The sequence below is a fragment of the Nicotiana sylvestris genome, chromosome 4 (assembly GCF_000393655.2).
Source record: "Nicotiana sylvestris chromosome 4, ASM39365v2, whole genome shotgun sequence".
NCBI lineage: Eukaryota > Viridiplantae > Streptophyta > Magnoliopsida > Solanales > Solanaceae > Nicotiana > Nicotiana sylvestris.
The window spans coordinates 150,954,251-151,026,339 of record NC_091060.1 but is presented as its reverse complement, the minus strand read 5'-3'; the positions used below and the strand labels follow the sequence as shown (position 1 = coordinate 151,026,339).

Genomic DNA, 72,089 nt, shown 5'->3' with positions numbered 1-72,089 from the left:
GTCTTATTCTCTCACATATACTATTCCTATATTCATTTATTTATTTCTCGTGCATGATAGAAATATTCATCTTTTTCTTTTGCGAAAAATTATCAAAGTAAAAACTAACAAATATCCACAACCATTAAAACCAATGGTAAGATAATTGTGCCTTTAGACAAAAGAACCGATCTTGTAAATCAACAAAATTATAGGTAAGAAAGTATTTAACTTTCTAATCATTCATATGACACAACAAAACACATAAGCACATTATTGCGTTTGTTTATGTATTTACCGGTACTCGTACATTTTGTGAGGAAATTTATTAATGATTATTCATATCATTGGCATATAATTAGTACTTTTCACCAAAAAATATCTTAATGTAACAATTAAAAGAAAAAAGGAAAAAGCAGAGACAATATACAAGTATAAATTTGTATATTTAAAGAAGAAAAATATAAAAGAAAAAAACTTTTTGTACATGTAAAATAAAGACATTAACATTAGATTCTACACTTAGTTATAAATGTTTGTTTCTCAATTAGGCAATGACATTGACAATATGAATATCTAAAAAGTAAAACTAACATGCTAATAAGCATAAAGATCAAAATTTTAATTGAAAAAAAAAGAGAGAAAAGAAATACAGAGAAAGGGGTAATTAGAATAAACCGCATATTTGTTAGTCTTAGATCTATTTTTGAGTGCATCTATTGGCTTAAAAAAAAGAGATGAAAATAAAAAAAATATCACAACCCATAAGCAAAATGTTAAAAATTAAAGAAGTGAAAAATTCAAAATAACTATAAGCCAAGTAATCACAAAGTGAGAACTACCTCTGGGTTAACAAAATAAAAAACTTGAAATATAAAGTCAGCCACATTGATAGAGCGTTAGAGGTTGATGCTAAGGCAATAAATTTGTTGCTGGCATATTGGCCTTGTAGGACCAATTTTCTTTTTCCTCACACATAACTTTTGATTCCGCTACTATCAACTGTAAATTTCTATTTAGTACTCGAATATTTTTCATACGCACAAAGAACTCAGTAAAGAAAACTCAAGCAGAAGAAAATGAAAATCGGAGAGGAGAGTAAAAAATACCCAAAAATTAATAATAGAGGAGAACTTATTTCTTCATCAACAAAAATAAAACTGAAGTGTGATGCAGAGGTGATGCTGAGTGAGTAAAAAAAGGAAGAAAAGATACAATTTATAACACAATAAGCAAATAGGGATTACAAATTCCAAAAGTCACAATCCAAGATGCAATTTATAACAAATTAAATAATTGGTTACAGGAGCTTTTTACTTTTTTTCTATAATTAAGAAAGTTGAGTATTAAAATATATAGAACTCAAATTAATACCAAAGTTACATTAAGGAAACTCAGCTTTTAACCGGGTTTTATAATGGTTTGTTAAAAATATATGTTTTGAGAAAGATCACTAACACCAGTTATCACATGTTCAACAAAGAAGCACCCAATTCCATCGATTACTTTCCCGAAAATCAAATGCTTTCAATCTAGATGGAAGCTTTAGTAGTTGTGATAAAACTCTAAGAGTCTAAGGGTTTTTTTACTTTAGCCATTTGCATAAGCATATTCCTACTTCATGTTGCGCTATTTGTGGCATCATATATTCCGTCCTGCACCCAACACAATATAATTATTTTAAAAATTAGAAAAACTGATGCTCCATAAAAACCAGAGAAAACTAATAAGTATGCAAGCACTATCATAAAGAGCCTACAAAAAACTCATCAAGTTTTGGGACGATCACCCTTTCGAATTATAGCATGCATTTGAAAATAAACATTCTAATCAAGTAACCCAAAAATAACTAATAGACTCCCTGGTATAATTTTGTATGGAATTTTTTGCAAACCATTTTGTGCCGTATCTGCAAAGAAGCAAAATTTGGAGATATTTTCACTCGTGGAAAATTTAATATATCAAGAATCAGAATATTAAATCAACGCCAATCCTGCAAAAATAATAATTTTGTTGATATATTCCACAAACATTCAACAATATTTGATTATAGTACCAAAACAAACCTTGCGTAATGAAGCAGAAGGGTGTGAAACAGACAAGTTTAACTTTCACTCAATAAAGACGTTTGGGCTTTCAAACATATTAAGAGGCGTTAGTGAAGAGATAAAAGTAAAAGGCAAGGAAACAATTATTTTTAATTTTGTAAGCAAACGGGCAAGTTCAACTTTCATTGAATGACGGTTGTTTGGATTTTTAAGGGTGTCATAATTGGTTTCTTAATGAGAATGAAGAGAAAAAGGACGTGACTTTTGGTTTTTGAAGAAGCGACTTCTCGATTCGTAAAAATGGCAGATTAACAGAAAAATAGGATAAAAGCCAAATAATTGACAAAAAAGATAATTGGGTTTCCTGTTCAATGAGGCTTGCCATATCACCTGGGCAATGTCCCTTAATTATATATCTACAATCTACAATATATTAAAAGCAGGAAGCTCGTAAGTTGAAACTTAAATTTCGAAATTACCCCTGTCTAATTAAATTTATTTTAATTTTTAATAATACATACATATACACGCTCCTTTTTAAAAAAAATAAAATAAAATCCCAAGCGATGCACTGTTTAAGTTTCTTCCCCATGATAATGTTCCGAATTGACTTTCTTTTCTAAATTTCGAGATCAAATAACTCTTCTGCAAACTGTACCAAATATAGGCAAGAACGATGTTCAGACCTTCATATCCATGCAGGTGCACATGTGCTAATTCTAGCAATTTATGTGTTTCTTTACTCTTTGTGAAGGTTATCCGACGAAGTAAAGCAAAGACCTCAAATCGATTTTTCGTCGGTCTTGCTAAACTTTTTTGTAAGTTCAATTAGGGATAATTCTCTTAAACCAGTCCATAAATTATTGTGGTCTGTGATTGCTGCTTAGACTTTTGATGATTACTGGATTTTTGGTTTCTGTATTGGGAAAAAACTGAATTTATATTAAAAATGATGTGGCATGACACGTGGATTAGTTGAATGGTCAAAGAACAGCAATTGACTAAGAGGCACGATGAAAACAGCCACGGGAAGAAGAATTTAAATAGGCACGAGACGATGTATAGATACGAGTCTCGTACCAATTTAAATTATTTACAGCCAACGGATTAGAAGGCATTGAAAGCAAGGATCAGATGACAGAAAGGAGTCCAAATTCATTATTAAATGTCTGATACGTTATAAAGTTGGTATTTAATAGGAATGATTGTATAACGGCCTATTTAATGTCATTTATTGCTCATGATTATATCATTAAAGCTGAGGCTTTATTCTTTTACCTAGAATGATCTATAAAAGGAAGAAAATATCATCATTTGTAAACACACGAAATACTATTGAGAATACACTGAAATACTTATCTATTTACCTTCTACCATTGTTCTCAAAAGTATTTTATTTTTTGTCTCCTGATTATCAGTAACCCGAATTTCTCTTTTAGCTTTGACCAAGGACTCAGATTTTTGGTTAAACAAATTGGTTCCATTACCGGGAATTTGATAATCTTTCCTTTTAAGCTATATCTTATCTATTATCGTCACCATGTCAAACAATAACGCCGACAACAACAGTAACAACACATTGGGAAACCATGAGAATCAAATACATCAAAATCAAGATATCGTGGTTCCCTCTCCTTTAAATTCACCACGTCAATCTCGTGAAGGCACTCCTGTTACTGAATCCCGTGCTGATCAACAAGAGCAATCTGAACATTTTGAAGGAGTTACAACTGAAGCTTTGCAAAAGCTAATCGATGCACAAGTCGGCAAAGCTCTTCAGGCACTTGTTAGTCGATTGCCTGCTGCGCCACCTACACCGACTCCTAATAATAATACATTGGAGAACCCCCGTTCTGGTCTTGATAATTCTGGAAACGGAGCAACCCCCAGTGAACCACAAGAAGGGGGACCAGGTAATTTAAATAATTCATATTTGCAAAATTTAGTACTAACCTTGCAGAAACAGCTGAAGGAACAAAATGAGCGAATAGAGCAAATCCCTGGAGTCCCACCTGTAATAAAAGGAGTAGACATGGACAAATACTCACAACAACCATGGAAGCCTAGTGCTGCTCTCCTTCCAATTCCGAAAAAATTCAAAATGCCTGACATCCCGAAATATGATGGTACTACAGACCCACGTGACCACGTGACTGTATTTACAACCGGCGTGAAAGGCAACGACTTGACCCAACAAGAAATTGAATCAGTATTGGTCAAGAAATTTGGAGAAACACTCACCAAGGGTGCATTAACCTGATATTCTCTTTTATCTGAAAATTCTATTAATTCTTTTGCTGAGCTTGCAGATTCTTTTATTAAAGCACATTCGGGAGCACAAAAAGTTGAGAAAATGATGGAAGATATTTTCAAAATCAAACAAGGGGATTCGGAGTTGCTTAGAAACTTCGTTGATAGGTTCCAACGTGAAAGAATGACTCTACCTCGTGTGCCTGACAATTGGGCTGCTATAGCTTTTGCAAGTAATTTAAATGACAAAAGTTCTGAAGCCACGAGACGACTCAAAGAAAGTCTTCGAGAATTTCCTGCAACCACATGGAATGATGTTTACAACAGGTATAGCACGAAGCTGCGAATCGAAGAAGATACCGTACCTAAGCTCCATCATGAAGAAAGGGGCGGTACCCGAAGGTCAGATTCTGAAAAAAGATCAGGTAAAAACAGGTACGATCCATATATGGGACCCACAGGAAAGGACCCACGGTCGAAGCAAGATAACCAACAATACGATCAAAAGTCAAGGAACTGGGATTCTAGCTCTTCTTCAAAGTTCAGGAATGATCGGAATAGACAAGAATCACGTGATGATGACAGGAGTTTAAAGGCACGATTCGGTGGATATAATTTTAACGTCTCTACCTCCGAACTCGTAGCTGTTTTAAGAAGCATGGGAGATAAGGTACAGTGGCCGAAAGAAATGCGGTCAAACCCAAGTAGACGCAATCCGGATCATTGGTGCGAATTTCACAACGATCACGGGCACAAAACTTTAGAATGAAGATTCCTGCAAAGTGAAGTAGATCATTTATTGAAGCAAGGATATCTCACTGAGTTATTTAGTGAGAAAGGAAAACAAGCTTATATGAAGAACAGACAAGAACCACCACAACCTCCTTCACCCAAGAGGACAGTGAATGTCATAAGCGGGGGAGAAGATATTCATGGCATAACTTACACAGCTTCAAACAAGGTTTCTAAGGTAACAATTACACACGGGAAACGGGTGCGGCAGGTCCTTGACAATGAAAGCATTTCGTTCGATGACGCAGATAACGAAGGAGTGACAACTCCACATAATGATGCACTGGTAATATCTTTACTTGTATATGATACTAATGTAAAGCGAGTTTTGATTGATCCAGGAAGTTCTGTAAATATTATATTACTAAGGGTACTGCGGGAAATGCAAGCTGAAGACAAAATGTTACCCAAGGCGCACACCTTGTCAGGTTTCGACAACTCAAGTGTAGTAACAAAAGGTGAGGTAATACTAACAACTTTTGCTATGGGTGTTGTGAAGGAAACTAAATTTCAGGTAGTTGATATGGAAATGGCCTACAATATGATCATGGGAAGGCCATGGATACACGATATGGATGTTGTCCCATCAACCCTGCATCAAGTTATCAAATTTCCATCACCATGGGGAATTTGTCAAATTCGTAGGGATCAACAGATAGCCAGAAATGTCAACGCTGTAACAAGTACGAGCGCCACAAATAAAACAAAATAGCAATTACAGGAAACAGTTGAAAGTAAAAAAGATCAAACTTCAACTGAACAAGAGAAAACAGATTTGGACTCAAGGCCTGACACAATTCAAGAACCTGAAGAGAATGAAAGCATCAAAACGACGATTGAAGAGCTTGATGCAGTGATGTTATTTGATCAACAACCTGAACGGAAGGTTTATATCGGGGCTAATTTGAACACGAACATGCGAGGTATGATAATCGAATTTTTAAAAGCTAACTTAGATTGCTTTGCTTGGTCCCACGCTGATATGACAGGGATACCACCAAATGTGATGACTCACAAACTCAACGAGGACCCTTCTTTCACACCAATAAAGCAAAAGAAACGGAAACAAGGTGCTTTCAAGAACCAGGTGATTCAGGATGAAGTCCAAAAATTATTAAAAATCGGATCAATCCGTGAGGTAAAATATCCAACTTGGTTAGCTAATACGGTGGTTGTACCTAAGAAAAATGGTAAGTGGCGTGTTTGTGTAGATTATACTGATTTAAATAAAGCATGTCCAAAAGATTCCTTTCCCTTACCACATATAGATCAACTAATTGATGCGACCGCAGGTCATGAACTTTTAAGTTTTTTAGATGCATACTCAGGATATAATCAAATCAAAATGGATCCTGGTGATGAAGAAAAAACTTCTTTCATCACAGACAGGGGGACTTATTGTTATAAAGTAATGCCCTTTGGTCTCAAAAATGCTGGGGCAACCTATCAAAGGTTGGTCACCAAAATGTTCCAAGAACATTTAGGGAAAACAATGGAGGTATATATAGACGATATGCTCGTCAAAACCCAGCAATCTCATGATCATATTTCTCATCTATCTATTACTTTTGAAATTTTGCGAAAATTTAATATGAAACTCAACCCAGAAAAATGTGCATTTGGAGTTGCATCAGGTAAGTTTTTGGGTTTTCTTGTTTCTAACCGTGGTATTGAGGTGAATCCTTCTCAGATCAAAGCAATAGAAGAAATCCCGGATATCCTTACTAATAAAAAGGAAGTACAACGATTAACGGGAAGAATTGCAGCTTTGGGGAGATTTATTTCCAAATCCTCAGAAAGGTGTTTTAAGTTTTTCTCTGCACTTAAAAAGCAAGATCATTTTGAATGGAATGAAGATTGTCAGCAAGCCCTTAGAAATTTGAAAACTTATTTGTCAAAACCACCGTTGTTGGCAAAACCGAAGGTAGGGGAAAAACTTCTTATTTATCTGGCCGTATCTGAAGTCGCGGTAAGTGCTGTTTTAGTCCGCGAGGACCAAGGTAAACAATCTCCTATTTATTACGTAAGTAAGTCCTTATTGGAAGCTGAGACACGATACCCACAGCTAGAAAAATTAGCATTAGCTTTGGTCATGGCATCTAGAAAGTTAAGACCTTATTTTCAATGTCATCCCATTGTTGTAGTTACTGCTTTTCCGCTTCGAAATATTTTGCATAAACATGAACTTTCAGGAAGATTAGCAAAATGGGCTATAGAACTAAGTGAATATGAAGTTATTTATCAACCCAGGACCGCTATAAAGTCTCAAGTACTAGCTGATTTCGTGGCTGATTTTAGCCAGGGGATGCATTTAGAAGCAGAAAAAGAATTATTAGTTTTTAATGGTGCGAACCCGGGGACTTGGGTTTTATACACTGACGGTTCATCTAATGTAAAAGGGGCAGGCTTAGGAATAGTCCTCGTACCACCTGCGGGTGAGACCATTAGACAGGCTATAAAATGTCATTCTATAACTAACAATGAAGCAGAATATGAAGCTGTAATTGCAGGTTTAGAATTGGCACGAGAACTCGGCATAACACAGATTATAATCAAGAGTGATTCTCAACTCGTGGTTAATCAGATGCTGGGGACTTACACAGCCAGAGAGTCACGAATGCAAGAATACCTCGCAAAGGTACGGGAGTTAGTAAAGCAATTCCAAACTTGGAAAGTAGTGCAAGTCCCAAGAGATGAGAATGCAGAGGCAGATGCTTTAGCAAACCTTGCATCCGCAGCAGACGTGGCAAACAATACAGATGCTTCAGTCATACATCTATTTCATTCCGTTCTCGAACCTGACAAAAACGAGGTAAATTTTAATCATCTAACATGGGATTGGTGAAATGAAATTGTTGCCTTTTTACAGCACGAAACCGTGCCTAATGACAAAGGAAAGGCTTACGCGCTTCGCAAAAGAGATGCACGATATTGTTTATATCAAGGTAATCTTTATCGAAAGATGTTCGGCGGACCACTAGCAAGGTGTCTCGGCCCTTCTCAAACCGAATATGTCATGAGAGAAGTACATGAAGGACATTGTGGGAATCACGCAGGAGGACGGTCACTGGTAAGAACGTTAATTCGCACAGGATATTATTGGCCTAAGATGGAAGAAGAGGCAACCATTTTCGTGTCCAAATGTGATAAATGTCAAAGGTACGGCAATAATATGCACAGACCAGCTGAGTTACTACATACTGTTTTAGCCCCTTGGCCCTTTATGAAATGGGGAATGGATATCGTAGGTCCACTTCCACAAGCAAAAGGTCCGGTAAAATTTCTACTCGTACTTACAGATTATTTCACTAAATGGGTAGAAGCAGGGGCATTTAAACAGGTACGAGAAAAAGAAGTTAAAGACTTCATATGGCGCAATATAATATGCCGCTTTGGAGTACCAAAGGAGATCGTATGTGACAATGGACCACAATTCATTGGAGCACAAGTTACAGAATTTTTTCAAAGTTGGCAGATCAAAAGAATAACATCTACGCCATACCATCCAGTGGGGAATGGACAAGCGGAATCAACTAACAAAGTTATTATCAATAACTTGAAAAAGAGGTTACAAGATTCAAAAGGTAATTGGCCTGAGGTGTTACCCGGAGTACTATGGGCTTATCGTACAACGACCAAAACAGGCACTGGAGAAACACCATTTTCGATGGTTTATGGTACGGAAGCCTTAATACCAGTTGAAATAGGTGAGCCAAGCACACGATACGATCAGGCAACGGAGGAATCTAATAATGAAGAGATGCGGGTTAGCCTAGATTTACTTGAAGGAAGAAGAGAAGCTGCTTTGATAAGGATGGCAGCACAAAAGCAAGTAATAGAACGATATTACAATAGGAAAGCACGCCTCAGATTTTTCAAAATTGGGGACTTCGTGCTTAAAAAGGTGTTCCAATCTGCAAAAGCTGCTAACTCAGGAAAGCTAAGTCCAACATGGGAAGGACCATACAAAGTTCGTGCCATTGCGGGAAAAGGAGCATACCAGTTGGAAACAATGGATGGTAAAGTTTTACCCTCACATTGGAATGTTGTCCACTTAAAAAGATATTACTTTTAAGAAAGTACCTACGGTCAGGTATCATCATGTAAAAATTCTTCTCTTGATTGATTTTTTAATATTTTACTAACGATTTTAGATGCTAGGCTAAATATCCTAACTCGTGCCAAATGATGAGTCACAACCTGCAAGGCAAAATGGAGTATGCATAAATTCCTAGCCCAGGGTTACAATTAATCTGATGGAAATACACACGAGTTAGGCAGTCTTCATCTATAATCACACCGTCGAGTCCCGTATATCTTTCTGTTTCAGGAAAAGGGCCAAAGTAAAAGAGATAAACAAGTGCTCGAGGCTTCATACTTCACCGCTCAAACACTTGGGGGACTACATATTATACACAGATAGGTGCAAAGAAACAGATACGAGTATCGAATAAAAATTGGCCACAAAGAAGCAAGTGTTGAGAAGAAGTTACGAAGTCTTCAGCATTCATGAGAACAACAGAGTCATCTCTCAAACTCATAAACAAAGTCACCTCTCAAACCCTTCTTAACATATAAAGATAGGGTCATGACTATGTACTGAAACAGGTTATAAAAAAACCTTGTTTAGTTTATGTTATTTACAAATCTGTTACAAGAAAAACAGTTACGAGAAAAGTTGTAGATGTATTGTAATACATGTAACAGTCAAACACTTGTTAAAAGTTTATGAATGAAAACTTGCCAAAGTTGTTTCATACAAAACGTGTGTTTTCCTATTACTTTCATCGTATTTTAACACCATTATGAAGTTGAGACGTCTTCTTCATTAAGTGTCGATAAAATAAAAGGGCCCTCTTTTATAAGCCTCATGTCAATAAGTCATGGGAAGAATCATAAAGCATTTTCAAAGGATAAAAATGCTAAACTATTCTATAAGTCCTAAATAAGTAAAGAAAAGGCAAGAGTAGAACACATTGAAGTACTAATAAAACTTCTTGATATAATTAAAAAGACTAAGTAGAAACTTAGTCAATAAAAGTTTATACAAGTGCCCCATTATGATAACTGGGGACTTTCACCAAAAAATCCTTTAAAAAAAAACTAAGGGATCAAACCATCATTCAGTTGAGGGGATTGTCACGGAAGCTTCAACTTCCATAGACTGGGTTGTAGAAGTTTCACCCTCTGAAGCTGGAATAGCAACATTTTCAGGAACTTCAAGGGCAGGAGAAGGAGTATCAGTAGACTGTTGGCTTTTCTCGATGGTATCTATGACTTTAGCCAGTTCAGACTGCAAGTCAAAACCCTCTTGAGCAGCTTCCGTCAAAGCATCACGACGAGAATTCAGAAAAGCCCAACTCACTTCTATGTTAAAATTTTCCTCTAGAAGTCCATATTCCTTTTCCCACATAGCAAGATCGTTTTTTAAAATTTGATTTTCAGCTAAATGGGAATCAAGGGAAGCTTCAAGAGAAGCATGAGAACTCTTCAAGGCTTGAATCTTGACAGAAGAAGTCTGTAAGTTAGCCTGAGCTTGAGTCAAGCTTTGCACTAACTCTCCTGCATATTCTTCCTTTTTAGCCAAAAGTGCCTTCAGCTCTCTAACTTCTTCACTAGCTCTGGATAATTGTTCTGATAAAGAGCATTCCAAAAGCTCTTTGTCTCTTTTCAATTGGCTTGAAGAGGCTTTGACTGTTGGCAGTTCAGAAGTTAAACCACGGTTTTGCTGCTCTAGAAGGTTTTTATTTTCTTGCAACTCTTCTATAGTCCCTTGAGCATTTTCAAACTGCTCCTTCCAGTTGGTTGCTTCAAGTTGGGCTCCCCTAGCAATTTCCTCAGCCTCGTGGACAGACTTCTCAGACTCACGAGCTTTTCTTTCCAGTAAGGAAATTCTTCTCATTAATTCCGTGCTAATAAGGTTAGCCTACAGAGGTAAGTCATGGAAATGAGAAATTGAAGATAATTTAAAAAAAAAACTTGTTGGTAGAAATACCTTCAAAGTAGAATGAACTACGTCGTTCATCAAAGTTAAGCAACTATGGCTCTCCATCTTCTTCTTCTCGATATCTCCAATGAGAGGTTCGAGCCAAACATCGGCTCTGCCGGTCTTCCTCAGGAGGCTATGATTGGCAGGAACCTCCAAAGTAACACTTCTCATTGTCATATTTCCGCTGCTAGAACCTGTCTCTGTATGATGAACAGAGGGAAGAAGAGCAGCGGAGGGAATAGAAGGAATGGAGGGAAAAGATGTAGAAACAAACACCGGAGCAGAAGCAGGTGCGGTTGAAGCAACCAAGGGAACAGATATAGGAGCAGTAGAAATTGGCAAACAAACGGAAGTTGTTAAAGCTGGTAAAGAAACACTTACGGCAGGCAGAGGAATGGAGGAAATAGGAACAAATGAGGAAAGAGGAGCTTCATCAAAAACAGGTCCGAGCTCGCCACTCCCGAAACCACTGTCAAAAAGGTGCTGAATTGACTCATTGTTATCTCTTGGTTCGACATCCTCATCAGATTGAATCAAAACAGGCTCGGTGGCGGAGGTAGAAAGGCTCGAGCCTTATCTAAATCCAGAGCAACATTCACAGACATGCGAATGGCCATAGCTACTTCAGCTGTCATTCCTCTAATGCCAAATCCTGATTAAAGAATGGATATACATGGTTAAAGTTGAGGAAAAAGTGCTTAACATATAAAACAAAAATTTTAAAAGGGTGGATACCATGTGTTTTGACTTTCCAGCCATGTAAAGAAGAAATTGATTTCCAAGTTCTCTGCTCCCTAGTAGCAATCTTCAAAAGTGAGTCTACCCAACCACGAAAGTTGGGGATAGGTTCCACATCTCCCATGGTTGCTACAAAAAACCAAGAAGGGACGAGGTTAAAAACAACATTCTTTTGAAATTCTCAAAAGTAGGTACGGTAAACAAGAGGAAACTTACTTTCAAAATTCCACTTCTCAGGAAAGGGAATATTTGTTTCGCCAATCAAATCCACTGTACGGACAACAACGTAACGGATATACCATCCACGATCTCTGTCATCCTCAGGGTTTACCAAAACTTTTTTGCTCCTTGCAGTTAAGGTGAAAACCCCATGGCGTATTAAGTTGGGATGGTATAGATGAATGAGATGAGAAAAGGTGAAATTGACATTGGCCTTGGATGATAAATATCTCAAACAAGCCACTGTTCTCCACACCAATGGACCAATTTGGGCCAAACAAATGGTAAAGAAACGACAAAAATCGAGAATAACTGGGTCAATCGGAGGATTAAAACCTAAAGTGAAGGGGTAAGTGTAAACAGAAGAATACCCATTTCTAAAAGAGGAAATTCTTTGATTTGGGGAAGGAATTGACATTCAAAGACTATCCTTCCAATTACAATCTTTTCTTATGGTGGGGATTGTAAGCTCGGTTACTAATGTTGGGTAAGTATCGACTCTTTCTAAATTTTTAATTTGTTTTTGAAGAGACGTTTTGTCACTTTCAAAAGACAAATCGCCGGGAACTATATCATCAACTGAGGGTTCTTGAGAAGTATCAAGAATTTTCCTACTTTTAGAAGAAGGGGCTTTTGGGATAAAACTCCTTGAAGAAGAACCAGATGAACCGCCTCGCGTAGATTCTAACCCTGTTCGAGGCCTACTTCCTCCGCATCTTCTGTGTCTAACAGGGGCGTTGGGGAACTGATCTAGAATTGGAACTTTTTTACGGTTAGGGTTTGAAGAAGACATTGTTAAGAAGAAAGTATGTGCTGAAAATTTGTGAAGAAGACAAAGAAAGACAAAGTATGTGTAAAATGGGAACCGTCAACTTTTAAAGTATAATGATGAAAAGCCTATAATAAAGGCAGCTATCACTTCGTAAATAGTGAGATTGAAGAAGTCTCGAAGAAGGGTATGAATAGAAGAATCAATTATAAAATGACACATGGACAGAACATTAAATGGAAAAGACTGCTGAGATGTTAGTACTGTCATGAACATTAATTGTGGCAAAAGTTCTTTTTACATGAAGATCCACTTCCCAATTATTTAATTGATAAAAAAAAGGAAAGTGGGGGGACTATCTGTATTGGGAAAAAACTGAATTTATATTAAAAATGATGTGACATGACACGTGGATTAGTTGAATGGTCAAAGAACAACAATTGACTAAGAGGCACGGTGAAAACAGCCACGGGAAGAAGAATTTAAATAGGCACGAGACGATGTATAGATACGAGTCTCGTACCAATTTAAATTATTTACAGCCAACGGATTAGAAGGCATTGAAAGCAAGGATCAGATGACAGAAAGGAGTCCAAATTCATTATTAAATGTCTGATACGTTATAAAGTTGGTATTTAATAGGAATGATTGTATAACGGCCTATTTAATGTCATTTATTGCTCATGATTATATCATTAAAGCTGAGGCTTTATTCTTTTACCTAGAATGATCTATAAAAGGAAGAAAATATCATCATTTGTAAACACACGAAATACTATTGAGAATACACTGAAATACTTATCTATTTACCTTCTACCATTGTTCTCAAAAGTATTTTATTTTTTGTCTCCTGATTATCAGTAACCCGAATTTCTCTTTTAGCTTTGACCAATGACTCAGATTTTTGGTTAAACAGTTTCTCAATTTGGTTTTTGTTTTATTGCCGTTTTTTGCCGATTAGGAAGTTTGCGTCTTTATCTTCAAGCAGGTCAAGTTATATAAAATTTTCATTCTTTTTTTTTTTTGGGAATTATATAGTAAAAATGTTTTAAACTGTATTAAACCATGTTATTGCATTGTCCTTTATTCCTCTTCACTGTACATCTGGGGTAACAATATTTTCCGTAAAAAATGAAGTTAATATGGTGTTTTGCATGATCTGTAGTTGTTATGTTCAATTCATCACTTAGTGTACTGAAATTTTGTGTCTTTATCTTTATTTATCTTATTAGAAAAGAAAAGAAAATGAAAGTCAGTGTCATTTTCTACAAAAAGCATGGGATTTTCATTTTTTTCACTGCAAGTTCTAAATTACATTGTTTTTGTATCATAGATCAAGTTACCATAATATTAGGCATGCTTTCTTGGTTGTATGTTCTGTTTATTAGTTACTAAAACTGAAAAGTTTTCACCGATTAAAGCATATACATAGTTGTTGTGCTTTTAATTTTCAATATTAATAGTCACAACTATTCCATCACAATTGTGTACCCGATCGTTTCTCTACGCCATTATATAATGGTGCTTCGAAAATCAATACAGGGTATGCATTATTCACGTTGGTGGCTGTTGAGGATGGCGGTTAGAGTCTTGGTAGAACATACATCATACTTCTCTTTTGTGCAATACTACTCTGGCGTTTTTTGTTCATTCTTTTTGTATCCGGGATCTGGTAATTCATATCATTCTCTTGCCACACTTTACAGTTTCTTGTTCACATAAATAATAGAAAAGAAAAGAGAAAGATTTGAATTCAGAATGATCTAGAGAAACAATAAGGACTGCGCTTGGGAAACGTAATAAAGTACCAAGACACAATAAAGTAATTAATCTTCAACTGACAAGCAAAATTATATGGCTTTACGAATGGGATTATAAACTACTTATAAATATTTCACTTGAATTTCTTTTGTGGGTGAAAGAACAAGGTCGGATAAAGGGATCGAGGATGGCAATGAGAATAATATGCAAGGGGAGGAGGAAATGAAAGAGGCTGAACTCAAATGATATTTTTTGAGACAATGTCTCTGGCCGATACAGGTATCGCCGATACTTTATGCTCAATGACAGTGCATTAGAATATGAATTGATAAAGTAATTTATTTTACACCCTTTGTATGTAGTGTTGTGGCTTGGTAAATATTTTTGATAATCAACTGGTTGCTTGCAGAATTTAAAACTATATGGTAGACCATGGAGGAATTTTTTTGGATATTCTAGCTAAGGATAAATGCATAAAGGTTTCATCAGCTAAGCATTTAATAGTGACAGTTGTATTAGCTCCTAAAACATATTGTAGACATCTTTCATTTACTAGGAAAGATATTTTCTATTATAATAATCATAACTTTTTGCCTTATACTTAGTACTTTTAACTTCTTGTGTAACTGATTTCCAACTGAAGTATATGTGCAATTCAGAAGGCTTGAATGGAAGAAAACATTAATTAGTTAGCCGTTAATCTTTAGATCTATTAGTTTCATGATCTTCTTTTGAGCCAAGTAATTGCTACTTCATTTGGAGAGATGCTCTTTCTTGATTTTGGATAGGCTTAGCTCTACCATAAGAGTGTTTAATTTGATGCATGTTCTAGAAATACTTGTGCTAAATGAATGCTTTGTCAACCTTTTATATTTTCTTTACCACACAGAATATTGAGTCTTGATTTGCAAGATGGATTGGAATACTTTGTTGATAAAATCAATTTTGACATATGAGTTTTACTCCTTAAAATATTTTATTTATATCCTCGTGTATATTTTATGCCAAGTGAGTATTGAATTTCTTGAAAGAATAGACTTTAGTGGATATTATGATACTTGGGTTTATCATAACATTGCTCTTTTCTGGGAAGCATGTCGGAAACACTTGTTTAGGAAGTTATTATTTTGGTTGGTTTGTCTCTTTATGCTAGAAAGTCCTTGTAGTATTTTGAGTTTGATACATACATTTCATGGCATATGTAGTTTGAGAAATAAGATATTGGTAGATTTAAATATAGTTTGTACATGGAGTATACTTATCTTTTTTGTCTATCTAAATCATTTTTCTTGTTTGATGAGCTCATAAAAGGTGCATTATGAGCTTACTTAGGGAATTATATGACCTCTATAATGATGATGTGCACATAAATTATAGGCGAGTCTTTATGTTGCCTTGAAGAAAGTGAGTTAAAAAAATACATGGGCATTTTCTTCTTTTATTTTGTCATGCATATGTTTGGTGATGAATGCATATTGATACTTGATCCTTTTTCTATTTTTTAAGATTTGAATTCGGGGATGAATTCTTTTTTCTTTAAAAGGGAAGAGCTATGATGCAGTTGGGACCCGGGAGGAAGACTGATACGTGAAGAGGTCCTTACTTCGAAAGGGCAAGCCAGACTATTGAAATATGGAAATTATTTAGGTACTTTTATGTTTCAATTGAGCTCTCCTGCAGCATTTAGGCCAAACATGAACTGCCTCGAGTACAGAAGTGGTAGAAGATGGATTCCCTTCTCCATATTTTAATACTAGAAGGTTTGGACTTGTTGATCCCAAAGCTCAAAAAAGATTGGTCGTACAGCTTCGGGAGCTCCTCAGTTTGACTATGGAAAAGAGCATGACATCTTACCAGCTGGATTTTTGCTTTGCTTAATCAAACATTATGGTATATTTACATCAATCATGTTTTTCTTGCAATTCGGAAGGATTATTACAATGGCCTTGAGCCTTATCAACAGAGGAGAAAAGGTTGGTCAAAGTGTATTATTTTCGGCACGAATTGATCATTTACACATACTTGTATTTTATTCTTTTGTGTATTTTTATTTTTTCAAATATTTATTTTAATAATAATGATATTGTTTTATAAAGTATATATTTCATGACTCAGTATACACGTCACATGCATCACATGTGGTGAGAAACTAGTATGTATGCATATATATAGATTATCAGGGTGTATAATTACTCTCTAATGATTTTATAGTTTAGTAATTATATAGTATATAGTAAGTACAATGACCTACTTGTTAGGCATAATGTAATTCCAATGTAACTCCAACATAATGTTTTTTTTGCACATGTGTAATTAATAGATAATATTTTAATTTAAAATAAAGTTAATTATAAAATGTAATTAAATGAATTTTTTTAGATGAATACGAGAAATATGTGCATATAACATCTAATACATAATATTAGTATTAATTACTAGGTATTAAAAATAATACACATTGTCCAACGCTAGTAGTTGGTTAAATGGAATTCTGAAAATTGCCTAATTCTAAGCTCATTTTTAAGATCTTAAACTAGTTTGAACAACATATTTGATAGATTCAAATGATCGCACGTAATTTACGTAAAATTAAGATGTATATATCACTTTTCCAAACAAGTCTTGAGGACAACTCTAAAATCTCGAGACGGTCAAGGCAATTAAGAAAGCGTTAGCCAAAATAAATAACTCAGCACAAACTCATAATAATTTTAAGCTAGATTTTCTTCAGCATAAAATATTTGAATTAAGAATTGTAGGGGATTTCCCTAAAAGAGAAAACCCTCCAAAAATAGGCGTATGCCACTCTATGCAACGCACACACGGTATTCTTTAGTAAAAGGCGAAAGAATAGTTCACTTTGTGCTCATTGCGTGGCTGCGAGAATTTTCGGGAAGACTGGTGCCAGCGTTAAGTAGGGGCGCCATGCTGTTCGCTTCGTCACTTGCTTCCGGTGTGGGATAAGTTTCAGCTATCAAAAGTCATCTCTCGAGGAGGAATCCTTGTTTTGCTATTCAATGTTATCTCAATTACACTTCACATACTACTATGGTTAATGGTCCTTGAATGAGTCGTCTTAGTAGTTACTTATTAGTACTATTTGTTTTACATTTGTTAAATGTCAATTACCATTTGTTGACTAATGATTTTTGTGAGCACGTGATTTTTGCCCTACGAGGACTACTCCCAAAAAATTCAAAATAAAATAGTTTTGTGTTGTCCGTGATTTATTCATATTTGTCGGTGCATGTTTATTTCTACTTTAATTAAGAAAAATACAAAAATATGTGTCGCATGTGCATTTACGATTTAATTGTGCATTTAGGAATTAATTAAACCTTAATTTGGTTTTAAAAGGAAAATCACAAAAATATGCATTTTTATGCTATTTGTTGTCATTGTGTGATTTTATTTTAATGTTCTAAATTGTGTGTTAATTGTTGTTATGTGTTAGTTAATAGTTTAATTTTTTGTTTCACATTTTTAGGAATTTTGTTAAATGTTAAATTAGAAGAAGGAAACGAAAAGGTTGAAAAAATAAGGGAAATTCGGATTGGGCTCATGTCAAACCGAAGAAAGTCAGTCCCAAAGCTATACATTGACCCAGTCCATGACCCAGCCTCTCGGACGAAAGAAACAACGTCGTTTCAGGAGCTTTGATCTGAGCCGTTCATCTCCCTTGATCCAACGGTCTCAAACACGCCTCATAGCCCGACCCGTTCCCATTTGAGACTGACCCAGTCTCACAATTAAACCACACGACGTCGTTCCCATTGACTAAAAGATCCTGGCCATTGATCTCACTAGATCCAACGGCCAGGATCAAACCACCCACCCCGTATATAACTCCTTATCTCTCTACCCAACCCCCCTTAGCCAAACCCCCCTCTTCGTCTTTGAAGTTCAGAGCCAGGTTCCCTTGAAAACCCTAGCCGCCACCCCACCCCTTCGCCTGAAGGCCGGCGGCAACGGCGTCGCTAGCCATGAAACTAACACCCCTGAACCACCATGATCCCCTCTCCCCAAATCCACACTCAGCTTACCTCGAATCTTCCCCTAACGTCTCGAATCTTCATTTGAAGGTTCGAGCAAAAACCAGATCTACACCAACCGACCCCAGATTCATACCGGTCACTCCCCCTGGCCTCACTCGTAACCAAACCAAGCTTGGTTTGGTTCGAATCTAGGAAGAAACCTTCGAGACCCAAATCGGACCGTATAAACCCTAGAACTCAAAACTGTGGGGGTCTGTCCAGTTTAAAGGATGAGTTGGGGTCTAATAGACCTTAATCGAGGTGTTCTCAGTCGAGGACACTTCGATTAAAGTCCGTTCGTCCTCAAAGAGGTCGAGTCCAGTTTGAGCATGGGTCATTTTTGTTCTTAAGCTTCCGAGGTAATTTCTTCTTTCTTTCCTTCTGTTTGTGTGCTATTTGTGTTTGTTTACATGTTAGTTTGATTTGTTTGATTTTTCTGTTATTTTTCCTTCAATTTTCTCCGGCTTCATAAGACCTTTTGTTTAGTTCAAATCAGCTTTTGTTTGTTTGTTGATCATTGTTATTGTAAGTTGTGTGTCCATCCTGTTTAGAGTCGTAGAATAGTTTAGTTCATATCAAGGTTCCCTAGTAAAATCACTGAAGCTAATTTGGTAACCCGCTTGAGATATTTTGGTTATTAGCTATCTGTTGTAGCTTGTATAGTCAACTAAATGAATGTCGTCAATTGAATTCACTGAAAGAAGCTAGGGAACCACGAATTGTTCATTCCAGTGTTTGCCATTTCTGCCTCTTTTCTGTTCTTATGTGATTGAGTTGAAGTTGTTGAACATATCCAGTTGCTTCTTTGAACCAAACTGGCTCGCTCATTTTAATGTCACATGGACCTCATTCCCCCACCCCTTCTACCTGAAATCAGTTTGTATGTTTGGATAGGATTGAATTGGTCACAACTGTATAATCTGATAGTTAGTAATCAATGATTAGTTGAATTTAGAGGGGTTTATATACTGACTATTAAGAGTTAGGGCATAACAGTAATCTTCAGGGGGTTAAGGGTAATTTTGGTACTTGACAGAGTTTAATTGGAATTAATTTAAGAACATGTCAAGTGGTAATAGATAACATTAGTATAATTGTCAGTGGGGAACTAGACAACAGGCATGGGAATTAAATGAATACTATAAGCCCCCATAACTATTGATTAAAACAAAGGGAACAAGTGTGGGGAACCAAATACTTTGCATCAAGAAAAGACACTTAGGCATGAGAAGTTAAGGGGTATGGGCAGAGTTAAGGTCTGAAGGGATCAAGGCAGCCTTGGGCTTGCCTACTTTGCCTATAAATAGGCTCATTTAGAACAAAGTAAGGGATTGGACACTAAGATTTCAGAATTTAAAAAAGCAAAAAAAAAACTGTATTGGTTTTGTATCTTCATAAGTCAGAAGATATTGAGTGTGAGATAGGCTGGAATTTGAATCGAAAAATCTAGAGTTAGAGATCTGTGGTTCTAGGCTGCTTTCTTACAGCTATTTTCAGCATATTGAGAGATAGAAACTGAAAAGAGAAGTCTTTTCTTCACTGCTGAATACAATACTGTTATAGCTTCATTGGCCTGTCAATTGTTCAATATTGCTGGGTTTTTCAAACTGGTTTTGTTGGGTCTGCTACTTGGGTGACCTGTTACTATTTCATTGAGTGTCCTGGTTTTCTGTTTGGCTTTAAAAATCTGTCACTGGGTCCTTTTTGTTGTTGATTGCTGGTTGTTATTGTTGTTGTTGCTGTGTATGCTATTGCTGCACTGATCACTCCTCTTTTTCTTTTGCTTTCCAATATCAGGTACGCAACTGAGCCACTGGTTCAATGTAAGCTAAAATTTGAAGCATGAATGAAAAATGAAGAGTTGAAGTTGTTTTGAATACCTTTTAGTTGTATATTGAACATTAAGCAGTATACATATAATAGTTCATGTCTTCTACTAGAATCATGTAGGTGTGGGCTATGTATAAATGAACAATGTTTTGTAGTAGTGTGGTTGTAAACTTCCTCCCTTGTATGCTTAGTTAAAATAGATTGATGTTGTAGAAAGCATGTTCTGTTGTTTCAGTATTATCTGCTAAATAGTATATCTCGAAAGCCTATTAGGCCTCTTAGACTATTTCTAAATACTTAATAGTTACCTCATGGAACAAAAGGCTTGTTTTGAAACTTATAGGAACATTGTTTAATTAGATAGCACGAGTTCACATTTCAGCCCCTTGTAAATGTCAAACATATATAAAATTAGTTAACTAGGCCCAATTAGAATAAGGATGGCCCAGGCCCAGTTTCATGCCATGCACATTGGGCCAGGGCCCATAACTGTCAAGCGGACGACTATTACTACGTTCATTTTAGATTTAACAAATCATGTTCGAAACTTAACTATAATAACTCGTAAGTATGTAAATAAAGTAGGACCTTTTCTTCATTTATTTTAGAGACAAACGAAATAGAAAATATAGTCATTATAGGACGACCTTTAAAATAAAATAAGGTGCGCCTCGCCAAATAAATTACAAATCGTGGGGCCCTCAATAAATGTATACAATAACTGGTTAGACTTCGGAGTTGGCCATTTAGCGAATTTTCACGGCCTCTTCCTAAAATAACAATACGTTAGTCTTTTTAAGACGCGCCTTAATTAATCTTACCTTCTTAAATACGGGTGTGCATTTATGTAACCCAAATCCAAATCCCAACGAAGTCGAAATGCGTCGACCAATCACGAGTACATTGATTATGGCGTGGTTCGAAATGCGTTTCCATGACGTTGCAATTCTTTAAAACAAACTAACAAATGAGACGAGCCTCGCCAAACAAAAAATGCACAAGTTGCGGGGCCCTCTATACGTGTTTGTGAAGTTGCTTAGACTCCGGGATGGGTCGTTTAACAAAATTTCACGGCCTCGCCCAAAAAAAAAATAACACTACGCTAGTCGCTTAGCAACTTAAAGATGTGTCGATAGCGTCTTTAAGTTGATTGTATTATAATAATTTTATTAAAGACGTGACGATAGCCTCGGGTATATTGATTGTGACGAGGTTCGAGATACATTTTCACGACATTGCAATTCTTTGTAAAAAATTACAACAATAATAATAAAAGCGGTAAAAGAATCATAATTTGCACTAAGTACATAATTGTAAAAAATCAGATAAATAAGCCGAATATAACAGTTGAGCGACCGTGCTAGAACCACAGAACTCGGGAATGCCTAACACCTTCTCCCGGGTTAACAGAATTCCTTATCCGGATTTCTGGTATGCAGACTGTAATACAAAGTCATTCTTTTCCTCGATTCGGGATTAAACCGGTGACTTGGGACACCCTAAATTTCCTAAGTGGCGACTCTAAAAAGTAAGCGAACAAATCCCGTTCGATTGTCCTTTAATTGGAAAACTCCCTCTGTGCTCCTGCGGGCGCAGGCCTAAAGGAGGTGTGACAGCTCTGGCGACTCTGCTGGGGAAGTAAACCCAGAATCTCTGGTTCAGGGTTCAAGAACTCGAGCTTAGAATGATTGTTATATTTGGCTTTATCTGATTTTTTGCTACATGTTTGGGCCTAATGTGCTAAATGCTGCTTTTACCGCTTTGATATTATCTGAACTGTATATAAACTGTGCCGAAACCCTTCTCTTCTTACCTCCGGGTATGTGCTTGCTGGTCGAGACTCCCTATTCTGTTAGTGTCAATACCCGAAATAAGAAAGAGGCCGGATAAGTTACTAAGCCGGATGGCCTTTTGGTTCCCGGTACGTGGCCCCCTCCTCGACTCGAGTTGTCCACTCGGGTACACAGTCTAGAACATATACCCAGGTTGAACCTAGAATAACTTGACTTCATGCCGGATCCCTAGTAGGAACGTTTAGGTGCATCATGTTGCATTTGACTTAGGGGACTCAACACAGGGGTTGGGTCCGTCTAGGACAAGCAACCTGAAATGAAAAAGACCATCCTGCTGCATCCTGTTTGTTTTGCACATTTATTTGCTTCAGATCTGCATGTTGACCGGCTTCTGAAATCTGGAAATTTTGAAAAATTGTGATAAAAAAGAAAAAAAGAAAAAGAAAAATAGCAGTGTAGGGAGATAACTACTTATTTTTAGAAAAATAAAACCAATGTCCAAGTAGTGCCAAAACCCTGCCGAAATTTTGAAAAATGAAAAAGTGTCTTTTTTAGTTTGATTTATTTGAAAAACAAAAGAAAGGAGTCTTGTTTACAAGTTTAGTTTATGAGGGCGAACTACGCTGGTTTGATTCTCACCGGATGTGAGATACGTAGGCAACCCTCAGCGGGTCTAACCTCCCCTTTTGCTAAAATAGCCACAAAAAATATGTCAAATTTTAATTTCATCATATAGAAGTCGGGTGACGCTGTTTTGTCAAAACATAGCCGAATGTTCCTAAAAGGGACGCCGGAAGGCTGACTTTGCATAAACAGCCACCTTTGGGTCATTTTTTAGATTTGGTCCAGTTGACCCACACAGCCTTAACAATCTTCATTTCCGAAGTGCTGGAAGGCCATGTTCGGAACCGGATCTTCCTTTAAATCTCGAAAAAAATAAAATAATAAATAATAATATATATATAGCCAACTGGTTGAGTCAGATAAATTTTATTTTTGCTTAATCACCCTAATAAATGTGCAGAATGAGCACAAGTCAGACTTCGCACGCAACCATTGTGAACAAGATCCCTTTGGAATTGCACATGTGGTGGGATGATTTGGGCGAGTCAGGACGCGACACAATCAATCTATACCTGGGAGGCCTCCCTGGGTTGCTGAAGATTAATCCTAGATGGGATATCATAAAGGCCTTGGTCGCATTCTGGGATCCGGCTCACAACGTATTTCGCTTCTCGGATTTTGAACTTACCCCAACATTGGAAGAAATAGCCGGGTACATCGGGAGCCCCAAGATTCCTTTAAGACACCAATACCTGATCGTTCCAAGGGCCATAGCCGTACACAGGTTCATAGACTCTCTGAAAATAAGCGGGGGGTCCACAATCCAGACTTGACAGCTGGGTTTTGTACTTTGCGGTTTATATACAATAGGTATGGCCACATAGGGAGGGTTCAACAAGGCTGAAAACAAAATCTGTAGCAAAGGAAACCACCTTAAGTGGGAAGAACATAGGTGTGTTGCATTCATGATAGCCTTTCTGGGACTCCTGGTGTTTCCTAGAAATGACGGGAACATTGACATACGAGTGCCCGGGGTTGTCAGTACTTTACTCACTCAGGCCAATAGTACCCTCGTACCCATGGTAGTAGCTGAAATCTTCCGCGCTCTCATGGCTTGCAAAGCTGGGGGAAATTTCTTTGAGGGGTGTAGCGTGTTGCTGCAGATGTGGATGATCGAACACCTATGTCGTCGTCCCCAATTTATGAGTTATGGATCGACAAAGAAAACATGCATAGAGGAATTTTCCACGAGGATTGATGGAATCAACTTACCAGAGGGGGTCACAGAATGGATAGCCCACCTTCGTTATATTACTGCGGGCCGAATAGAATGGACATTTGGGTGGTTGCCTACGAATGAAATCATATATATGCCCGCCACGGGACCTCATTTCCTTTTGATGGGACTCCGTAGTATTCAACCCTACGCCCCGTATCGAGTTTTGAGACAGCTGGGGAGATGCCAAATAGTTCCAAAAGATGAAGATCTTAGTGGCCAAGTAGTTGAGATCGGACCCGGCGGACAGTTTCCTGAAGCAACCGTCCGACAAATTTGAAGCGAATGTCAATACCTAACAACCAGTACATGTGTACGTGATCGGTCCAAGGGTGAAGTTTCGTCGGGATACCTTGCTTGGTTCAGGAAAGAAATCGAGTTCGGGAGACCGGCCAAAAGACCCCATCTCCAGGAAGTTCGTCCAGGTGTCACAAGAACAGTGGGATTGGTTGGGTAAAGAAGAGAGCTACAGGGCAGAAATACGCAAGCTGAAGCAACATATTAAAGATCTAAAATTTGAGAACAAAGTGCAGGTTGCTGTCGATGAAGGGGAAAAGAACAAATTAGCCAGAGAAAGCGAGATCCTCAAAGATCGGATCCGGAAGATGAAAATGGATGCCAACAACCAGTGGAGAAGCCGGTCCGATAAAAGGTTGATGGCAGGGTTAATGAATCAGGTCATTGAAAGTCGAAAAGACTTGGAAAGATCCGAGGCTAGCATAGCAAGAATGCGGGCCAGATGGGAAAAAGGTGCAGCAGCGTGGAAAAAGCACCTATGGCAGGTGAGAACGGATTATGAAGGGAGCATTGCAATATTGAGAGAAACAAATTCCACTCTCAGAGATCGGGTCTTTAAACAAGCCCCAGATGCTAGAACGAACAGGGAGCGCTACTATGATTCAATAGCCCGAATGGAAGAACAAATGGAGAGGTTCCAAGATCAGCTCGTTAACAACACTCCAGTATTGGGACTGAAGAATCAACGAATAGAACAGTTGTGTCTGGAAAGGGATAGAATGAGGGGTAGGATCGATGAGATTGGGCACTACATCACCACGAAGTGCTTAGCATGCGAGGAAATGCCCCGCGACACCCTTTTTGCCTCAGTCATGGGTTATGTCCACCGGATTATGGAAGAATTAAAAAGTTTGCAAAGAGGTCTGGCCCCAAAGCCCGCGGAAAGGCCGAACGATGCCTCACGAGCACCAAGATTTAAGGCTTTAATATATCCCTAATCCAAGTCTGCACTTGTTGTTTTTAAGAGTCTGTTGTCTACCCCTCTGTTCTCTTTTTATATCGAACAATGTTAATAGTGGAGTCTGTATTTTGATTGTCTTTTTTCAAATGAGCAGCTTGTAATGGCATATTTTGGGTAATGAAATGAAAAAAAAAACACGAAGAAAATTTTTGTGTCTTTATTTTTACTTGTGACAGAACTACGCCCGGTCTGATTCATGCGGGGACATGATACGTAGGCAATCCACATAAGATTCGACCACCACTAAAAAAGAAAAAAAAGGGCAAAGTGAATAAATAAAGGACATAAGCCGGAATGACGCATACAGTCAGAGCAAAAACATGTTAGAAATGGTGAAACTGCCTAGGAGCATTGCATTCCCCAATGTGAAATTACACTATGTGTTAAACTCTAACGCTAACAAGTTTGTTGTTAATATCAGAGAAAGAAGTTTCGAAACAGTTAGCTCGTTAGAACGTTCTGGCAGAGTACCACTACCACACAAGATCTAAAGGGCCCATTCTGAAAAGTATGTCTGGTTCGGACAAAAGTGTTGAGGAGGAAAAAACAGAGATGCAAGTAATGAAAGAAGAGGTAGACAGGTTGAGACAGGAGATAGCGGGGATGCACCTAGCCTGGGCTAGGGGACAAACATCACCAACCCTTCCCCCTACTCCTACCCTCTTGCCGGCTCGGACTCCGGAACACCCTCCCACTGGTCCATCAACGAACTTCCCCATTGCCCAATACTATCAAGGGGAAACTTCCTATAATCCCCAAGCTCCACCACCCAAACAAAACCCTCCTCCGCCAACTATCCCTGTCTTCGGGGAACCTCCACCAGCCACACTGCAAAGATCCTCCAGCGAGCCGTTGTTTCAAGCTCACGATCACCAGTATTATCCCCCTGAACCAACCTTTAAAGCACCCGAGCCATACACTTACACCCCTCACCTTCAACTCCCGACAGAAACTGAGAGGCCGACTAAGAATCCGGAGCAGGATGAAGTGCTTCGTAAAATGAAAATCCTGGAGCAATCCTTCAGGAATATGCATGGATTGGACAGCCAAGTTAGTGTGGCCTACAAAGATCTATGTCCTTTCCCCGATGTTCAATTGCGGGCAGGTTTTAAGATGCCCAAATTTGATCTATACGAGGGACATGGTGATCCCATGGCATATCTACGAGGTTTCTGTAGTAAGATGAGAGGAGCAGGTGGAAAGGATGAGCTCTTGATAGCTTATTTTGGTCAAAGTTTAAGCGGGTCCTCACTCGAATGGTACACGAGGCAGGATCCTAGCAGGTGGTATACTTGGGACGATCTAGCACAAGTATTTGCAGGTCACTTCCAGTATAACCTTGAGATTGTCCTGGACTGTCTCACACTGTTAAAACTTGAGAAAAAGCCTGGAGAGAGCTTCAGGGAATTCAGATTCCGTTGGAGGGAACAAGCAACGAGAGTCGATCCGCCAATGAGGGAAGCTGAAATGGTGGACTACTTCTTACAAACTTTGGAGCCAATTTACTTTGGTCACCTGGTGACGTCAGTTGGTAAATCTTTTAATGAAGTAGTAAAAATGGGCGGCATGGTTGAAGAGGGACTCAGGTCCAACAGGATAATGAGTTATTCGGCAATCAAGGCCATAACTCAGGCTATCTAGAGCGGCACGGGTGTGCGCTCGGGAAAAAGAAGAGAGAGAAGGTCGCAACAGTCGAAGCAGGCACTTGGTCCAGATCAAGAGGTCCTTCCCATCGATACCAACACGGACCCCACTACCCAAATTATCCACACACTCCATACAACCCTCCACAACCCTATCATCCACCACAAGAGCCACATTTCTCCGTCCATCACGCCCAAACTTACAACTAGCCTCCGGCTCGCCCGCAATAGCGTGCGCCGGCTGCCCAACATACATACCCACCTCCCCAAAACACATATCCACCACCAAGGGCATACATGAATCCTTCAGGGCCAAGCTTCCGCGGAAATCAGGCTTTCAGGAACGAAAGGATGCAGAGGCCGAGAACATTCACTCCGTTGGGAGAAACCTATACTACTCTGTTCCACAAGTTGAGGCAGATAGGCTTGTTAAGTCCTGTCGAACCCAAATTGCCAAATCCCCTTCCTAGAAATCTGGACCACTCAGTGAGCTGCGAATATTGTTCGGGGGCTCCCGGGCATGATACCGAGAAGTGTTGGAAGTTGAAGACTGCCATACAAGATCTTATTGACACAAATAGGATCGAGGTTCAGGCACCAGAGGCACCCAACATCAATGAAAACCCATTACCGGTGCACCATGAGGCCCACATGATCGAACTAGTGCACAAAGGAGGGAAACCCAAAAAGCCCTCACAAACGGTAATGATGATTCGGGCCAGCCCAAACGAAAAGTCGACCAGTGAAAGGGCAGTGGTACAGTTGGGGAAGGTAGATGACAAGCCATTTGTGGTAGTAGGGAAAGGTTCATCTGTTGCTGCGAAGAAGCCAGAGTCAGTCGAGGTAGTACTACCTGGAGTATCAAGCACCCCAGTGTTGGTAGTGAAGGGGGCCCGCGTAGAACCAATTGTTATCAGGCTAGTAATGCAGTTGCTGATAACAAGTGAGAAGGCAGTGCCATGGAGCTACAGTCAAATGACAGTGATGCATAAGGGGAAGGAAGTTGTGGAAGAAATATGCGAGGACCAGGGCTTGACCCGTTCAGGAAGGTGTTTTGCTCCCGCAGAATTGAGAAGGACCAATCCTTTAACAATAAAAAAGCCAGTAACGGAGGAAGAAACAGAAGAGTTTTTGAAGAAGATGAAGGCCTAGGACTACTCAATTATAGAGCAGTTGAGAAAAACCCCAGCCCAGATTTCATTGCTATCCTTGTTGATCCATTCAAGCGATCATTGTCAGGCCTTAATGAAGATTCTGAACGAGGCCCATGTCCCGGACAAGCTCTCAGTGAACCATTTGGAGAAAATAGTGCACAAGATCTTCGAAGTAAACCGAGTAACATTCTCTGACGATGAGTTACCAGTAGAGGGTACAGAACACAACAGGGCACTCTACTTGACGGTAAAATGCGAAGACTCAGTGGTCACTCGAGTACTAATTGATAATGGATCTAGTGCAAATATCTGTCCTTTGGCCACTCTGAACAAACTAAAGGTTGCTGATGATAGGATCCACAAGAACAACGTCTGTGTCCGAGGTTTTGATGGAAGCGGTACTGACACGGTGGGTGATATCGTACTGAAATTAACCATTGGTCCAGTCGAGTTCACCATGGAATTTCAAGTGATAGATGTGGCGGTATCGTACATTCTTTTGTTGGGACAACCCTGGATCCACGCAGCTAAAGCAGTACCTTCTACGCTGCATCAAATGGTCAAATTTGAATGGGATAGACAAGAGATTGTGGTACACGGGGATGACGGTACACATGCTGTCAGTGATGCTATTGTGCCCTTCATAGAAACCGACGATAACAAGGGCCCATGGGTTTATTAGGTTTTTGACGCAGTCTCAGTGGACAAAATTCCTGAGGGTGGGGGCCTTCCACTTTCCAGAATCACAGCTGCAACCTTCATGATAGCCTTAGAGATGTTGAACAACGGGTTTGTACCAGGAAAAGGTTTGGGGATTGATCTGCAGGGAATGGTCGAGCCAGTTTCTTTGCCCAAGAACCTGGATACTTTTGGGTTGGGATTCAAGCCTACCACAGCGGACGTAAAACGGGCCCGCAAGATGAAGAAAAGAGTCTGGATCCTTCCTAAGCCAGTCCCACGACTGTCCAGGTCATTTGTCAAAGCAGGGTGCAGAAAGTTACCAGTCCCGGAAGTTCTTGGACCTTTGATCGAGCCGGATGGAGATTTGAATGAGGGCTTTGAGAGAATGTTCGCAGATGTCAACATGATAGAGGCTGGAGAGGGTTCCAGTAAGGCAAAAATACAGTTTGTTGGGCCTAGGGCCAATGTCAATAATTGGACAGCTACTCCTCTTCCTACTTGGAGGGAGTCCTGGTAGTTGGCTCTGATTTTCCTTTTTGTTTTCTGGATTATTCTAGGGTTGTAATCCGGATTCCCTTTTATTATTAGTATCGCTCAACAAAGTGTGAAACCTTGTTATCCCATGATTCAATAAAATGAGAAGTTTCTTTTTTCATTCCTTATTTTATTTTTATTTTTAATTTTTGTTTCTTTCTTTTCTTTTTCTGAACAGTTCTTTTCATACTGGTCTTAACGACATGGCATGCACAACGGATCTTCAACCTAGTCTAAAAGATCAATCTGATTCCAAATTAACCATACAAGAGGTCGATTATGATAATGAATCGGAATACGATGAGGATGAAGCCTTCGAGGAGATAAATAGGGAGTTAAGCCAGTTTGAAGAAAAATCCAGGCCCAACTTAAATGACACAGAAGACATCAATTTAGGGGATGCCGACGATATCAGAGAAACTAAAATAAGCATCCACATTGCACCAAATATCAGGGAGGAATTGATCAAAACACTTATTGAAAAAGATGTATTTGCCTGGTCATATGACGACTTGCCGGGGTTAAGCACGGATTTAGTGGTCCATAAATTGCCCACTGACCCGGTATGCCCTCCCGTCAAGCAGAAATTGAGAAAGTTCAAGACGGATATGAGTGTGAAGATTAAAGAAGAAGTAACCAAGCAGCTGCAAGCAAAGGTTATTCGTGTCACTCGATATCCTGATTGGTTGGCTAATGTGGTGCCGGTGCCGAAGAAAGATGGAAAAATCAGGGTGTGTGTCGATTACCGCAATCCGAACAGGGCAAGCCCAAAGGATAACTTTCCTTTATCCAATATCCATATCTTGATTGACAATTGTGCCGGGCGTGAGATTGGATCTTTTGTAGATTGCTATGCTGGGTATCATCAGATTCTGATGGATGAAGAAGATGCGAAAAAAACGGCCTTCATTACGCCGTGGGGAACTTATTGCTACCGGGTGATGCCATTTGGTTTGAAGAATGCTGGGGCAACGTACATGAGAGCAATGACTACTGTATTTCATGACATGATCCACAAAGAAATCGAGGTGTACGTGGACGATGTCATCATAAAGTCTAAGCATCAGGAAGACCATGTAGCAGACCTAAGGAAGTTTTTCCAAAGACTGCGAAGGTATGATATTAAGATCAACCCGACTAAATGTGCCTTTGGTGTTCCATCTGGAAAGCTGTTGGGATTCATCGTCAGTCGGCGGGGTATTGAACTAGACCCGTCAAAGATCAAATCTATCCAAAATTTGCCACCGCCGAAGAATAAGACAAAAGTAATGAGTCTGTTGGGAAGGTTGAACTACATCAGCAGATTTATTGCTCAACTCACAACAAATTATGAACCCATCTTTCGACTATTGAAGAAAGATGCTGTGATAGAATGGACGGCGGAATGTCAGGAGGCATTTGACCAGATCAAAGGATATTTATCAAACCCACCTGTGTTGGTTCCACCTGAGTTGGGGAGACCATTAATTCTTTATCTAACGATCCTGGAGAATTCGTTTGGCTGCGTGTTGGGGCAACACGATATTACAGGAAGGAAGGAGCAAGCCATCTATTATCTTAGAAAGAAGTTTACAGTATATGAGGTCAAGTACACTCAACTCGAGAAGACATGTTGCGCCCTAACTTGGGTGGCTCAGAAATTGAAGCACCATTTGTCCTCATATACTACTTATCTTATTTCCCGCTTGGATCCACTAAAGTATATTTTCCAGAAGCCTATGCCTACAGGGAGGTTAGCAAAATGGCAAATTTTACTCACGGAGTTTGATATCATCTATGTGACGAGGACGACCATGAAAGCCCAAGCGCTGGCCGATCACTTGGCTGAGAATCCTGTTGATGAAGAATACGAGCCATTGAGGGCGTATTTTCCTGACGAGGAAGTAATGCATATAGATGGGTTGGAATTACCTGAGGAACCAGGTTGTAAGCTTTTCTTTGATGGAGCCACAAATGCGAAGGGAGTTGGAATAGGAGCGGTACTTATTTCTGAAACAGGACGTCATTATCCTGTTACTGCTCAGCTGCGTTTCTATTGTACCAACAATATGGCTGAGTATGAGGCATGCATTTTGGGTCTACGACTAGCTGCAGACATGGATGTCCAGGACATTTTGGTCTTGGGAGACTCGGACCTCCTGGTGCATCAGATTCAGGGTGAGTGGGAAACACAGGATTTGAAACTCATACCATATCGACAATGTTTGCATGATCTGAGCAAGGGATTTCGATCAGTGGAGTTCAGACACATCCCGAGAATTCACAATAAGGTTGCTGATGCATTGGCCACTTTAACATCGATGTTGCACCACCCAGACAAAATTCATGTTGACCCGTTGTACATCCAGGTTCGTGATCAGCATGCTTATTGCAACATGGTAGAGGAAGAAATGGATGGAGAGCCATGGTTTTATGACATAAAGAAGTACCTCAGGATGGGGATATACCTAGAGCAGGCCACCGGAGATCAAAAAAGAGCCATTCGGCGATTGTCAAGCGGATTCTTCCTCAGTCGAGGAGTGTTGTACCAAAGAACCCTAGATTTGGATTGCTGAGATGTATAGATGCCACTCAAGCCACGACAATTATGACAGAGGTACATGCAGGAGTTTGTGGGCCACATATGAGCGGATATGTATTGGCGAAGAAGTTCTTCGAGCAGGGTATTATTGGCTCACTAGGGAGCGTGATTGCATCAGTTTCGTGCGGAAATGCCATCAATGTCAGATACACGGAGATTTGATTCATTCTCCGCCGACAGAATTGCATACAATGTCAGCGCCATGGCCATTTGTTGCATGAGGCATGAATGTCATTGGACCTATCGAGCCGGCTGCTACCAACGGTCATAGGTTAATTCTGGTGACCATCGACTATTTCACTAAGTGGGTTGAAGCTAAAACTTTCAAGTCGGTAACCAAGAAGGCAGTGGTGGATTTTGTTCACTCCCATATCATCTGTAGATTTGGGGTCCCAAAAGTGATCATCATGGATAATGGTGCTAATCTTAACAACAATTTGATGAAAGAGGTATGCCAACAGTTTAAGATTGCACACCGCAATTCCACCCCATATCGTCCAAAGGCAAATGGAGCAGTTGAAGCAGCCAACAAAAACATCAAGAAGATACTGAGGAAGATGGTAGAAGGGTCCAGACAATGGCATGAGAAATTACCATTTGCATTGTTGGGTTATCGCACCACTGTCCGGACTTCAGTAGGTGCGACCCCTTATTTGTTGGTATATGGAACTGAAGCAGTAATACCGGCGGAAGTTGAAATTCCATCCCTTCGGATTGTCGCTGAGGCTAAGACTGATGATGACGAGTGAGTCAAAACTCGCTTGGAGCAGTTGACCTTGATTGATGAAAAGAGATTGACAGTTGTGTGTCATGGCCAATTATATCAAAAGAGAATGGCGAGAGCCTACAACAAGAAGGTGCGCCCCAGAAAATTTGAGGTGGGGCAGCAGGTGTTGAAACGAATCCTGCCACATCAGGCCGAAGCAAAAGGCAAGTTCGCCCCGAATTGGCAAGGACCATTCATTATAACCAGGGTGTTGTCCAATGGCGCCTTATGTTTAACAGATATCGACGGGAAATGCGTCGACATGGCTATCAATTCTGACACAGTTAAGAGATATTATATATGATTTCTTTTGATTGTAATTGTTGTTTGTGGTTGGCTTTTATTGGAGAATGAAATGACGGAGGCAATTCTTTCTTCTATCCAAACACTTTATCCTTTGCTTCCCCTTTTGAACCTTATTTATTCTTTCATATCCCTCTTTTGGAATCAGTAATTAAAATGAAGGAAAAAGAAAAAAGAAAAACAATGATAATAAAGACAAAAGAAAAATCACAAGAAAAACAAAGGAATTGGGAACTACGTTTGACCTGATTCCTCAAAGAAGGCTACGTAGGCGCCTCACGGCTCGGTCATAGTGTAACAAAAAATAAAAATCCCCCAAGCAAGAAAACACTGGGGCAGAAGTTTGTGTTTATAATTTTGGGAAAGAAAATTGATTCCAAGCGTTGTAATGTTTTACCCATCAAAATTATTTTGAACCTCTTGTTACCCCTTTTCTTTTAACCATACACAAAAAACCATATTGATGTCCAAAAAGACCTCCCGATCAGTATCCGAGAAGTGCTAAATCAATGCAAATGGAAGTTGGGAAAACACTTTGATCCCCAGCAAAAGAAGAAGATCATAAGCTGGAAATGAATTGATAGCCGAAAGAATCCCCAACAGAGAGATTCATATCGGTAGCACTCCGATCCCCAGCTGCAAAATAAAATAAAATGAGAGAGTCTTATCGGTGAAAACCTTCACAAGCACTGTAAGGCGACGGGAGTTGAGAGAAATGAGAGAGTCTTATCGGTGAAAACCTTCACAGGCACCATAAGGCGACGGGAGTTGAGATAAATGAGAGAGTCTTATTAGTGAAAACCCCTCGAAGGGCACTATGAGGCGACAAGACAAGATTGGCGGAAAGGATCCGCATTTGGCAAAGAGTTGAGTGCCTGTTTATCCCCAGCAACATGAGGTCGTCCGAAAGGTTGATTGATACAAATAGACTGGGTTGATTAATTCGGAATGCGCGACATGATCGTTTGGATCGGTTATATCATTCAGATAAGTTCTTTTCTTTCCTTTTCCCCAGCATTTGTTCAGAAAGACTTCTTCTTTTTCTATTTTTGAGATCATCACTTTTTCATTTCTTGGTTTAAAGACTTTACTTCCCCGATAGTTGTTTTTGAAAAGGATTTTCAGAGCTTACTACCAGTCGCCAAAATAATGCAAAACAAAATGCAAATAGGACAGGCCCAAAAGATAAGGCGACAAGGCGAAAAGAGGTTGGTCTCAAGAACAAATGATGAATGGGTTTAGACCCCAAGAGGGCAAAATTTCCAGGGGAAGGTGGAGAAAACAGAAAAGCAACAGTTAAAAGGTTCTGAGGATCCCCAGCAGACTTACAAGACACAGGGATAACTCCGATAGATTCTCGACCAAGCTCCACGATGGTCGGATAACACAGAGCGGGGAAGGAAGAGAAGAGAAGAACCATCCCCAGCAAGAATATCAGCCCCAACAAGTTTTATAGCAAAGCAAGGAAGAGAAAAGAGGAACCATCCCCAGCAGATAGGGCACGACAACTCGCCCCGTTTTAAACTAACAAATTTTCTTTGATTTGAAGCAGGGAGAGGGAATATTACTGACAGGGTCACAAAGAAGCTTATCAAACTGGGGCAGAAAATCATTTCGAAAATTTTCGAGAAGTCTAGCACAGGTTTGGGAAAAAGCGATATCCCCAGCAGTTTTTCGGGAGAAGGCAAAACAAGCTTTAAAAAAAGCAATGTCAGGAGGAAGGTAACACGAGTTTTAAGGGAAATAGTCTTCAAAGGAAGAATATAAATAGAGAAACAGTTTGCAGAGGAATGAAACATCAGTCTTAAAGGAAGTAGTCTTTGGAGGAGTAAGATAACACATTTTTGAGAAAATATTATCCCCAGCAGTTCGTATAGAAGACATTACAAGTTTGACGGAAGTAGTTTTAAAGAAAGATAAGTCAGGACAGAAGGAAAAAGGCTGATAGCATCCCCAGCAGGAGTAGCGCAACCAACCACCATGTTTAAACTCACAAGTTTCCTTTGTTTGAAACAGGGATGGAAGCTAGGTTCATATCAAAGCTAGGAAGGGTGAATTTTTCAAGTGTAGTGCCCCAATTCTGCTTACGCAAAAGGCTATTTGAGACGATCACACGTCACCACTAGGAAAAACATTTCCTAGGCTAGGTCTTTCAAGTTTATTCTTACCCATAGGAGAGGCATTTCCTCCTAAGTTTATTCTTACCCGTAGGAGAGGCATTTCCTCCTAAGTTTATTCTTACCCGTAGGAGAGGCATTTCCTCCTAAAGTTTATTCTTACCCATAGGAGAGGCATTTCCTCCTAAAGTTTGTTTTACCAAAGGAGAGGCATTTCCTCCTAAGTTTGTCTTACCCATAGGAGAGACATTTCCTCCTAAGCTTATCTTACCCATAGGAGAGGCATTTCCTCCTAAGTTTATTCTTACCCATAGGAGAGGCATTTCCTCCTAAAGTTTGTTTTACCATAGGAGAGGCATTTCCTCCTAAGTTTAGTTTTACCCATAGGAGAGGCATTTCCTCCTAAAGTTTGTTTTTCCCATAGGAGAGGCATTTCCTCCTAAGTTTGTCTTACCCATAGGAGAGGCATTTCCTCCTAAGTTTGTCTTACCCATAGGAGAGGCATTTCCTCCTAAGTTTGCCTTACCCATAGGAGAGGCATTTCCTCATAAGTTTATTTTTACCCATAGGAGAGGCATTTCCTCCTAAGTTTGTCTTACCCATAAGAGAGACACTTCCTCCTAAGTTGCTTTACTCTCATTATTGCATCAATAGTAGAAGTGGTTTACAATTTGGCTAACAACTCACAAATATTCCTAGTGCAAACTAGGGCAAAAATTTCGTTTGTTTTTGTTTACTTTAGCTGCAGGAGCCCGCCTGGAGAACAGAGGAATGCATTTCATTTTAAGTGTTGAAATTGGGAGCCCGCCCATATAATAGAGGAGTACATTCAAGTTGGAAGTCAGGAGCCCGCCTGTATAATAGAGGAATGCATCTTAAGATCAAGTCAGAAGCCAGTAATGCGGAGGGTTACAACAAAAATACCCCAGCATGAATCCCAACAGGAGTCAGAAGGAAGACCACAAGTTGAGCCAAAGTAGAGAAACAGCGGAGGAAACACAACTCAACGAGACATCAAGGCAACGAGAGACACAAGAGCAAGAATGAAGATCTAAATAAGATTTTGTAATGCATAGACTATAGTTTAGTCTAGCTTCTTGTTTCCTTTCCGCGTGGTGTAATAAGGAGGTTAGTAAGTAGCGGTAACAACATGCAACAGCAGTAACAGTAAATCCACGGCTCCATGGTAGTCCCAGCTACCAAAACTTTTCGAACTACATTGACCTGATTCCCTTTTAGCCAGGGATATGTAGGAAACCTTTGAAGCAGAGGTTCGGTCAAATCTTTCAAAAAAACTTCACACGGAGTAGTAGAACGGGCAAAAATCGCTCATATACGCTCACTTTATCTTTGCACGAAAACCCTTCGTGTTTCCGGACAAAGAGGGGCAGCTGTGAGCACGTGATTTTTGCCCTACGAGGACTACTCCCAAAAAATTCAAAATAAAATAGTTTTGTGTTGTCCGTGATTTATTCATATTTGTCTGTGCATGTTTATTTCTACTTTAATTAAGAAAAATATAAAAATATGTGTCGCATGTGCATTTACGATTTAATTGTGCATTTAGGAATTAATTAAACCTTAATTTGGTTTTAAAAGGAAAATCACAAAAATATGCATTTTTATGCTATTTGTTGTCATTGTGTGATTTTATTTTAATGTTCTAAATTGTGTGTTAATTGTTGTTATGTGTTAGTTAATAGTTTAATTTTTTGTTTCACATTTTTAGGAATTTTGTTAAATGTTAAATTAGAAGAAGGAAAAGAAAAGGTTGAAAAATTAAGGGAAATTCGGATTGGGCTCATGTCAAACCGAAGAAAGTCAGGCCCAAAGCTATACATTGACCCAGTCCATGACCCAGCCTCTCGGACGAAAGAAACAACGTCGTTTCAGGAGCTTTGATCTGAGCCGTTCATCTCCCTTGATCCAATGGTCTCAAACATGCCTCATAGCCCGACCCGTTCCCATTTGAGACCGACCCAGTCTCACAGTTAAACCACACAACGTCGTTCCCATTGACGAAAAGATCCTGGCCATTGATCTCACTAGATCCAACGGCCAGGATCAAACCACCCACCCCGTATATAACTCCTCATCTCTCTACCCAGCCCCCCTTAGCCAAACCCCCCTCTTCGTCTTTGAAGTTCAGAGCCAGGTTCCCTTGAAAACCCTAGCGGCCACCCCACCCCTTCTCCTGAAGGCTGGCGGCAATGGTGCCGCTGGCCATGAAACTAACACCCCTGAACCACCATGATCCCCTCTCCCCAAATCTACACTCAGCTTACCTCGAATCTTCCCTGAACGTCTCGAATCTTCATTTGAAGGTTCGAGCAAAAATCGGATCTACACCAACCAACCCGAGATTCACACCGGTCACTCCCCTGGCCTCACTCGTAACCAAACCAAGCTTGGTTTGGTTCGAATCTAGGAAGAAACCTTCGATCCCCAAATCGGACCGTATAAACCCTAAAACTCAAAACCGTGGGGGTCTGTCCAGTTTAAAGGAGGAGTTGGGGTCTAATAGACCTTAATCGAGGTGTTCTCAGTCGAGGACACTTTGATTAAAGTCCGTTCATCCTCAAAGAGGTCGAGTCCAGTTCGAGCATGAGTCATTTTTGTTCTTAAGCTTCTGAGGTAATTTCTTATTTCTTTCCTTCTGTTTGTGTGCTATTTGTGTTTGTTTACATGTTAGTTTGATTTGTTTGATTTTTCTGTTATTTTTCCTTCAATTTTCTCCGGCTTCATAAGACCTTTTGTTTAGTTCAAATCAGCTTCTATTTGTTTGTTGTTCATTGTTATTGTGAGTTGTGTGTCCATCCTGTTTAGAGTCGTAGAATAGTTTAGTTCATATCAAGGTTCCCTGGTAAAATCACTGAAGCTAATTTGGTAACCCGCTTGAGATATTTTGGTTATTAGCTATCTGTTGTAGCTTGTATAGTCAACTAAATGAATGTCGTCAATTGAATTCACTGAAAGAAACTAGGGAACCACGAATTGTTCATTCCAGTGTTTGCCATTTCTACCTCTTTTCTGTTCTTATATGATTGAGTTGAAGTTGTTAAACATATCTAGTTGCTTCTTTGAACCAAACTGGCTCGCTCATTTTAATGTCACATGAACCTCATTCCCCCACCCCTTCTGCCTGAAATCAGTTTGTATGTTTGGATAGGATTGAATTGGTCACAACTGTATAATCTAATAGTTAGTAATCAATGATTAGTTGAATTTAGAGGGGTTTATATACTGACTATTAAGAGTTAGGGCATAACAGTAACCTTCAGGGGGTTAAGAGTAATTTTGGTACTTGACATAGTTTAATTGGAATTAATTTAAGAACATGTCAAGTGGTAATAGATAACATTAGTATAATTGTCAGTGGGGAACCAGGCAACAGGCATGGGAATTAAATGAATACTATAAGCCCCCATAACTATTGATTAAAACAAAGGGAACAAGTGTGGGGAACCAAATAGTTTGCATCAAGAAAAGACACTTAGGCATGAGAAGTTAAGGGGTATGGGCAGAGTTAAGGTCTGAAAGGATCAAGGTAGCCTTGGGCTTGCCTACTTTGCCTATAAATAGGCTCATTTAGAACAAAGTAAGGGATTGGACACTAAGATTTCAGAATTTAAAAAAGCAAAAAAAAAACTGTGCTGGTTTTGGATCTTCATAAGTTAGAAGATATTAAGTGTGAGATAGGCTGGAATTTGAATCGAAAAGTCCAGAGTTAGAGATCTGTGGTTCTAGGCTGCTTTCTTACAACTATTTTCAGCATATTGAGAGATAGAAACTGAAAAGAGAAGTCTTTTCTTCACTGCTGAATACAATACTGTTATAGCTTCATTGGCCTGTCGATTGTTCAATATTGCTGGGTTTTTCAAACTGGTTTTGCCGGGTCTGCTACTTGGGTGACCTGTTACTGTTTCATTGAGTGTCCTAATTTTCTGTTTGGCTTTAAAAATCTGTCACTGGGTCCTTTTTGTTGTTGATTGCTGGTTGTTATTGTTGCTGTTGCTGTGTATGCTACTGCTACACTGATCACTCCTCTTCTTCTTTTGCTTTCCAATATCAGGTACGCAACTGAGCCACTGGTTCAATGTAAGCTAAAATTTGAAGCATGAATGAAAAATGAAGAGTTGAAGTTGTTTTGAATACCTTTTAGTTGTATATTGAACATTAAGCAGTATACATATAATAGTTCATGTCTTCTACTAGAATCATATAGGTGTGGGCTATGTATAACTGAACAATGTTTTGTAGTAGTGTGGTTGTAAACTTCCTCCCTTGTATGCTTAGTTAAAATAGATTGATGTTGTAGAAAGCATGTTCTGTTGTTTCAGTATTATCTGCTAAATAGTATATCTCGAAAGCCTATTAAGCCTCTTAGACTATTTCTAAATACTTAATAGTTACCTCATGGAACAAAAGACTTGTTTTGAAACTTATAGGAACATTGTTTAATTAGATAGCACGGGTTCACATTTCAGCCCCTTGTAAATGTCAAACATATATAAAATTAGTTAACTAGGCCCAATTAGAATAAGGATGGCCCAGGCCCAGTTTCATGCCATGCACATTGGGCCTGGGCCCATAACTGTCAAACGGACGGCTATTACTACGTTCATTTTAGATTTAACGAATCATGTTCGAAACTTAACTATAATAACTCGTAAGTATGTAAATAAAGTAGGACCTTTTCTTCATTTATTTTAGAGACAAACGAAATAGAAAACATAGTCATTATAGGACGACCTTTAAAATAAAATGAGGTGCGCCTCGCCAAATAAATTACAAATCGCGGGGCCCTCAATAAATGTATACAATAACTGGTTAGACTTCGGAGTTGGCCGTTTAGCGAATTTTCACGGCCTCTTCCTAAAATAACAATACGTTAGTCTTTTTAAGACGCGCCTTAATTAATCTTACCTTCTTAAATACGAGTGTGCATTTATGTAACCCAAATCCAAATCCCAACGAAGTCGAAATGCGTCGACCAATCACGAATACATTGATTGTGGCGTGGTTCGAAATGCGTTTCCATGACGTTGCAATTCTTTAAAACAAACTAACAAATGAGACGAGCCTCGCCAAACAAAAAATGCACAAGTTGCGGGGCCCTCTATACGTGTTTGCGAAGTTGCTTAGACTCCGGGACGGGCCGTTTAGCAGAATTTCACGGCCTCGCCCAAAAAAAAATAACACTACGCTAGTAGCTTAGGGCGCGTCTTTAATAAAATTATTTCCTTAAATACGGGTGTGCATTTATGTGACCCAAATCCAAATCTTAACGGAGTCGAGACGTGTCGATAGCCTCGGGTATATTGATTGTGACGAGGTTCGAGATACGTTTTCACGACGTTGCAATTCTTTGTAAAAAATAACAACAATAATAATAAAAGCGGTAAAAGAATCATAATTTGCACTAAGTACATAATTGTAAAAAATCAGATAAATAAGCCGAATATAACAGTTGAGCGACCGTGCTAGAACCACGAAACTCGGGAATGCCTAACACCTTCTCCCGGGTTAATAGAATTCCTTATCCGGATTTCTAGTACGCAGACTGTAATACAGAGTCATTCTTTTCCTCGATTCGGGATTAAACCGGTGACTTGGGACACCCTAAATCTCCCAAGTGGCGACTCTAAAAAATAAGCGAACAAATCCCGTTCGATTGTCCTTTAATTGGAAAAACTCCCTCTGCGCTCCTGCGGGCGCATGCCAAAAGGAGGTGTGACAATTTTGTCTACAACAAAACATGGTTTATCAATAATATCACTTTGTATCAAGAACATTTTTGTGTTTTTGTTGTTCCTAGTTTTAGCCCTTGTTTGATGCTCTATAGCTCAGTAGAGGGAAAGTTCAGCTACAAAGCATAGAGAGATGCGAAAGAGAGTTCTAATAATTTTTTTTCTTTCTATACAGGTCAACTAGTGTTCCATCTTTTCCTTGCTTGAATAAAATAAATAGAACCTTTTTTCGGCCGTAGCAAGCACTTCGTTTTTCGCTTTCGAATACTGAAGAGCAAGAGCAATATAGATAACTTAAAGGGAAGATTTAAGGTGGGTCTTATCCTACCTTAATATCCCAATATCCACTTTTTTTTGTCATTTCAATAAACATCTAAGATTACTTGGCTGTAGAAGTTGATCTCGTGCCATTTTTGCTATTAGAATACTCTATGTACACTGAAGGGTAAAATTTTGGTAAACATTAGGATCGATAGAACAATGGATCCGTCCATGAGTCAGATAGGTCTTGTAATAATAGTATTTCTAAGGGACATCGACTTCTCAACGTTTTTGGAATTCTGTCTTTCTCCATTAAAACTAAGAATGTGGCGCTGGGGATTATAACATATTATAACATCTAAAGGAAATATTGTGAAAATGCTCAAAATTGATGTTTATGAACAATGTTTCACCGAGTGAGAAGGTCTACCTTCTCACTACTTTCTTCCTCAATATTTCCATAGCAGCAATGGACAACCCCCCACCCTCCAATCAACAATCCTCTCAAATCCCTCCTAAACCTCCGGATATCCTTCATAGGAATGAAGGTATTAATCCACCTACATCAACATCGTATCGGGAAAATCAACAGGCTAATGAAGGAAATAATTCTTCAACGACTACACTAGCAAAAATAACCCAGCACCACAACTCATCATATAGAGAGATTTTCCTTTTGGACTCGATCAATATTCAGGTTTCTCCACTACCTCTAGATCCAATTATTACTCAAGACACCCCTATGCAACTAGACTGATAATTTCAAAATTTGCCTAGCCATAATATTTGCTCCCAAGCAATCCAAGATCCTAATGATAACCTACAAGTCTCAGTCACAGTAGACGACCTCCATAGGATTTACCAACCATGGAGGTATTCTTTTATTATTAAACTTATGGAAAAACGTATCCTATACCAATATCTAAAGAGAAAACTACATCAGTGCTGGAAACCAAATGAAAACTTCACTCTTATGGACCTAGGGGCTGATTACTTCATAGTAAAATAAAACAAGAAGGAAAATATTTCCAGGGCTCTCAGTAATGGACCATGGTTTATTAATGGTTACCACTTATTAGTCCAAAAATGGGAGCCACAATTTGTAGCCAGTGAGGCAAAACAATTAAAATCAGTAGTTTGGGTTCGTCTTCCCCAACTTCCTACTGAATTTTATGATTCTACCATTTTACAAAAAATTGGTAATACCATTGGCAGATTACTTAGGATTGATGTTTGCACTTCCTCTACTCTAAAAGGTAGGTATGCTCGTCTATGTGTTGAAGTATCCATGAAAAAGCCGGTTAAGCCTTTTATTTACGTTGGAAGTTATAAGCAACACATACGTTATGAGGGTGAAAACTTTTTATGCACCAATTGTGGTAAATTAGGCCACAACCAATTCAAATGTTCAGTGCCTTTATCACCTCCCAATACTAGTGAGCGACAAGGAAGTCCAGCAGTTATGCCAAAACAAGACACTCCAAGTGATTGAGTGACTGTCACCTTTAACAAGAGCACAATATGGTACATGATTATGCTATTTCGTGGAAATATGTTACACCCCGTAAGTTTAATAACCTTGATACCGTTATATATATATATATATATATATATATATATATATATATATATATATATATATATATATATATATATATTTGATACGGTATTTTGAGTGAAATATTTTTGTAAAAAAAATGGTTTGAAAAATATGATATTATATAGTTTTAATATTACTACTTTCGAATATGTTTTAAATTATACACATAATATGAGAAAAGTTTATGAAAGAAGCCTACTGGAGTTAAGCAAATCCCCACTGCTAAGGCAACCAACCTAGGTACACGTCCAAAACTCAATGACACTGACACAGGCACGTCTTCTAATTCCCAAAAGTTTAATTTTTCTAAATTTAAATATATGGGAAACAATCTCTCCAATACACCGGCTACTGACTCAAAAGTTAGACAATACACGAACAAAAACTCTATCACTAATATCATTTCCTCCAAAGTTGGCCAAAATTCTAATAATATTTTTGAGATTCTTCAAAGTAAGGATGAAAAGCCCATGGTTTTCGAAAATAGTTTAGCAAAAAATCTGCCCATAATCCCAAATGCCCAATGCATGCAAAGCAGAAAAGACAAACTCCTACATGTGTCCAATACCAACGACATCTTGGAACCAACACCCAAATCATTAGAAGAAGCTTCCACTAAAAACAAAACTTGTAATTACTTGGCTATCTCTAAACTAAAGGAAATAACTAATCCTAAATCGGATATTACCACTACCCCTGCCTCATAAACATTACACATGGACATGCATGAAAAGGAGGATGACCAAATGGCACATTACTCAGAGCACCTGACAATAACAAAATCCACCAAAAAATTTATATATTCTCACACGCCAAGCCAATTAACTCCCATGCAGCCAAAGAAATTTATAGAAATCAAGAACCCTAGGAAAGCTACCAATCTTATTACCAATATTAACCAAATATATAACCCACAAAAAGAGAATGCCAAGACTCCCACTCACATCCAAGAGAAGGTTTCGACTAGTTCACATACCAAACCAACACAGAATTCCTCCGATGGCCAACCTTCCACCCATGCCACCACAACTACAAAATCAACCACTATTTTTCACATCCCCTCCCTCAATCTCAAAATTACCAACCAACCTCTTGACTAGAAGCAGGCATTTTAGGCCACGCAATAACCTTCAATATCCAAATCAATGGCCAAGAGATAGTAATAATAATCCAGAATACCCGTTATCTAACCCAACTAATATCGAAAGGAATGCACATAGCAGTGAACAACTACACCAATCAAGCACAGATCAACAATATCCTACACCCTTTAGCCCCACACATGAATCCCACACTAATCCAGGCCATGCAGGAGCAGTGGAATCTTCCACAAACCCCCAACCAATTCATCAATCTTCCAATGAACCTACCATTCTTCCCATCGGAGGAAAGCATGGCAATCAATCCGATCTTCATGCCATGGAGTCACCATGCAGTCCAGGAACCCAACAATCCACCAAACATGGCCCCAGTAAATCTGGTACCCAACATCCAAGTCAATGCACTAGGACAAAATCCACCACAACATCCAGTCGAGGAAGAAGAAGAACATCTTCTACAAGGTACTCAACCGAGTGTGGAATTTTCAAGCCTAAATGAGGTAAAAATACTACTTTTTCCAGAATTATGGAACAATAAATACATATTCAGCTGCCCCAGCACCATGCACAAGTTCTAAATGCATGTTCGACCACTGCAAGATCCCACAGTAGGAAAACAGACAATAATCCTAGTTCCATCAAGAAGGAGGAGCCACAACACAGTGGAGAGGGAGTCCACTGTCAACCAACCACAAGCATCTCAAATGAATAGAGCCACTACTATAATATTTTGGAACGTTAGAGGTTCCAATAATGATGACTTCCGTCGTAATTTTAGGGAATTAATCGACACTCACAAACCCTGTATGGTAGCCCTTCTTGAGAATAGGATGTTGTTGCATGCCCCCCTTCTAAACGAATTTAACTTCTCTGATTTCATAGAGGTTCTTGCGGAGGGCCAGTCAGGAGACATGGCCATCCTCTATAGCCACAATGTGGTGACAGTGGAACATTTCACAAAAAATGGTCAAGAAATTTATGCTCTTTTAGAGGTATGCCCTTTTAACTTTAAATGACTTTTTTCAGCTATATATGCTAGTATAAAAGTACACCTTAGAGATATTATGTGGGATAACCTTAGAACTCTTTCACGAAATTATAAGAGACCTTGGATGTTAGGGGGTGACTTGAATGACATTATTAGCAGTAATAAAAAAATAGGTGGTAGACCACTGAAAACATCTAGGGCTTCAAACTATGGGAAAATATTGACTATTGTAATCTCATCGACCTTGGTTTCAAGGGTAGCAAATTCACGTGGTCTAACCATATGAAAAAGAAAGGGTTAATTATGGAAAGATTAGATCGTGTTTTAGCTAATAATGATTGGTTAAATTTATTTTTAAATGTTACCATTACTCATCTCCCAAAAACCTACTCGGATCATAAACCAATTCTAGTAAAGTTAAATAATATCAATCACCACTGTGGGAAAAAATTTTGTCTTGAGAATATTTGGTGCACTCATCCAAGTTTTGGTAACATTGTTGCGAACCAATGAGAAATAAAGACTTAATGGAAGCTACCAAATCCTTCACTGACTATTAAAGTATGGGGTAAGGAACACTTTGGCAATATTCTTAGGGGAAAAAAATACTCCTGGCCAGATTAAATGGTATCCAAAAATCCCTTAATTATAATCATAGCTTCTTTCTTCAAGAATTAGAAGAAAATCTTCTCAGAAACTATAATAACATCCTTAAGCTTGAAGAAGAGTATTGGAAATTAAGGTCCAGAATAAATTGGCTTAACGAGGGAGATTCTAACACTAGATTTTTTTCAAATCAGTGCCTCTAATAGGAAGAGACAAAACCACATTAGCTTCTTTAGAAACAGTGAAGGTGCATGGCTAGATAATCACCAAGATATCCTTAGTCATACCCTTGAACACTTTATCTCTCTATTTATTACTAGTCATACTTATACAATTTGGACTCACATGTTACATAATCCAACTAGTTTTCATAATATTGACCGTACAACATTAGATAAACCCTTAGTTGATTGTGAAATTAATACAGTTATTTTTTACTTTAAGCCTTTTAAATCTCCGGGCCCTGATGGATTACATCCCTTTTTTTATCAAAAATATTGGAAAATTATCGGAAACTCTATTAGGACTTTCTATCACAAAATTTTTAGTGAACATGCAATCCCTCCAGAAATCAATACTACCTATCTCTGCCTAATTCCAAAATTTTCTAATGCAAACAACCTCAATAATTTTAGGCCAATTAGTCTATGCAATACTATCTACAAGATTATCACAAAAATAATTACAAATAGGCTAAAGCCAATGCTTACTACTCTCATAAGCCCTACTCAATCTAGTTTCATCAAAAATAGACGTGCCAGTGATAATGCCATTATTATCCAAGAAATCATTCATCAATTTAAAAAAACAAAAGAAAATACTGCCAAAATGCTGGTAAAAATAGACCTTGAAAAAACATTTGATAAGTTAGAATGATCTTTCATATACAAGACCCTTTTATTCTTTAAAATCCCTCCAAAATTGTCCAAACTAATTATGTCCTGTATATCTACATCATCCACATCCATTCTACTCAATGGAATTAAAACCAAGTTTTTTCACCCATGTAGGGGTATCAGGCAAGGTCATCCAATGTCCCCCTATATATTTATTCTATGCATAGAAATGTTATCAAATTACGTAAACCATATAGTGGATATTAGGCATGAGATCCTGTTATGATGGGCAGTGATAGTCCTCCTCTATCCCATCTTTTCTTCATAGATGACTTGGTTTTAATTGGAAAAGTCAACAACAAAACCACCTCATCCATTAAGTTTTCCCTTAAGCACTTTTGCGAACTTTCCAGGCAAACTATAAACTTCACTAAATCCAGAATTATATTCTCAAAGAATTGTAGCAAAATAACTAGCTCAAATATCTTACATTCCCTTGGGATAAAGGAATACAATTCTTTTGGTAAATACCTAGGTTTCTCTATTATTAAAATAATCTCAATCACAAAGATTACCAGTTCATCATCAACACTATGCGAGGTAAGTTTTCTGGGTGAAAATGTGATAAACTAAACCTGGCTGGTAGAAGTATTTTAATTACATTAACTCTCTCCAGTCTACCAGCATACTACATGCAATACACATTGCTTCCCCCTAAAACTCTTAAGAAAATTGACCAAATTCAAAGAAATTTTCTTTGGGGCACAATTGATCATAAAAGGAAACTTCACCTAGTTAATTGGGATCTGGTTACTAGAACTAAAGAGGATGGAGGATTAGGGTTAAGAAAAGCTAGTTCTAAAAACCTAACCTTATTAGCAAGTCTAGCCTGGAGATTAGCTAACAACACCACCAATTTATGGGCAATTACCCTTCTTAGAAATTACTCTCATAAGCCTAGTGAAAAGGGCTCCTTCATTTGAAAAAAATATCATTAACGGATGAAAAATATGCCAAAAGGGAATGACTTGGTCCATCCACAATTCCTCCTCTCTTAATATGTAGGAAAATAGATGGATCCCCAACTCAAACACCCTTAGAAGCTATGTCATTGGTTCCCTAACCAAAGAGGAAGACTCCTTTAGGATATGCAATGTTAGATCCGAAAATAGGTGGAACTTGGAAAAAATTATCTTTATAATCCCCGAGGAAATAACTGCAAATATTCTTTTAACATTCATCCCTAGTGATAACAATAAGGATTCCATATCTTGGGACATCAATGCTAATGGGATTTTCATGACTAACTCTTGCTATGTACTAGTTGAAGGTAGTAGTCATCTTAAGATAAACTGCAAAATGGGTATGGAATTTGCATTGCCCAAACAAAATTAAGTATTTCTTATGGCTTTGTAACCTCAATAGACTACCGTGCAGACAATATCTATCCCAAATAGGCTTGAACATAGATGAAAAGTGTACAATTTGTTGTAAAGAAACTGAATCTCTTATGCACATCTTCCTCACCTGCCCTCAAGTCCATACTCTATGGCATAAACTATGCATTAATATTAGTAAGTTCCAACCAAAGTGCCACAACTGGCTCCAATCTCTTACGTTGGAAGATCCGCAAATTCCAAGCAAAAATCTAACTTGGTATACTTTGTTCCCCTTTGTAATTTGGAATATCTGGTACAAGGAATAATAACAATATAAACAACACTACTATCCCTTACTAAGATCATTAACCAATCCATCGAATATATTCTTCTAACGGATAGAGAATCCAATTGGGATAGGAAAATCAACCTAACAATCAATTGGATTAAACCTCATTCAGGTTGGTATAAGCTTAATATAGATAGTGCTTTTAAAAGGGAAAATGGTACTGGAGGCATAGGAGGGGTAATAAGGAATCGGCATGGTGACTGGTTAATAGAGTTCGCTTCAAAAATCTTCACTAAGAATCCAATCCATGCAGAGCTAATGACGCTCTAACAAGGGCTCTGTATAGCAAACAACAGGAAGCTATTTCCTTTGGAAATTAAGACTAATGCTACACAGATAATTCCCTTTATCAACGAAGGTTGCAAAACTTACGAATCTATTATTAATTCATGCAGGTTGCTTTTGGTACAATTGGGCACGATGAAAATGCATCACATCTCAGGCAAGGGAATGAAGTAGTCCATACCCTAGCAAAGCATGCAACAACCAACTTAGTATTAAATAAATTAGAATTTTGGTTGTTTCACCGCCTTTTGTTCTGGTTATGATGGTGGCAGACAAAGGTGGTGAGGGTGTTGTTAAAACAATTTCCTTTAACTGTTGTAGAATTCTTGCTACTCTAATTAATCATCATGCCATGCATGGATTACCATCCATCAATGATCCCATGATCATAAGTTTTGGTTTAATAGAATAAATATCTTTTCCTTAAAAAAAAAAAGAGAACAATGTTTCACCGATGGATAACCCTAATGGCCACACGACAAATGTCATTGTTATATGTTTCGGTGATTACATTCACATATACTAGTATGATATTATCTTCTGTCAACGTTATTTGTCTTTTATAATTTTTGCACACTTATAGCGCTTATATCCCTCTTAAAATATTTGTTTAAATATACTACCGTTTATCTCTTTCTTAAATTTTCTCCAAATTAACTAACACTTCACTAACTGAATAAATAACACAAAGTTGGACAATTGTTTTATAACGGATAAGATCTATATTCTACTGTTAAGGGATGTGATGATTGAGATTCTCTACTGATAATCAGAGGTCTAGGGCGAATCCTAGGAACAAAGAACTTCTTGATAGAGAACTCTTACTCCTGTAGCATGCATACTTGGTATGATACAAATTAGTCGGACAAATGAACATCAAATATTTAATGGTTAAATAAGAAAGAGAATATTCTTATCTCAAAAACTATGACGAATAACAGGTGAAATATCAAACTCCCATATCTCAAATCTTTACAGCTATTACTTCCTCTCTACTCTCCTTCTGAAAAAGAAAAGAGTGCTGGCATTGACAGATCAATAATATGATTATGCCATGTGCCTCCCTGATATTGGAAATTGAATTTGCAAAATCATGTCTAGCACAACTGTGTATATAAAATGGTCCAACATAACTTTCTTTTAGGTTGTTGATAAGAATATGGTCCACCAAATAATTCAAAAAATAAAATAAAATGAGAAGACTTGGTAATATAACAGTGCATAATTGCAATGACAGCAGATTGATAATTCATGAGAGTGTATTATGAGGATTCATATGGCAACTAAAAAAGCTCACATTCTACCAAACTGGGCTCCAACAACCATGTGAACTTTGATGTCTATGCAAGGAACAATCACTTCTTTCATTCATTTATTTTTACTGATTTTTTTTCATAACCAATTATTTGCTTTTATCAATGAAGGTTTTTCCTAAGATAAATATATTTCTAAATCATAGGAAATTAACACAAATAGTCGCCCATCTAATTTTTTAAATTAAAAAATAGCCGGCGGATATATAATATATGTATAATTCATGTATAGTATGTGTATAATCGATATATAATCTATGTATACCGGCTAGAAAAAATAAATAGTGAATCTAGCCGGCTATTTGTGTAACATATAGTTAATATATAATTTATGTATACCGGATAGAAAAGGTAAATAGTGAATTTGGTCGGCCAGATTCAATGCTTATTTTTTCTAGCCGGTATATATAGATATTATACATTGATTAAATTATATATATGTTATATATTCACCGGTTATTTTTAGTTTAAGAGATTAGATAGACAACTATTTAGGTTAATTCTTATTTTCTTTTAGCCTCAACTTTCTTCCTTCTTGTATATTCAAAAAAGAATATAATTACAGATAAGAAGCTCTAAAAAATGAGAAAAATAATGGAGAAAAAGAAAAGGAAAAAGTCTGCAGAGGTGTTAGGTGCTGTATACTGGGGGGCCAAATGATAAAATGTCTATTTCTCTAATTAGTTAAATTGCTGTTCTCAGCCTCATCATCATATTTTCTCTGGCTTCTCATCCTTATCTTAACACCATTCTCTCTAGTGTCTTTCTCCAAAAACCAAAAACCAAAAACCTAGTGTACCCTCTTGCTGCAGAAAATCAAGAAAGAGCTACAAAGACTATTTTTGTTTTCTGTAAAGCTTGCTCATATATAGCCATGGCATTTGCAGGAACCACACAGAAGTGCATGGCATGTGACAAAACTGTTTATCTGGTTGACAAATTAACTGCAGATAACAGAATTTATCACAAAGCTTGTTTCAGATGCCATCACTGCAAGGGCACTCTCAAGGTAGAATTCCTAATATTTTTTCCTTTCCATTAAAATCTTTTCCAAGCTTGGAACAAAAAAGGACTACAGTTTTCTCATGTAAATCTTACTTATGGATTTTATGTAAGATCTTTTTTGTTCAGCTTAAAGTATTTTTCTTCTTTTCCTCCCTATTCCATACAAAGGTTTTGCAAGATCTAACTCCAATGTTCATCTTCAATTTGGAAGGTGAAATTCAGCAATTATTTCATGCAAATATTAATATGATATAGCCATGCAACTCTCTGTAAAATGGTCTTATGTGACTTGTTCAGGGTCAAATGAAGTAGTAGATATATTTGAGTTTTTTAATTCAATAATACCAACTTATGTGAGTCATATCTACTTTGGAGATGCTATTGTTCAAAGTATTAGAGCTTAATGAGCTACTACTAATTACTGTTCTTCAACTATATTCCATTGGCAGCTTGGCAACTACAATTCTTTTGAGGGAGTTCTATACTGTAGACCACACTTTGATCAGCTCTTCAAACAAACTGGCAGTTTGGATAAAAGCTTTGAAGGTAGAGGATAACATGGATAATTCCAAATAACATTTGCAAAACAGAAATTTTATTGACTATTCAAAATATTACAGGTACACCAAAAATTGTGAAACCGCATAAACCCATTGACAGTGAGGTAATTGACAAGTTGATTGTTTGAAACAGAAACCACAAGTATCTGACACAGAATATTATACTTCACTTACTAAATGCAATTTCCATCTTTGGAACAGAAACCACAGGTAGCTAAAGTGACAAGCATGTTTGGTGGAACAAGAGAGAAATGTTTTGGCTGCAAGAAAACTGTCTACCCAACAGAAAAGGTAACATCACCAATTAGCAATCTTTTTGTTACATAAACCAAAAGTTCACAGTCTAGCACTGTTTTTTATGCTAATGTTGTGTAACACATATTAATGATTGTGGGAATAGGTATCAGTTAATGGTACGCCATACCACAAGAGCTGCTTCAAATGTAGCCATGGGGGCTGTGTAATTAGCCCTTCTAACTATATCGCACATGAGGGGCGCCTCTACTGTAAACATCACCATATTCAACTTATCAAGGAGAAAGGCAACTTAAGCAAGCTTGAGGGTGACCATGAGACGAATTCCGCGACAACAACAGAAGTTACTGCAGAGTCATAAACAGCGACCGACTTGATTCCTCCTCAGCTTTCCGCAATCATGTCTTACCTATCTTGCTTTATTCAAGGATCTAATGCCTTCAGAAGCTTCTATGAATGCACTTCCTTCTTCACCGCAGCCTATGTTTTCTCTCATCTACTTCCATTAATTTGATGCTGAACTATATATTGTCTACTTCTGTGTGTAGATTTTTGACCTTTGTTTCTTGTGCTTCACTTGTATTGTGTGAATGTTGAATATAGCACGGTTTTGCTGTCCCAGTGCCATGCAAATCTTTGCAACACACTCCTTCGACCTCAAATTATGGAATTCTTTGTATCTCACAGGATCCAAATGCTGGAAGGTGATTCTTCTCCAATTCGATTGCTCTTATAGAGATCCTTTTGAGGAAATCTAGTATTAAGTTCCTATTATCAGGGCAAAAAGAGACTACATAAAAAGCATAGACTTTTAAAACTGTCATTTCTCCATTGCCAGTTTTTCAAGGCTAGAGTGGTCTACCTGCTAGTAAAACAGAACAAACAGTTATTAACTGAAAAATAAACTGAACAATAAAAAAATAAAAAATTTCAACAACCTTACCAAGTTTATCCATTAACGTTGTATTTTGCACCCTGCTTGTAGAATCATTCTGTCACCCCCACTTTCATCCTTTCCCCTACCTGAGAACTTTATGGATAGCTATACATTATACCATTAGCACTCTGGACACTTGACAGACAGGAAAAGCAAAATTATTTGGTAAAAGAAAAGGCAAAAAAATTGGAACAAGAGGCTAAAATGAAACTTCAGATATATATAGAAACATAAACACAAGTTTTGTGAAGAATCAGAAACTCCTCAGTATACAAAATTTAAAAGCAACAGTAATCAGCAGGATGTTTTAAATTTCACAAAACTCACCAGCCATTCAACTCCGAAAGTCCTTGGAGATCTATGAATATTTGGTGAGAGTCATGGGACAGAAGGTGCCAGTAGCTAACCACAAATTACAATCAACACCGTGGGAGAGGGAATAGAGATATAAAATGCCACACGCACAATGAAAACTTTAAATGCTGATGAATGAGTATGTCAAAGCTTCTACATGATAGATGAAGTAATCAGCTAAGCATCTTTACACCCTTGACATGCGAAAATGAAACTGAAAGAATTCAAAAGGGAAAGCATGAAGAGTAGGAAAAGAGTTAAATCCATTCACAGAAAAGGAAGCTTGAAAATACCTAGTTTACATTGAAATCAATATTTTATTGTCACGAAATGTTACAACAAAGCCAGAATCTTACCAGCATCAAGAACCAACTAATATGTACAAAGAATATAAATTAGAAATTTCCTTCTGCATGTTTGTCTGACTAATTTATGCAGCAAGATCAATCACTAGAAATATCTGCTGTGTCAAATATCTGACCATTTTGAGCAATATGCCTCAAGTCTATAATGTAATTGTCTCGCAGAAACCCGTATCCAAATGTCCCATTTTCATACTGCCAAATCCTTCCCTCCGCCTGCCTAGGATTTACAGTGCTTCCTGCCAAATCAGGAATAACCAAGTCGTAGCTTGAGTTCATGCAAAGCATGCGCAAAACAACTCCCTTATCAGAACTAGGCAGAATCTCACATGGGTCACCAGCTTCAGCAAGGGGCTGAATATGTATGCGACTCTCATATATGTTTTCTTCTTCTGAAGATAAAGGCGACTCAATGAATGTGGTATTTGAAGTCCAAAATACTGGGGCATAGGCAGAGAAAGGTTTACATAATTCCACAACCCTTCTGCAAGTGATACCACCAACATCATCATATGAGACAAGGAAGAAATCCAAAGTCATGTCATCACAGAATCCCTGCAGTGAAAAGTAAAACCAAAACATCAGATAAGCAGTCTTTTGGCAGTTAAGCATGGCCAGATGCTACCATTCAGCAAGAGGGAAGTACACCGAATATACAAACTGGCAAACCAAATACTCTGAGATTCATGCAGTTCATCATAAGTCAATGGATGTTACCAATGAGGATGACCGGATGATGTAATAGCATACACTATAAATAAACTAGCGCCCAACGAAAAGTTAGATTAAGACTCATCGAGCATGACTGCTGAAGGAATCTTACAGATCCATAGAAAAATTAATATATTGAAGTTAAACCTTGATTTGAAAGAATTAGTAAAACCTATATCTTCATGGTAAGGACACGAAGGGATACAGCAGAAACACCTACAGCTGTAAAATTCCTCTGTGCAAACAGTAGGACACTTAAGCCTTCAAGCAAAACCAGCATTTAATTCAAATGTACAAGTCCGGATATACGTATTGGTTGGGAAATTATTACTTAAATCACTTGGGATTTCGAAAGCAGAAGTTACCCTTCAGGTTTCAGTACGGGGTACCTGGATTGCTTATGGTAAAGGGCATCATTAGTAACACAGTCAAATGGTTCTTCTTACTGAAAGGAATAATCACCATACCTTCAGGTCATTATCCCAAAATCAGAAAACAATAAGAGTTCTGGTAAAACAAGTCAGAAATCTTAATGGTTAGTGGCATCATAATGTTGTAGAGCTAGAGCTAGTTTACCAAAGCTTAGGGGGGTTTGAAGACAGTTAGCCTAGACCGGTGACTTGGCTTTTAAACGCTAATATTCATTGTGCTTTTGGTTTTAGTGCCGTACAACCTTGCTCTTACACTTCACTGAAGATTAATACTTTATTATCAATTCGACACCAGAACAAAGACCTGAATATTACCCGGATTACAAACACAAGCAATTAAATCTTATGATAAATCAAGGCTCTACCTAGTCAATACTACAAAGTTTTCCTCTTTACTTACTTTTACTTATACTTCGTTAGCCTTTGGTTACACCTTAACCTGCTAGCTAGTTATCTCTATAAAGTTTGATGCTTTTTACTTATGCAAGTCTTTAAGAACCAACCAAAGGCCAAATCTTAATTTCGAGAAAAAACAAAACAGCTGATTAAAATCAAGTTTTGCCATAATATATAAACAGAAAGAAGCGGGAACAAGACCTTCCACAAGCCCTGCAAAGGCCTGGCTGGAGTAGGCGAACAATTCACTATTTTCACATAATGTTCAGGCTCCCACTTCTTTCTCCCTTGCCTTTCCCTCTCCCTCCTTCTCTGCCTCCTCGACGACCCATTCCCACCAGGACTTGTCTTGTTCGCAAAATACTGATAAATCTCGGACATTAACCTGTCCGGCAAGCTCCCGGGGGACCCGCATAAATCCCCGTACTCCTCTTCCCTCATGTTCCCTGAGCTTGAAACTTTCCTGAATCCTCCTCTATTCTGTGGAGAATTACAAGAATACCCAAATGCACTGCCACAATTTTCTTCCAGAACAACATGAGTTTTTCCCATGAAATTCACATTCACCTGAATCAATTCACTATCCCCAAAACCCAAATCATCTAAATTCATCACATTTTCTGATAATTCAACCCTCCCTTCAGGATCAAGATAATTGACAACTTCACCCTTAGAGTTAAAACCCATCCATAAAAATGGCGACTTTATCACTCCATAAGTACAATTTCTTGCGGGTTTGACCCTTGAACCAGCTATATAAAATGGACCCCACTCAAAAAAGATTAAAGGGGAATCAGTATCAGAATCAGCACCACTGAGGCGCCAGAAGCCAATGAGATTCTCGTACTCTAAAAGGGTATTGTAAAGAAGCTTATATGAGAATTTACCGTTATTAACCCATTTGTTAATATGGGTTTTGGATCCCCATTTGCGGTGACACATGGGAAACCAGAGTCTTGGGTCATCACGGCAAAGAGAGACGAAGCGCTTTGAAGTGCAGGCGAAATTAGAGATATCTAAAGGAGTGAGAAAAGAGAGGATACAGAGCTGCACATCTTCTGGGAAATCAGTGAATGATAAGGAAATGGTGTGAATTTCATCTGTTTTTGCCATTTTCTTCGAAATTGTCGAGATTCTTGCTTTTTGCTATGGATTGAGGGTTTGATTTAGGGTTTGAGAAAGAAGATTGGATTTGTTGAAGTAAACAGGTTTTATTGAACAGAAGATAAAAGTAGGAGAAGATTTTGACGAGGGAATGATGCTATGTGTGAAATGGAATTATTCCCTTCTGATCTGTCATTCAATGGCCGATGACTATCTTTGGATTCAGCTGGGAAACTTGCACGGAAAAATAAACAAAAAATTTACTCTATGGAGTAACGTAATTGGTAAAAAATTACCCTGGTAACTTAGATTTAACAGAGTAATGATATTAGAGCATCTTGCTTATTTCGTTTTTCAGTTTACCCACTAAGTTTAGAAGTTAGGTAATTTGATAATGATAAAAATTACTCATAAAGATAATCCAAAAATTTTCACCTGATTACTTAATTTTAAAAATATGATAATGTAAATTTAAGTAATTTGATAATCTGATTATGGCGTCTAGCTTTACCTTTTTAACTTTCTTCTTACAATTTGAGGAGATGGTGAAATTGTTGTTGTATACGGTCAAAATCGTATGCCTCCGACTTATAGGCTCGAGGGCCCGTCCTAAGTCCGAGTCCGGGCAAGATCAAGTTTGAACTCGAGGGACCAGACCCGAGTTCGAAGGCGAAGTACGATGCATATCGAGGTCGAGTGTGCTCGATCCCGAAATAGTACGGTTATGGATTTGTACCAGAACGAGTTTGATTCCTGCCACGTCCCCTAAGTCATGGCGTAAATCCCGGAATATGATTGTACGATTCCGTACTAGGCGGTTAGAGAGCTGTACCAAGAATATTCCTTACTGTAAATAGAAATATTATTTATTTAGGGTTCCCCTATTATATAAAGGGGACCACAATTATTTGTAAAATCATCTAATCATTGAACAAAGAATATATATTCTACTTTTTTGCATAGTGTCATCATAATTGTCCTTCAGCTTTATTATTCTTACTTTGCTTTTCCTACTTAATTGTTCTTACTGCCCTAAGCCACCTCGAGGTCACCAAACTCGAGGTCACTGCTGCTAAGTAACATTGGTTTGATTCACTTCTATCTTTCATTTCTACTTCATATTTCTTGATTATTAATTGTTATTGAACTAAATCACATATATTTAAAACCACTAATCAAATTTAATTGTGACTCATATTTTCGAGGTAAACAGTTTGGCGCCCACCGTGGGGCTAAAGATAATAGTGATTATTTCTTTACTGATTTTCATTACACACGTTGCTTTTACACTTTTTCTTGTCAAGATTTTTTGATTCTCAGGCTGAAACATGTCTAGCTCACAAAACGCACCCATTCGTGACAACAAAGGTCTTGGAGAAAATAGCAACGCAGGAGTCGATGTACCACCGATAAACCCAGGGGAAGTGCCAAATGTGGAACCTGTTGATGTTAGTTCACACATTGCTTTGAATGCAGATCTAGGCGCGGACCCCGAAGGAGATATACGCAGGGAAGTCCGGCTCGGTGGCCAAAGAACACAAGGAATGGAAGAAGGGGGAGTCAACCTCCAAATGATATTCGAGATGTTGCAAGCTCAGCAAATCGTCATCGCTCAGCTTCAAAGTCAGAATAAAACTCCAAACACAGCCGAACCAGTAAACTCTCGGCGTGTTGAGCCAGCGCTAGAAAGGCCCAGTAAAAGTGGCTCGGGGACTAACCCCACGATTATGAGGATGCTCGAAGAGCTTACTAAGAGGATCTAGTCCGGGAAAAAGAAAATTGAAGGCAACAATAAGAAGGTGGAAACTTACAACTCCCGTGTTGACCAAATACCGGGGGCACCTCCAGTTTTGAAAGGTTTAGACGCCAAAAAGTTCATACATAAACTATTCCCCTCCAAGTGTGGCTCCGATGCCCATTCCTAAGAAGTTTCGCATGCCTGATATACCCAAGTATAACGGGACAACCGACCCTAACGAGCATATTACTTCATACACTTGTGGGATCAAAGGAAATGACTTGAATGATGATGAGATCGAATCGGTCTTGTTGAAAAAGTTTGGAGAAACGCTGTCGAAAGGCGCTATGATTTGGTACCATAACTTAGCCCCTAACTTTATTGATTCGTTTGCTATGTTAGCAGATGCCTTTGTGAAAGCGCACGCCGGAGCCATAAAAGTGGCCACGAGAAAATTAGACGTCTTTAAGATAAAATAGAGGAATGATGAGATATTAAGGGAATTCGTATCTAGGTTCCAGATAGAACGAATGGAGTTACCACCGGTTTCGGTGACTGGGCAGTACAAGCTTTCATGCAGGGTTTGAATGAAAAGAGCTCGATTGCATCTCAACAATTAAAGCAAAACTTGATCGAATATCCAGCTGTGACATGGTCGGATGTGCACAATCGTTACCAGTCAAAAATTAGGATCGAAGATGACCAGTTGGGAGCCCCCTCGGGTTTAGTTCATCCTAACAGATTCGTAGCCAAGCTCCCGAGGGATACAGACCGGGAATCAAGATTCAACAAAGAACAATATCAACCATATGCCGATCGAAGGAACAACGACCCGAGCCGTAACGCTCCTCGGAGCGATCGGAGAAACGATCGAGGTCAAAGTTCTCGGGGACTCATGAGTAAGAGCGGGTTCGATAAACATACCGACCCCGCAGAGTCTCCCCGATTATCAGAGTACAACTTCACCATAGATGCATCAGGGATTGGCTCAGCTATTGGGAGAATCAAAGACACCAAGTGGCCCAGGCCTATACAGACCGATCCTTCTCAAAGAAACCCGACTTGATGTGCAAGTATCATGGCACATATGGTCATCGAACAGAAGATCACAGACAGCTAAGGGAAGAAGTGGATCGTTTGTTCAATGAGGGCCACCTTCGAGAATTCATAAGTGATCGGGCTAAGAATCACTTCAGGGAGAGAGATACAAAGAAAAATGAACAAGAAGAACCACAACATGTAATCCACATGATCATTGGCGGAGTCGATGTCCCTCAACGACCTGTGTTCAAGCGCACCAAAGTTTCAATCACTAGAGAAAAATGGACTCGGAGCTATGTTCCCGAGGACATCTTATCATTCTATGACGTGGAAGCAGAAGGCATATCTCAACCTCACAACGACGCCCTGGTAATCTCATCCTTTTGAATAAAATTCAAGTTAAACGTATTTTAATGGATCCAGGTAGCTCAGCAAACATAATCAGATCGAGAGTCATGGAATAACTCGGCCTACAAGATCAGATTGTACCTGCATCCCGGGTCCTGAATGGCTTCAACATGGCAAGCGAAACAACAAAGGAAGAAATTATCTTGCCAGTAAACATAGCCGGGACCATACAAGGTATGAAGTTCCATGTCATCGAGGGTCATATGAGGTATAACGCACTCCTCGGGAGATCGTGGATACACAATATGAGGGCAGTGCCTTCAACTCTTCATCAGATGATGAAGTTCCCAACAGAGGAAGGAGTAAAAACAGTCTACGGGGAGCAACATGCTACAAAGGATATGTTTGCAATCGAGGAAGTGGTGCCGACTTCAAGGACTTCGACCTCGGAGAAATCAAGCATTAAAGATAAGCAGGCGGCCAAATAGCAATCATTGCCTCCAGCCTCGATGGAGTCATAGCAACAGGTAATTGAAGACGAAGATGAGGATTTCCTTACTCCTCGAACCTTCGTCGTTCCCGAAGAATCTGATGCAACCAAATCAACTATCGAGGAGCTGGAGTAGGTCATTTTGATCGAGTGCATGCCCGAGAGAAAGGTATACCTAAGAACGGGATTAACCCCCGAACTCAGGAAAAAGCTCATTCAATTTTTTATTAATAATATGGATTGGTTGGTCCCACTTAGATATGATAGGGATTCCACCAGAAATCACCACACATCGGCTAAGCACCGATCCCAGGTTCAAATCGGTGAAGCAAAAAAAGAGGCCTCAATCCGAGGTCAAGCATGCTTTCATAAAGGACGAGGTAACCAAACTTCTTAAAATAGGGTCTATACGGGAGGTAAAATACCCCGAGTGGTTAGCCAATGTAGTTGTTGTTCCTAAAAAAGGAAACAAACTTAGAATGTGTGTAGACTATAAGGACTTGAACAAGTCATGTCCAAAAGATTCTTTTCCAATACCCAACATCGATCGTATGATCGACGCCACGACTGGCCACGAGACCCTAACTTATCTTGATGCCTACTCCGGGTACAATCAGATTCAGATGAACCCGGAGGACAAGGAAAAGGCTTCGTTTATTACTAATTTTGGAACTTATTGTTACAACGTAATGCCTTTTGGGCTAAAAAATGCAGAAGCTACATATCAACGCCTAGTTAACAAAATGTTCGAAGAACAAATAGGTAAAACTATGGAAGTTTATATTGATGATATGTTGGTTAAGTCCCTGCGCGCATAGGACCATTTAGTTCATTTGCAGGAAACATTTGCAATTTTGAGGAAATACAACATGAAGCTTAACCTGGAGAAATGCGCCTTCAGAGTTGGCTCGGGTAAGTTCCTCAGCTTCATGGTGTCAAATCGAGGTATTGAAATCAACCCCGATAAGATCAAAGTTATCGAGGATATCACGATCGTAGATAGTGTGAATGCTGTGCAAAGGCTGATAGGGCGAATAGCTGCCTTGGGTCGATTCATTTCAAGGTCATCGAATCAGAGTCACCGGCTCTTTTCCTTGCTCAAAAAGAAAAAGGATTTCGCATGGACGCCGAAATGTCAGCAAGCCTTAGAAAAATTAAAGTGATATCTGTCGAGCCCGCCTTTGCTTCACACCCCGAAGGTAGATGAAAAACTTTACCTATATTTGGAAGTGTTCGAGATAGCGATAAGTGGGGTACTAGTTCGAGAAGAGCAAGGTACGCAATTCCTTGTTTATTACGTAAATCAAACTCTAGAAGATGCTGAAACTAGGTACCCTTACTTAGAAAAATTAGCACTTGCATTGATAAGATCATCTCGAAAGTTAAAACCATATTTTTAATGTCATCCTATGTGTGTACTAACCACCTACCCCCTTCAAAATATTTTGCATAAGCCCAAGCTATTGGGCCGATTGGCCAAGAGGGCCATCGAACTTAGCGAGTACGATATCCAATATCAACCCCGAACGACCATCAAGTCTCAAATCCTAGCTGACTTCGTGGCCGATTTTACACCGACCCTCGTACCTGAAGTGGAGAAAGAACTCATGCTAAGATTGGGTACAACATTAGGGGTATGGACCCTTTTCACAGACTGTGCCTCGAATGTGAAGGGGTCCGGACTTGGCATTGTCTTGAATCCACCCACGGGCGATACCATTAGGCAATCTATCAAAACTCCTAGATTAACTAACAATGAGGACGAGTATGAGGCCATGATTGCAGGTCTCGAGCTAGCCAAAAGCTTGGGAGCAGAAGTCATCGAGGCCAAGTGCGATTCTCTGTTGGTGGTAAACCAGGTAAATAAGAGTTTCGAGGTTCGAGAGGATATAATGCAATGGTACCTGGATAAGATACAGGTAACTTTGTAGCGCTTCAAGGAGTGGACTCTGGATCATGTACCTCAAGAGCAAAATAGCGAGGCCGATGCACTTGCTAATGTGGGATCTTCGGTCGAAGAATATGACATCGTCCCGGGAACTGTCGTCCAACTATCAAGGTCTGTGGTTGAAGAGGGTCATGACGATATAAATTCAACAAGTTTAACGTGGGACTGGATAAATAAGTATATCGACTATTTGAAGAATGGAAAACTCCCATCGAACCACAAAGAATCGAGGGCCGTATGAGCCAAGGCTGCTAGATTCGCATTAGATAAAGATGGAACATTGTACCGAAGAACATTCGATGGACCATTGGAGGTATGCTTGGGGCCAGGGGATACCGATTATGTACTACGAGAAATCCACGAAGGCACTTGTGGGAACCATTCCGGTGCCGAGTCTTTGGTCAGCAAAATTATCAGAGCAGTTTACTACTGGGATAGCATGGAAAAAGATACTAAGGAATTTTTCAGAAAATATGATAAGTGTCAGCCATTTGCACCAATGATTCATCAGCCCGGAGAACAACTCCATTCAGTCCTATTCCTGTGGCCTTTCATGAAATGGGGGAATGAACATAGTTGGACCCTTACCAACGGCCCCATATAAGGCTAAATTTATTTTGTTTATGACTGATTATTTTTCTAAGTGGGTGGAAGCACATGCCTTCGAGAAGGTCCGAGAAAAGGAAGTTATTGACTTTATCTGGGACCACATCATATGTCGATTCGGGATACCTGCCGAGATTGTATGTGATAATGGAAAGCAATTCATCGGCAGCAAGGTAACAGTGTTCCTCGAAGCACATAAAATAAAAAGGATTTTATCAACACCGTACCACCCGACTGGAAATGGACAGGCCGAGTCAATAAACAAAACTATCATTCAAAACCAGAAGAAAAGGTTAGACGATGCAAAAGAAAAATGGAGAAAAGTTTTACCCGAGGTCCTTTGGGCATATCGGACGACATCGAAGTCTAGCACGAGGGTCACCCCGTTTTCTCTAGTATACGGCTTCGAGGCCCTCGTCCCCGTCGAGGTTGGAGAACCCAGCGCTATGTTTCGACATGCATCGGAGGAGTCAAATTACGAGGCAATGAATGCTAGCCTCGAGTTATTAGATGAAAAGCAAGAAGTAGCGCTCGTTCGGATGGCTACGCAGAAGAAAACGATGAAAAAAATACTATAATAGAAGGACCAACCTTCGACACTTTGGAGTCGGGGACTTAGTTCTGCGAAAGGTCACCCTCAATACTCGAGACCCTAATGAAGGGAAACTAGGACCGAATTGGGAAGGACTGTACCGAGTCCTCGGAGTTATCGGCAAAAGATCTTACAAACTTAGCACAATGGAAGGTGGCAACTGCCAAACAATTGGAACATATCATTACTCAAACGATACTACTACTAAGGTATACCTTTATCCTTTTTGTCCATTTAGGTTTAAAACTAACTTATTATAGATTTTTGATCGAAGCTATCAAAGGCACATGATCTCGAAGACACCTTTTTTTGCACGAAGGCCTTAGGTGTATAAGCATGTGTTGTACTCTTTTCCCTTTAGATCGGATTTTGTCCCAAATGGGTTTTACTGGCAAGATTTTTAACGAGGCAACAATTATGTGCTACCTAAGGAGAATTCAATAGTATCTAAGGCTCCTTTTCAATCAACCTCAAATACTGGGGGGCATCACCCTCGGGGGTTATATTTTTAAGGAAAATACTTTACACCAAAGAGGGTCTCGATAGGATAACTTTGTAATGGGCCAAACGGTCAGATGAACCGTGTCCATATAGAATAGTCGAGACCTGACGGCAAAGCATGCACGCATGTATTAATTATTTGAATAAGCATTCTGTTAATATCAAAAAAACTTTGTGTCTCCAAGAAGTCTACTATTATACGAGCTCTACACTTCTAATCCTACGAGAAACGGCTCAAGAGCCAAAGCGTCAAAGCACCCCCAAGCATTCGGGGACTATCATCGACAGTCAGTACATCCGAGCCATCGAAAACTCGGACTCATAAGACGTCAAAGAGGCACCCCCTCGAAACAAAGGCCAAGGCCAATATACTCGGGGACTAACTTTTCGGACACGTTCTAAAGGTTATTGGGAAACAAGTCCAAATGGCATACCCAAAGGCTACAACCATATTAAAGACTACGGTCATATAAAAAGGCTACGACCAAAAATGCGGCTCAGAGATGTTTGACTTTCGCTATGTATTAAAGGCCTTCAAATATTGAAAAACTAGTTAAATTAGGCTACCCTCGGCAAAAGCAAAATATAAAGTGCTTCGATAAATTTAACCCTTAAAATATCTAAGGGCTTCGATAAATTCAGCCCTCGAATAATCCAAAGGCTTCGATAACATCAGTTTTTGGAAAAACCTCATGAGGTATTCGATTATATTTACACAAAAAAATTACTAATAAGGTTCTGATACGTCAAACTTTCGAAAAACCCAAATGGGTACAAAAAATACATGCTAAGGCATACAAAATTTTTTACTAAGTCTTTTAGCCGAAAAAAGGGAAAAATTATAGCCATTTTAAAGGCCGAAACTGCCCAACTTAAAGAGCCTAAGGGCCGATTTATAAGAGCCTAAGGGCCAACTTAAAGAGACTAAGGGCCGATATATAAGAGCCTAAGGGCCAACTTAAAAAAACCTAAGGGCCAAAACATATAGAGGTCGAGATCCCGTTCTCACTCAACTCAGACTCAAGAACTCCGACGTCCCAAGCACGCATCAAATCGATTTAAATTTAACTCGAGGATTAACAAAACCCTAAGGGGTATTATATTGATCAAATAAAAACCTAAGGATTTATTACGTTCTGAGTCCGAACCGATACTCGAGCTGATTATTTGAATCTTCCACAAATGAGAACAAAATAAAATTCAACACAAGTCGAGGATAGAACAAAAAGATACTTTATATTCATAAGGGAAGTTTTACAAAACATATTTACAATGCCCACAAGGGGCCCTTGCACAAAAAAGAAAAAAGAACCTAATCTATTTTCGAGGCCACATCCCCGGGAGCGACGTCCTTAGGAACTGCACCTTCGGTAGCTTTATCTTCGGGAACTCCCTCTTCCTCGGAGGCACCTTCTTCACCTTCCCCATCCCCAGAACCACTCATAGCGTCCTCGTCATCGGAAGAAACGAGAAACCTAGCATCAGTTTCCTGCACCTTTGCTTCGGCTATCTCTTCAGCAAGGTTGAACCCTCGGGCATGGATTTCTTCGAGAGTCTCCCTCCGGGCCTGGCACTTGGACAAATCATTGCTCCATTTTTTCCGGTCGGAGGCCTCCTTTAACTCAGCTTGAACAGCCACAGCGTCCTTTAAGTATATGACAATGGATTTATCGGCTGTAACCTTCGTCTTCTAGCTTCAGCCTTAGTCAGTACAGCTTCGGCCCGGGCTCTAGCTAGCTCTGCCTCTAACTCCTCGATTTTCTTGGCCTGGGCCAGACCTTTCGCTTTAATGCTTTGGAGTTGAGTTTCCACCGAGGCCAGTTGGACTGTAATGGCTTCCTTATCGACAGCAAGCTGATCCATGCTCTACTTCCATCGATGACAATCAACTTTAACTTGATCAACCTCGCCTCGGAGCTGCCCAATCATCTCTAGCTTTTGTTACAGCTGAGATATCGAAGTGTTAGCCTCCTAAGTAGGTACAAGAAGACCATACTCTGTCAAAATTACAGTTACCTGCTCATCTAGCTCGGACTCGTTTTTCTGAGCTTTGGCCAATTCAGCCCGGAGATCCTTAAGCTCCTATTCCTTTTTGCTACAGAAGAGCCTCAGGGCCTTATCTTCGCCCGAAACTTTCTTGAGCTCAGCCTCACATTGTCTTAGCTCAGCTCTAAGCTTTACAATGGCCTATACGTGAAATGAAGATATATCAGTCAAAAGAAAAGATAGAAAGAGAAAATTACAACAATGAAAGTAAGTATTTACCCGAGGGAGGAGATGTTAAGCCTCTTCGAAGATGGTGGATGCATCATTAAGATCAGTGGCATCCTCGACCCTAGCAAAGCAACCCTGAAAGGGATATTCCTCGAGGACCTTGCTCGAATCAAGCATTCGCAGAGTGTTAGCATCTTCGATTGCCCCCTCGGAATAAGTTGGCAAAGAAAGGGAATGACCTGTTGTCGTGGCCCCGAGCTCTTCACTCGGGGCGTTCTCATTGGCTTTGGGGGTCTTCGCATTTGCCCCCTCAGGTAAATTTGTTTAAGGTGGAGGAACGATCTCAACATCCGGGGACACGGGGGCCTTGCCCACATCTTTCTTTGGGGTTCCCTCACCACGGGATGAGATCTACAGTTCGGAGGGCTTGGCAGAGTCGATTGGTATCCTGGTTCGAGGCACCAATGCCGACTCTTCACCATCATTTTCTTCGTCATCCGGGGAATCATGGGACGAATCTACGACCACTTGAGCAAATCTTTTTTGCAGCCTTCGATCATGGATTTTTGTCTTGAGGGTCTTCAGGCTTCGAAACCCTTTTTCTTTTGTTTTCCTTCTCAAACTTCAGGATTGAAGACTTGGTCCCTTCCCCGGGCAGGGCCAGCCTCATCTCGGATACATCTCCGATGCCTGACCAACTAAACGTGAATAAGTTGATGCCACCAACTTATGAAAAGTATTTGAAACTTGGGAAAAACACTTACCATGATTCTTGGCCTCCCACTGGCCCTTCGATAATTTGTGCCATTTGCGCTCATCATACTAGGAGGTCGCAACCAACTTTCTGACCCAATCCTCGAGATCGAGGACATCGAGAGGTGTCCAAGCAACAACTGCAGAAAAGATAAAATATTATTATGGGATGTGGAAGTTGAGTAAATATAGACATTAGGAAGAAGGACCCCACTTACGATTGTAATTCCATCTCTCCGGGAATGACATTTTGTCCCGGGGAATGACATCCGAAGTCCGTACTCTGATGAGCCAGCTCATCCAGCCCCGATCCTTGGCTTCGTCACTGTTGGCAAAGAAGGCTTTCTTCGTGCGAAGTTGCAACTTGACAAGCCCTCGAAACAGCTGGGGCCGGTACAATCGAATCAGGTGGTTGAGTGTGAATTTTAACCCCTCGGCCTTTTCAAAAAAATAGCGCAGCATGATCACGATGCGCCAAAAAGAGGGGTGAATCTGGCCGAGGGTGATTTCGTACGTTTTGCAGAAGTCAATCACCACCGAATCAAGGGGACCTAGTGTGAAGGGGTAAGTTTAAACACTTAAAACCCCCTCCACCTGGGTAGTAATGCTTTCCTCGGGGCTTGAGATCTGAATCACGACCTCATCTCCCCAGCCACAGTCCTCCTTCACATCCTTGAGGTGCTTCTCCGATATCAAGCTAAGATATCGAGATGCATGCTCGCATCGGCCTGGGACGTTAGGGGGATTTTTAATACTAAAGTCCTTCTTAATTATACAAGGGCCGGGGGTGATTTCCTCAAGAGTTGGTGGCGCTACCGGTTTGGCTAGCCAGGAGGTAGAAGAAGACGACGCTTTATCCTTTTTAGGACTGTTTTGGAAGTTTTAGCTATGATTTTAAGCTAAAGAATATGGGTTGTATAGGAATGTGGTATTTTTTGCAAGAGCTTGGCATTTTCCGGCGTTTAAAGAGGCGGTGGAAACAGGTGATTAGAGAAAAGATGAAGAAGGGAAAGATGTAAAGAAAGAGTAAAGTTCTTTACTCAAAAGAATCACATCATATTTCCAGAAGGGCAACGGCGGTTCGACGACACTAGTGGCCGATCAATACTGGCGTGCATTCAATGTTTTGGGGAAGTGGACCGACAGGATGTTTCGGTCACTTTGGATGCCTGCATCACGGAAATGACGTCATCACTAAAGACTTCGGGAAAACGAGGATCAAATCATTTCTTATCATCTTATTCTAAGAAACGCGGGGACTATCTGTATACGGTCAAAATCGTATGCCTCCGACTTATAGGCTCGAGGGACCGTCCTAAGTCTGAGTCCCGGCAAGATCAAGTTCGAGCTCGAGGGATTAGACCCGAGTTCGAAGGCGAAGCACGATGCATATCGAGGTCGAGTGTGCTCGACTCCGAAATAGTACCACTATGGATTTACCCCAGAACAAGTTAGATTCCTCCCACGTCCCCAAAGTCATGGCGTAAATCCCGGAATATGATTGTACGATTTCGTACTAGGCGGTTAGACAATTGTACTAAGAATATTCCTTACTGTAAATAGAAATATTCATTATTTAGAGTTCCCCTATTATATAAAGGGGACCCCAATCATTTGTAAGACCATCTAATCATTGAACAAATAATATACTCTCTACTTTTTGCCTACTGTCATCAGAATTGTCCTTCAGCTTTATTATTCTTATTTTGGTTTTCCTACTTAATTGTTCTTACTGCTCTAAGCCACCTCGAGGTCACTAAGCTCGAGGTCACTGCTGCTAAGTAACATTGGTTGATTCACTTCTATCTTTCATTTCTATTTCATATTTCTTGATTATTAATTGGTATTGAACTAAATCACATATCTTTAAAATCACTTATCAAATTTAATTGTTACTTGTATTTTGGAGGTAAACAGTTGTATTGACGGATGTTTTGACGGGTGATAGTATGTTGTTAAGGTAAATAATTCAAAGGTATCAAACACCAACATCTCTTATTGTAATTGCCCGGCGTTCTATTATGGCCCCGTTTGTCCATAGAAAAAATCTCTTTTTTAAAGAAAAAATTTAAAAATGTATTTGTCCATAAAATTTTACAAGTTTTATATAAAAAAAATTCGAAAATGAGTTTTTCAAAAACCAAAATGTGTTTTTGACCAGTTTTTCAAAATTTTCAAAAATATTATTTTTAGTGAAATGCATGTCCCAATATAATTTCAAATTTCAAATACTATTTTTCAACTTAACTCCAAATACTACTTTTTTCAAAAATTGTAATTTTTATGCCTAAATGCTTACTATATATTTTATGTTTTATATAACGAGTGTCAGTAGGCTAATCGAAGTGCCACACTGCCGCTCATGTCGTCCCTTTTGCAAGTAGAAGAATAATGACAAAACTACAAATACAAAGTTGAAGTAACATTGCTAGAAATTAATGAACTGAAATAACAATATAGGATCCCCTAGAAGAAAAAGAAAAAACATAAAATCACACCAACCCAGTGTTCTGCCTATAGTTCCACAGCTGGTGCCTTAGTTGCGCAATGCGCCTCACTACAACTAGTCATGCATTTTCCAAGGTTCTCTTTATTTGCGGTAAAGCGTAGCGAATAGCAATTTGTATAGTTATGAACTTCTTTTTTTTCAATAGTAATGTCCATGAAATTCCTGCATTGGTGTAAAGCACACCCAACATTACAAGCGTGATCAGTTTTTGGGGAAGAAGAAAGTGCAAATGAAGTGCATTTTGCAGCACAAGTGGAGAGACACGTCGGCGGGTTCAAAATACAATCAGTAGTTTTCATCTCGTTGAAACAATTACTTGTGCATTCGAAAAAATTCTCAGCTATAGACGATCCTGTTATAAAAAGAATTAGGAATGCTAGAACCACTTTCCCCTCCATTTGGTTTTTGAAACTGAGACACAAACTCCTCGAGTGATAGCTAGTTTTTGCGTACCTCTAATTAGGTGTGTAAATTAAGAAGGGGTTCCACGACACAATTTATAATGTTTGTTTTTCTACCCTTGAATGAGTGTTACATGATTTAACCACTTACTATTTGATCATTTGTATTGTGTGTACACCAGATTTTGGCTCCTTTTAGTAGCAACCTCAAGTTCATGTTAATGAGTCAAAAGATATGATTCGATGGTTAACAACACAAGTGTTGTATTTTTCAAATATGTGAAACAAGAGGTAGTAACCTCAATCCGCAAGCTCATGTTAAAAAATTCAGAAGACATTAAAAGTGATTCGACGTTAAATCACAAGTGCTGTATTTTTTTCTTTCTTCAAATATGTGAAACAAAAGAAAGTAGGAGAAAAAAACATCTGTCTCGTTGATGTTTAAAAAATGGAATTTTTACATTTCTATGCCACATAGAAACCTTATTACCCTCAATGTTTAAGGTTTGACTTAATTACACTTAGTATATCAAATTACCAATTCTATACCATAGTGTATTTTAAGGGTACAATTAATGCAGCGTATATCCCTCCTTAATCAAGGTACTGTATATCCCACCCTTCCCACATTTCTCTCTCCCAAAACCTCACCCTCACCCACGTTTATGTACTGATACTAGGCACCACTGGTTCAGGGGGTGAGGAGCCTCCAGATCTTGCCTCATAACATCAGGTGACGAATCTTTTATAGCCTTCTGAGACAAAGCATCACCTGCCTGCATATGGCGATTCAATTCCTCCAATTTAGCAAGAGCTTTGGCTTTCTGTTGTTTACTTCGTTCTTCCTCTTCTTTCTGTAGCTGTAAGGCACGCTGCCTGGCTAACTCTTTCATCTTTGCACGCTAATGAAAGCAAGTAGCATACATTAGATTAGATAGAGAGAATAAACAAGTAACTGCCGGATCATGGATAAGTTAAGAGTAAAAGGTAAACATAACACCTGCGCTGTGAAAACAGAGCATCTACAATCAGAATCCAAATAATTTACAATTTATCTACAAAATATCTACAAAATGGGTACATTGAATTTTAATATTCCAATTCCCATTCAATTGTAGCTTAATTGGTATTTTCGACATAATTGCATTTTTTGCAGAAGATTTTGTAGAAGATTTAGTCGTTTTGGATTTGTGAAAACAAAAAATAAAACATCTACAATCAGAATACAAATAATCTACAATTTATCTACAAAATATCTACAAACTAGGTACATTGAATTTTAATGTCCCAATTCCCATTCAATTGTAGCTTAATTGGTATTTTCGACATAATTGCATTTTTTGTAGAAGTTTTAGTCGTTTTGGATTTGTGAAAACAGAAAACAATGCATCTATAATCAGAATACAAATAATCTACAATTTATCTACAAAATATCTACAAACTAGGTACATTGAATTTTTATATCCCAATTCCCATTCAATTGTAGCATAATTGGAATTTTTGACATAATTGTATTTTTCAGAAGATTTGTAGAAGTTTTAGCCATTTTTTATTTGTAAAAACAGAAAATAAAGCATCTACAATCAGAATACAAATAATCTACAATTTATCTACAATTTCTGCAATATGTCTTCTTCTTCTTCTTCTTCTTCTTCTTCTTCTTCTTCTTCTTCTTCTTCTTCTTCTTCTTCTTCTTCTTCTTCAAGTCTAATCTTCACCAAAACCCCTCAAAATTGAGATATAAACTCCAAACCATATTCCCGATTATTTTCAACAACACCCAATCCAAACAAATAATGATTTTTGAAAACCCAAATTTGAATTCAAAGCTTTCAAGCTTTTTAATGGTTGTCAATGGTGGAATTACTGCTCTCTTTTCAATTGCTTTATATTACTAAAATTTGTGATTGAGAAATAGAGAGAGATGTAAGAGAATGTCGACGAACTGAGCTTTTGCAGAACTAATTTCTACAATTTGATTCGAATTTGTTGACGATTTTGTCTTTTTTTGATTTGTGGCTTAAGGAAAAATATTGAAGAACAAAGTTTTTGCTGAAAAGAGTCTAATGTAATTTGATTTTAAATTGAATATATAGGATTTGCGTTTCAAATTTGATCTGAAGGTCGCTAAATCAATTAGAATATTCTGTTCATAATTTGTAGCGCGCCTAATTAGGAAGGAATTAACTCCTAATAATTAGTATTTAATGAATGGTATAATAATTGTAGAAAAACTGTGAACGTAGCGGGTAAATATAAAACTATGCACATTTTTGGTAATAAGGTTTCATATATGGTATAGAAAGGAAAAAGTTAAAAAACTAATGATAACTAAAAAGATTATATGAGATAAACCCAAATTTTTGACTTAATTATATAATACAAAAATAACAATTTGATAATGTATTCTTTTTCTAGTGATGATGGTATTCTTTTTATCTTGAAAGATTGTAAAATAAATATTTATTTAACTACTCATAATTTGTTACAAAATACTTTATCATATTACAATTACCTTTTGTTTGTGCTCTTTTTCTTTTGTGTAACTTACCACAATGCATGTAAATAAACCTCTACTAACTATACAAAACTAGAGGAATTTCACAGCTCATTAATTCCTTATAGAAGAATAGAGAACACATGAGTTTTATGTCCTCCTCATCACATGCTAGCAGAGGAGAGCATACTAATTTATGTGCCTATATTGATATTTGTATACGGGTAAAATCGGGGCTAATGAGCACCCCGATTTTTCGGTGGGGAAAACGAAGTAAGGACATAACTACATGAAATCAGAATCCAAACTAGGAACCTCTCGTACTAAGGCCCGAATGAAGCACTTATCATCAGAGCCATTGAGACAACGCCTTCCGAATCCGGTTCGAGCTCCAAGACCTCGGAAAGCACTACCAAACGGTTGCATATGACTAATGAAGGGCCGTGATATCATGGATCTCGGCCCGTATCGGCAGCAGATCAATGATTAACAAAAAAGAAAGATTTTTACCTTTCTTAGAATTGTACTAGGGATGAAACTCTCCTACTATATAAAGGAGGTAATTTTTATTTGATGACACACTGTAACACGCATATCAAGGCAATATAAATTTATTTTCTGTGCCCGGACTCAACACCATAATTGGTATGGTTATTTATTTTATCTTTAATTTGTTTATCTAACATTATTGATCACTTATATTGAATTAATTCACATATTCTTAAAATCGCGTATAAGTTCAATTGTTATCCATTTTAAAAGTAAACAATTTGGCACCCATCGTGGGACT

General features: G+C 38.7%; 2 protein-coding genes and 1 non-coding gene across 3 annotated transcripts; 1 reads left to right on the top strand and 2 right to left on the bottom strand.

The window, feature by feature from the left end:
* Positions 1–17,307: 17,307 nt before the first annotated feature.
* Positions 17,308–17,424, bottom strand: LOC138890892 (U5 spliceosomal RNA). The gene has a single exon (XR_011407256.1). It is a non-coding gene; the product is annotated as a U5 spliceosomal RNA (small nuclear RNA).
* A 32,737-nt stretch (positions 17,425–50,161) lies between these two features.
* LOC104216906 (LIM domain-containing protein WLIM1-like) lies at positions 50,162–51,987 on the top strand. Its single transcript, XM_009767041.2, has 5 exons — positions 50,162–50,555; positions 51,001–51,097; positions 51,172–51,215; positions 51,313–51,402; positions 51,512–51,987. The coding sequence occupies exons 1-5, from the start codon at positions 50,421–50,423 to the stop codon at positions 51,725–51,727; spliced, it is 582 nt and encodes a 193-aa protein (XP_009765343.1). The 5' UTR covers positions 50,162–50,420; the 3' UTR covers positions 51,728–51,987.
* Positions 51,988–52,935: 948 nt separating this feature from the next.
* On the bottom strand, positions 52,936–55,873 carry LOC104216907 (F-box protein At3g12350). The gene is made up of 2 exons (XM_009767042.2): positions 54,759–55,873; positions 52,936–53,574 (listed from the first exon to the last, which is right to left on the bottom strand). Exons 1-2 carry the CDS (start codon positions 55,668–55,670, stop codon positions 53,101–53,103), a joined length of 1,386 nt encoding a protein of 461 aa, XP_009765344.1. The 5' UTR covers positions 55,671–55,873; the 3' UTR covers positions 52,936–53,100.
* Between the last annotated feature and the right edge of the window lie 16,216 nt (positions 55,874–72,089).

Excerpts from the sequence above, each read along its gene's own strand:
- LOC104216907 (XM_009767042.2), bottom strand. The coding sequence starts at position 55,670 with ATGGCAAAAACAGATGAAATTCACACCATTTCCTTATCATTCACTGAT. Across the intron at positions 53,575-54,758 it reads CTTTGCAGGGCTTGTGGAAG|GGATTCTGTGATGACATGAC; the intron begins GTCTTGTTCCCG and ends TTTTCACTGCAG.
- LOC104216906 (XM_009767041.2), top strand. The coding sequence starts at position 50,421 with ATGGCATTTGCAGGAACCACACAGAAGTGCATGGCATGTGACAAAACT. Across the intron at positions 51,216-51,312 it reads ATAAACCCATTGACAGTGAG|AAACCACAGGTAGCTAAAGT; the intron begins GTAATTGACAAG and ends TCTTTGGAACAG. Across the intron at positions 51,403-51,511 it reads CTGTCTACCCAACAGAAAAG|GTATCAGTTAATGGTACGCC; the intron begins GTAACATCACCA and ends TTGTGGGAATAG.